Below are 72089 nucleotides of genomic sequence, written 5' to 3'. Positions count from 1 at the left end.
CACCCCACTTCACGGTGATGATGCGCATTTTCGAATTTCTGTGCAGTGAAAAACCATGCCATAAAAGGTCTTTGGACGTTTTATAGTTTGCTGCACTACTGCTAATCATTCACTAAACATTGGAACTGAACGGAGCAACATCTTGAACAAGTGTTCTCACGGGTATAAACTTGTGGGGAAGAAGTTTTTGGGGTCCTTTGGGATGAAAAAATTTCCCCCCAAAATCTCACCTCACTCTCACCAACACTTGTGAAGTTTTCTTTTTCCAGGATTCCAATACACAGGACTGCGTTTTTAACAAATGGTTCTCACACGAAGAACACAAACCTTCGACATCCGCCACGGTGAATGCGAATGGCTCAAAGTTTCCGAAAGTACACGACTTTTGAAGGATTTATTGATTTTGCACCTTGCCTTACGCGCGTAAGATGTTACAAATTTTCTTTTCCAACAGTGTTTCCAACCTCCAATTCGTGGAAAGTGTTCCATGCGAACATTGAGAAGAAAAAAACCTGCGTGGGTGTAAATGGGTGCCCGTTCGTTCCCTAGCGTACGGGGCAGCTGCACGGGCAAAGTGGCAGAAAAATTAAATCGAATTTCGAGCCAAGGTAACGATTTGATTTCCTAACGAACTTGTCTAACGCTTCACGGAAACTTATGATAGACTAACATGAAAGCGTTCCGGCGATCGAGTGCCGAACGCGTGTCGGGTGTGATTGGACGCACGGACGACGAAACGGAACGAAATGCACCGGAACGTATCGAACGTGGGAAAAACACACTCGGTTGCTAAGGTGCTAAACGAAGAAGCTGTGCTGACTTTTGCTCTAGGGAGGTGGGGTGGGAGAAAAAAAAACCCATAACGTACCGGGCGTCTCCATCTTCGAAGTTTACCACCTACCGGGCGCCTCCATCAGTTAAGCCAATTTGACAGCACACGCCCATAAATTGCAGTCGACGGCGCATGGGAGAAGAAAGTCAGCCCTCAAAAAAAAAAAACAACAACAAACAATAATGCAAACATCCATAGTGAGGGTGAAACAACCTTTCGGAGTTCTAGCTGCAGACATGGGCTTTCCCTGTGTATGTCTTGGGCTGTGGACCTTCGGTCGTGTGTGTATGTCTTGTGAAAGTGGAGTATTCATTTGCAGAAAATTGGCAAAGCACGTAAGACTTCGATCGACGGTTCCTCGCACGTGTTTGCATTGTATGTGTTTTCCCGTGTTTTTTTTTTTTTTTTTGAGACGGATAATTTAATTTGAATTTACCTGCTCATGTGCTACACGTCGAACAAGCAGCCTAAAGCTACCGAAAAAGCAAAAAAAAATGAGGTGCCATAAAAACTCCCATCACAGGGAAAAGCGGAATGGAACAACCATGATGTACGAAAGAATAAAACTTGCCGGGCAACATATCTCCCATCGCTACGGGTGATTTCGCCATATCATTTTCGTCATGCGCATACTATTACATCTGTTAGATCCTTAGATTTCGAAAGCACAGAAAGCGTTGATAATGATTGAGCGTAAAAAAAGGAAGCAAACTTGCTCACGCAATGCAACCCAAAACTAAAAGCTGCAAAGTGGCTCGGAAAACAGTTGCCCTCTTTAATAATGGTGATATACATTTATGGGGCCCCTTTTTTTTTTGCTTGGCCGTGGCAGCAAACTTGCCACTCGCAACGTGACTCGTAACCAACACCCGTCCGAAGGGGAAAAAAGTAACAACTTTCGAAAAGTATTACGATTTTCCGAATCCAAAAGGAAACTGGTAAAGTTTGACTTTTCCGTGTCAAGCGACAATTACCGTAATGGTTGAGGGAACGGGAACCTCCTCCCGTTTCGTAGAAGCCGTTCGGTTCCGTTCTTGCCATTCCCACACGGTCCCGGTGTATGTGTGTTTGCAGCGAGCGAACAGCAAAAACGTGATCCTAAGCTGTCCCGAAGTTCCCAAACATTTCGACCCTTATTATTGGAGACAGATATTTGTTGAGCTAAAAATTGAAAGATAAAACAGAAACGATGTCTGAATCCACCCGGAGGGGGGTGTTTTTTTCTTTTTTTTTTTGCTTGCCACTCCAACATTCTTCACCTTTTCACACATTCTTTTGACGTTTTTGCCGTGTGCAATGTTAACGCCGGAACAGCGAAACAACGCACCGCTACACTTACAAATCACATCTCCATTACATTGCGCTACAAGTTTGATACGGTTAGGGTGGAAAACTTTTCCATTAGTATTTGACGCGCGGGAAGAGCTTTCTAGTGACACTTCCCGTTTGCCCCACCCCCCCCCCCCCCCCCTGCCCGGCGAGAACCGAAACGCCAATCGAATTCCTTTCCTCGAAGTGGAAAACTTTGTCACGCACTTTGAATCGCTCTCGCTTTTCGCAATCTAATTAATGCAAGTATTTAACTCATTTATCCCGTCAAAGCGTTCGCTTAATGGGTCGCTGCAATGATTTGAACGCAACGGAAATGGTCCTTGGAGCCATATGAAATGATTTTTAGCACGAAGAATCCGGTGTTATTTCGTTGATAGTTATTACACATTCGACGGCAATTTTGTTAATATCTCTTTTAAATTTCATGCCAACAATTATTGAGTTAAGTATCAACATTTTTTATCTAATCTTGAAAAATGATAAATTTGTACCTCAAAGATTAATTAAAGTGTAAAAAAGAGGTAATGACTAGAATGCCTCTTCAACCGAAAACTACATTACCAGCACTAACAAAACCGATTGTTATGCATATCTACACGCAGCATAAATAAGTTAACCCCTGCTGTGCCCAAAAACCACCCGAGCATATCTTGGGCGTACGAAATTTTCGGTCAACACCGGAAGAAACACCGTAACTGGATAGGAAAAGTTTTCCACCTTTCTTTTTTTTTGCCATCCTAAAACCTTCACCCTTTTCCGTAAACGAGCAGTGTACTGGGCGTTTAGTGCTGTTCGTGTCTGTAGTGCCATCTTGGTACCGAAACGTCAATGGGTGGTGCCATGGATCAAGTGGACATTTGTGTTTCCATCGGTACCATCGGCCAGGGGTTTTTCGCATGGCAAAGCGAAAGGGCTGGAACAGGATGCCATACATACACAATGCATTGCTCCGCACAGCTTCAACTGCTGTTGAAATCCACTTGAAATTAATAAGGAAGGAACCCCGGGGTGGGTTTGCACATCGAATGGGGAAGTGTGTGCTTTAAAACTGCATGCAAATGAGACGGGATTGTGTACGGATCACAATGTCCTCAATTGGTTTTCCTTCCCCATTTTTTTCGCTTTTCGACTGTATGTGGTTGAATCAGTTATCGATTTCCTGGTACATTCTACGCCCACAGTATCAATGACCGTGTGTACGCAGGGGCGTTTTTGGATTGGTACATAATTTGAGCAAGAAATCACACATGTGAATTGAAAAGTTATTTTATGTTCAATTTTCTGTCTGTTCCAAATCTGTCAGTCTATCTATCGTATCTTAATCTAAACTACAATTCACATCCGTTTGGGGAATATTTCGTTCTGTGATCACCTTATCCTGGGTGTTCTCGGCCGAAGGTTTTTGTACTTAGGATGATTTAATCGAAAGCTTTGAAGACAAAATTTAAAAATATGTGATAAATATTATCAAAAAAATAAGTACATATATGGATAAACGATGGCAGACGGATGTAACGGATGTCATTGTTAAGGAGGCAGCAGAATGGATGGACAAACCTGCGCCAATGTGGGATTTGACAAATTCGTTGGAATTCATAGCGTCAAATTTGAACAATTTCTATGTCGACCCTTTATTGGAATCGATGTAAATCAGGGCATTGATCTTCGTATTGATCGTCAATGAACTCTTGATTGTATTGTTTGCTTAACATTGCCGTCGAATTTTACGTAAAGTATGAGCACTTGCTACTGGATACTATACTTCAATAATTTCTACCATTGGTGTAATTCCGATTACTTAAAACTGCTCATTCAAAAATGCCCCAAGTATTCCTATTCACTAAGGCTAGAAAACCCGTAAAATTAAGCTTCTGTATTGAAGGAATTGTTCGTCCTTGACTGGAATCTTGAAGCTAGCAATTGATCTGCAATCAACTAATTAGATATATACTACGCATATTCAACGACTTCAAATATTCTTTAAAAATTGTCTAAGTATAAAATCCAATGACTTTAAATAGATACCCTGAGCTGCGTGTAATTCAGTGTAGTCCACTCATTACTTCAATATGTATCTCTAGTCTGGCAGCTCTCTAGCCATTGTCTAGTAGATGTAACGTAGTCTGTTTGGCGAAGACACTTGGCAGTCAACGCCTTGCAATAGGCATCGGATTGCTCAGTAAATGTTAATGGACCTACTGAGCAAATGTTTGTGGGTTTTAATGTTAAATACCTATTCACTGGGAGTAATGAATGATCAATCTAAAAGGGCTCCCACAATTCCGTTAAAACTCCTACTCTCTACTAGGAATTTCGCTACGATCGTTCAATAGGTAGTTCTAGTGATTGTCTCATATATATATGTCAATAGCTTGCTCTATAGCCCTGCAGTCTGTTGTATTACGATGTTTATTTCATTTTAAAATATGTGCAATCTCAAGCTCTTCGTTTGTCAAATGTTATAAAAATTAAACAATAAATCAAAGAAGACCAATTGGCGAAACACTTGCCGTGCCTGAATAAAAACCACCACGCACTTCGTGCGGTAAATAGGAGAACCAACACGATAAAACGAATCGAAAGAAAGAGCAAAATCATTCCAACGTCAAGCACAGTCACAGAAGACTCTCCAGCAATCAATTTGCAGCCGGGTGCTATCAGAAGATGCGCCATATTTGTTTTTATCATCCTCTTCAATCTATCACCCACATTTCATGGCCAGCATAAAAGCGAACGCTCGTAATTCGCGGGGCTAGATGATGAGATGAAACGCAGCGCCAATGTGTGCAGCAAATGGCAAGGACGGTGCTAGCCAACCGTCAAGCAGCGAGCAAAATAAACAACAACAAAAAAGGTCAGCCCGTGCATCGAAATGGCAAAACTATATAGAATTATTTCGCCCGTACACACGGCACACGGCGCACTGGGCATGAACATTACAATACCAGCCATGGCGGGGCAGCAACTGCAGCAACAACAACAACAAAACCGCATCCCACAGCAAATGGCTGTGATTTGGCTTGCTTCATCTGCGGGAATGTTGACACTTGTAACGCACAAACTCGGAAAGCGTCGTGTGGGCAGGGTATGGCGTGCACGAGAGAAAATAAAACCTCCCCACACGCGGGATGCAAGCGCCATTTTACGATGGCATTGCTGTGCTGGGACTTAGGAAGGGAGGGGGAGCGGAGGGAGGGGCTTCGGATTCAAAGCCAAACAATAAGCATCCAAATGAGAAAGTCGATATGAAGACGAAAATAACCGAGGCAAGTCTTTCGCCGCAACGCAACCGCACCGATAAACACAGAACCGTTTGGCGGGGTCTCCGTTCTATGCTTGTGGGTTTTCCTTTACTTTGTGTGTGTGTGTGTGTGTGTGTGTGTGTGTGTCCAACCTGGTAGATCAACATGCCAGCTTGAGGGAAATGAAATAATTAATTGTTTTCCTGGTCATTCTTTCCTGTTACTGGGCCCAACGCAGGATACGCGTTTAAAGTCAAGTGCATTCGCTACATTTGCTTCTCCGGAGTTTGCACGCCCGCGGGAACGATTGGCACCCGACGAACGGGAGGGCGAAAAGGGCGCAAAATGGGACGGGTCGAAACAATTTTATATGATTTAGACATTTTTAAAAGCTATTACCTGCTGGTACCGCCACACTCAGCCACACCGCACCATTAGCAGCATCGTTTGTAAGAATAAACTTGGGAGCTCACCGACGATGCTCGTTGCCGGGAATGCATTAGTGAGGCTAAGGACAAGGACACGGTTCTAAGGGCACTAAGTTTCTTACTCGCCGTCCATTTCACTACAGCCGCTGCTTTCTTACCCTACTTACAGGAGCACTCAACCCGTGTCGGTGGGCGAAAATGAGCAGCATTAGGAGTAGTGCTTAATGAAGCATACATTAACAGCATCGACCACTTCGCGCCGGTGCCGGAAAAACGCCCACCCCCGTACCACTAGCAGCAGCAGCAGCAGCAGTGCTGCCCCAACCGTAGCAAGCAAAACCGGAAAGAAACTCAATTTCTGTGCCGCATCTCGTTTGTGATAGTGAGAATGGTTCTGGTAGTACCGTTTCAAGTAGTGTTGCAACCCGCTTACGATGCGCCGCGCTGCCATCCTACGTCCGAGCGGCAGTGAAACTGTGACCATGTGAACGGCAGCTGTGTGCGCGCACGGACCGGCAATGGTTTTCATCGGGGAAGGCGTTCGTGTACGGAAAAGGTATGTAATGCATTTGTGGGCTGGGGAGGAGAGGGAGGGGGGGGGGAGGGTTCTGGGGGAGCAGGAGAAGGACAAGGGACATCAACGCACACATCCATTTTGTTCTGTGCCGCAATAGGAATTGTATTCCGTTCGAGTGACTTGTACTTTCTTACTTGTTCCGTTGTGCAAATGCTTTTTTTCCGTTGCGGACGGTTGCATATTGTGAAAGAGTAGGTGCGCTGATGATTTCGTTTTGCAATCAGTGTACACATTTTTTGTTGCGCATTTTATACGTTTAAATATTTTTTTTCTGCAGCATACGTGTATGGTACAGGCAGTAACAAATTTGTATCGACACTAGTTGTTTTGAGTATAAAAATACAATATAGGTCATGATGACATTCTTTGAAGTCATGGAGATTTTGTTTGTGTTTATTATGTTCTTGTACATCGTGCGTACTACTAATGTTTATACCCATTTCGATATTTGTAAAACATACTGACAAAGTTTGGCATTGGTGCTCACTAAGAATTGAGGAATTGCCAAACTTAAGACAGCTTACAGGATTAATCAGTCCAGTTCAACCGTGTAAAACGATTCTCACGAATCGTATGAACAACTTGGACTCGTTAACCCCTTTTCAAGACTGGAACACTAGATTTCAACTCTGTAACATATCACCTCAACTATGGAAAATGTCATTTAGGTGCTGTTACTGACACACTGGAAGTTTATACTGCGTGTTTCGATACTTTTTAAGTTCGGATCATTGCGATTGATCTAATCAAATTTTTTTTCATACTTTAATATTTATTATAAATGTTTTTATCGTTGTAGTAAAATAAGTACAATCATTAAAATATGTACAAATATTACAAAGCTGATTATTGAGCTGGAATGTTCCTTAATAATCCTTTAATTCATTAGCAAGCTTGAAAGAATGTTAAGTTTAGAACAAAAATTAGGTTCTTTTTAGGTGGATTAAACCACTTTTCAATCGAAAATTTTGGTAATTGAGAGTAATATTTAATCGAAATATTTTGAAACCGGTCGAAGAAATGTGTCCATTTTGCACATTTAATTTTGCACTACATTAAAACAGCATTATTTCCTTGGTTACAATTTCGTGGAACGTCCCTTTCTATTACTGCCTGTATTTTTTTCATTTTTAAAAGAGTCGTTGCCGTATCGTATTGTTACGCACTGTATAAATGATGTCAAGCGTTGTTGTTGAAATTTTGCAAGCCTTTGACGGTAGGTGTTACACTTGAGTGTCTTTAATTTCCATTTTTCCCCATTTTTGCTCTCTAAAATTATCCCCATTCAATTTTATTACCAGCAATCAAAATTTAAACCAGAAAAAAAGAACATTATTTTTATCCTTCCAAGAAATTCATAGATTTATACATTTTTAGTATAAGCTTACATCTAGTAGGCTTAATAAAATACGCTAACTAAACACAAAGAAATGACATGACACTATTCAAATTAATGATCATGGTCAATGTTACTTTGTAGTTTTTAATAAACTCTTAATCATTAAATGTGTTTAACTCAACAACCACTTTTTTAACCGCTTTGTAAAAAACATCAAAATGTTTCAAAACTCAAACCCAACTGCAAGAATAAAACGTGAAGACGTACGGAATGGCTCGGAAACAGTTGGGAGAACAACTCGGCGATGGTTATGTTACCTTACCGTGCGACTTTAGAGTAGACAAGCAGAGGCAAACATAAGCTGAAGATTTATTTTTATATCCGTTTGTAAACAGTATCGGGGAAGCGAAAGGAGCACGATTTCCTGTGTGCTTTTTTATTACCGCCAACATTACGCCTGCGCCCACCTACACGCGGCGCAACTTTTTTTTTCATCGCCAACGCGGAAGACGAATCGTAAAGACATATCTAGGCTGTGATGGTTTATTCACAACAAATGTGTTAAGCACTTGCTCACGACTAGTGCGGGAGGTTGCGGATTGCATCAGTATTGCCCAACAGTGTGAACAAAAAAAAAAAAACAGGCGAAAAAATCAACAAAACCCACCCCAACCACAACACTATCGCTTGCCAGATGACAAAGTTCTACCGCACCAGGCTACGGGTGCGCTAGCAATTTCCCTGCGCCATTTGATGAGCCTGGTTTTCATTTACAGGAGTTGCACAAACTTAATTATGTCATCAGGAAGTTGTGATAAACATTCGTCCGAGTGGTTGCGAAAACCCCGTGTCGTTTTTCAAATTTGCTCTTCCCCACGGTCGGTCGTTGTATTGGGTGGTCGATTTTTTTTTCTCCAATGGCGGTTTTAACTTTTGCTGTTAAACCGGCAAAAACACAAATTATTTGCACAGGTTTTTTTGAAAGTTTTCCTTTGCCTGCTCCACTGCAGGGATTGCAAGTTTGTGTTTGAACTGCGTTTAAGGGGAAAACAGTTTAAGATTTAAGATGGTAAAGATTTTTACTAGCAAGTCACAGTTTGGGAGTTACAAACTTGCAAGTGCTTGCTAACCTTTCTAAATCTCCTGATTTAGATTGTAGAATAAGAAGATGGTACTGATTTAAAATTGATATAAGGATTTGATACCCATACAGACAAACAGAAAAAATACTCCTTATGGTATTTCCGTATCAATCCTCACAAAAATTCACATAGACGAGACACCCTCAAGGAAAATTGTCAAAGTCAAAAATGGACTTCATTTAACGTCTCTATCCCCCCGTTTTTATTTAACAGTAACACTTTTCCCATGAATAAATCTGCAGAATATTACCACATCTGCATCACTTTTCAAGCATTCCCAACATTCCAAACACATAGATTCTGCTGCCGAAACCTTTCCATGCAGACCAATTAGAATTTGAAACTATCATACCACATACCGACCGGGGGTTGAATAACACGATAAAGACATTCTGTTTAATATTAATGGCCAGTGAGGCGATTGAGATTGCTCCATCATTAAGCTGGTCCTGTTCACACAGCACGGGTCCATCGGGGATTTCCCTTGCAGGCTAGTTAGGAACGGCTGGGATATGCAGCACTAAAGGGGTGTCGCATGAAAATGGAGAATCAAAGTAGTCGTACCTTGCGTGATACAGCCTGACAATGCGTTTTATGAGACCTTTCGTTACGAGTCTTCAAATAACAGCTCGTGCGTCAGTACTGTGATGTGCTCCGCTAGTTTTGTGGAGGTTTAAATAAAATTCTTGACTGGTTTAATAAATCCCTCAGCCTGTTTTTGTGCAAGATTAAATACTTTTCTTTCTCTGGTTTATCTTTTTCCAAGATGCAAATAATACCAGTGTCTAGAGTTTGCCGGGCTTTAAGGTTACTGTTCAATTTGCTCGTTGCATTGAAGCAGCTTCCACTCATGTCACATACCGGTTTAATTATCTCACCCGTAAATGAATGCTGCCATGTGCCGAATGTAATAAAAAAATTGTGCTTGCAATCCTTTATCCCATCAAAGTTCTCTGCCCTTGGAGAACATCAATCGCCATCGGCCATCTGTCACTGGCAGATGTCACCGAACGTACCGGAATGAATGTTATTGACGGATCGTAAAGGATCTCGCACAAACAATACACTCGAGACTCGGGAAATGATATGCAGATGGGGTTTTGTCGAGTTATTTCTCATAACTTCCCCATGTCGTCGCCATCGCTACACCGTACCCAGCTCGCACCCTTGTGTGAGTGTATGGCACCAACCCATCCCAAAAGCCTCCCACAAGCAATGTCGTCTCCGTGTCCGTCCTTCTCGTCCCGCCCCCCAGTTGGCAGAATCCCAGTTTTTCCCTTCATTTCAAATTGGAACATACCCGGCACACGCAGTTTCGCTCAGAATTTCTTTCATCTTGAATTTATTTATTTTCCCAAACATATTTGTGTCGTTCGGGTCGTCCTTCAGCTTTCGTGTTTTTTTTTACCTTCCCTCGAAGCTCTTTCAATTCAATGCTCGAATTTCGGGATAGAAAGAAAGTCGTACTTTTGAATGATTGAAATCGCACGCACGGGCTTTCCAGTTGTGACGGGAAATTCCATGCGAACCGGCTTCACTTGTGCTTATCCTCTTCATTTAACTTCTTTGATACGTCGTGCGACGGTAGAAAATGAAAACTTCGATCATTCTCGAGTTCATTCGAGCGGGCGGCAAAAAAAAACTCTACTCGATTCATCCACCGAAACTGGGGTTTTTCCCCCGCCATTAGGCAAGGCACAATATTTGTATAACAAGCAAAAATGTTTCCACCTTTCCACTGCAAAACGGACCACAGCGTGATGTTTGCTGTCTAAAGAAACCACGGGTTGACGGTCAAAGGCTGCGCCACGGTACGCTGTGTCTCGGGGTTTTGCGTTCCGCCTTCAGCCATCATCCATCAGGCGTGCGAAACGCAAACATGAAAAAAAACAGTACTTGAGTACTTTCCAGCCAAGCATTCACCCCGCCGGATTCGGAGCCCCCAAAAGCAATGCCCAACAGAATGGCCGGGGGTTGCTGTTTCGTTCATTCTTTCACTCTCCACGTTAAACGCACGCATGACGGCAAAAAAGAAACGACCCCTCCCAACAGCCCCCCCATCATGAGACACGGGCAGCAGAAGCCCATTCGCTCCCTGCGCGTCCCATGCCAGAAGCAAAACTCACTCAGGTGTCATGGCAACTGTCACCATAAACATTTGCCCCACATTGGTGGGTCCCGCACGCGGCACCGGTTGGCCTCGTTTTTGGGGACCCGCTCGCGTAAGCATAAGGTTGCGTTTTGCTGCCTCATGGCGGTGAATCGACCGGTTTCGAAATATGCGAAGCACGCGAAACAGATATTCAGCACGCACACTTCGCATTACACAAGATTACCGGCGGGCAGGATTTTAAATGTATTTCCGCAATCCACTGTGGGGCATGGACTGGGCTTGGAGGGGGGGGGGGGGGGGACGGTTTTGCAACACGAGACACGATGGCAAAAATTTTCCGAACGTTAAACTGTGGCCTTTTCCTTTTTGGAACGTGATCGTTGCATAGTGAATTTGCATTCAATCACGGGTCTTGCGGTGCATCGAACGCAGACGCATATCTTGTTGCACATGGGTGCGTTTTTGTGCCATGTTTTGTGTGCTTTTCCATGCTCAATCCAAATGTTATGATATTTTTTAAATAATTGTTTGAAAAATATCGTACTTAAAGTACTAAAAATTATTTCACTCTCCCCACCATCTTGACGATCCAAGGCCATTTTCCTTTCCCGCGGTCAGTATTATTAACGGGCAAACATTAGCTTCATCTAATAGTAATCAATGAAAGCGAAAGTTTTGCTCCGCTGCAACTTTGATTGCGAAAGCAACCCTCGTGTTGCCGAAACTCGACCTGCGTTGGTTTTATTGCCACCCACCGAGGGGATTACGAAAGTTCTATAATGCTCGCAAAAGTATCATGCCGCATTAACAAACAGAACTTTTGCTCCGTGCATAAACTTCCAACTTATGATGAGATTAGTACGATTCGCCGACCGATCGCAAATACCCTAGCACCTAGTTCACGGGATTTGTGTCCTTTTGGTGGTAGTTCTGAAAGGATAAAAACGGATGAAGGACCTCGGGAGCAGAAAAATGCAATATTGAATAACAATGTTTCACTCAGGCTTTGGCGGCGCTGCATCGCCAGCAGCTTCTTGCGCTGGAAAAGCATAATCTCCGCCGGTCACGTGCACGATCGACTGTCGTTTCCCCGCCTGACCGTGCACGTTCATGGACGTATGCCATTTCTCAAGCCATGCACGCGCACTGCATGGCACAATCATAAATTAGCATTTTTGCACCGGGACCGGGTTGCGAGACGACGCGGAACGGAACCGTGTGCCAACGCTGTGCGTCCGTACACTTGCATGTTAATGGAAATATTATGTACCACCGTTGGAGATGGCGCTGGCGGGTGTTGGCTTACGCTCCGCCGGTCCGGTCGACGGAAATGCAAAATCAAGATAAATTCTCTGCCGCTGCTGTACCGGTGCTTGGCGTTTTGGCCTCCGTGATGCCCGCAAGGCATTTGTTTTATTGCGTTTTATTGCCTTTTATTCACCAAGTTGCGTTTATTCTGCGCTCGGTGCGTGTGTAATTCATCTTGCTTCTGGCAACCAATTAGAATTGTGTAAACAATTTTGAATAAAAAATTATGCATTTTTGTTGATGTTGTTGCTGCACAAGCAGAATGCTGTACCAAGCTGTTTCCATCGTACATCACATCATGTAAAGTATGTGACGGCAATAATTCATAAATATCGGTTGTTTTTTTTTTTTGTTTGAGAAAATAAAATATTAAAACAACTTTTTGTGTTGGAACTAACTGTTCAATTCTTTAAATTCTGATATTGGGCCAGATCATACTTTTGGTTAGAAAGCTAGAATCTTAAGACGGCTTTTGTCCAATAATTCAGGTGCCAGGTTGTATCATCCTGAAGAAATTCATGAAGGCCATAGCATTTTGACATATTGAATGACATTAGGAATTTTTTAATTTATGCGAGAGGAACGACCAGGCCGTATTGCTTTTAACTATTGACTTAATCTAATGTACAGTACACATTCGTGAACCGTTAAAGTCACAATAAATTTACAACAATAAAAAAACATAAATATTAAAATGTTCCTAATTTACAACTTTGTAAATAATGCCAACATGCCGAATAGTGCCTAAAAGAGTTTTCAAGATTTAGTGTTAAACAAGCTCACCCCACTTTTGTAATTAACATTTGTTAATGTTTAAAGGATGAAAAATAATCCTTAACAATCCAACTCGATGCTGAAAAATGACACATCAGATATAAAAACAAAACAAATCAAAACATTATTTTCTTTTTCGAGCAAAGTAAAAGGGAAATAAAGAACAATTCAGATATTTAAATAAAAATATTAATATTTTTCTTTTAAAGAACGAATGCCATTGCATGTAAAAGAAATATTATTCATGTTATTTGAAAGAGATTTCATACTGATAATGATTTGTTTTAACATTTGTCGATCAACTGAGCAAGTTTTGGGGTAAAGCTCTATGGAAATCGAGCCTTACACGTTTTTGGTACGGCAATTTGGAAAAAGTAAAGGAAAAAATTTAGGTCCTTATCTCTAGGATAATTTGGGTTGCCAACTTGCATGGGAAGCTGACAAGCGGATAAGCCTCCGAACGTCAAAACGCATATAGATAAAAAATAGTTGGGGTCAATCAAAGGGGAACAGTCGTTAAGTGTTGTGATCCGAGATCTTAGGATTTGGCAGAGAATTGACAAATAAGAGAATGAAAGCAAAAGCACTCAACAACTTATTATGTATTGATTGAATCTCATCTAGACCTTTTAATATGTGTGACTCCGTATGGGTATACATCTTTGACATCTTTGTTATCTGCTAATCTTTACTTCATGGTTCAATGGTTCATCTTCAATTTGCGAAAAGCACACAGCTCATAGATGATTAATCATTTGCATCTCAAATGAACGTTTAAATTAGGAACATGAGTTGCATCACTAACTTGTTATTTCTTGCTAAGCAGTATGGCTGTTTAGTTAAATATTATTTAATTTAGTAATTATTTTTATTTCCTCAATGAACTTGTCATCACCCATGCAAGATGTTCATTTATGGTCGCTGGAGTTATTTTTATACCTCGCAGCACGTTAGACAATCGTAAAGGAAAGAATTCTTCCACACAAAACGTACCGATACCGGCATTCAATTGGCCTTTTCCATTAACATTACTCGCACACACATTACGCGGACCCTGCCGCTCGACGGGCCACAAATCATCGGGGTATATTTAATGTATGTCTCTCGGGCGTACAATGCGCTCGATACGGCCGGTTTAATTGACTTTTGTACGATACACACAAATCAATTTTCTTTCCTTTCGCGTACACCCATGCTCATTTGTGCATAGTACCGATGGTTTCACGGCGCATCATATCGGTGATTGGGTGTGCATTATTAACGTTCCAACAGCAAACAGCACCGCGGAAGGAAAGGCTACCAGCAACAGCAAACCCCCGTGAGAAGTAAGAGCGATCCAGAAACAGGCATCGGAAACCGTTACACAATCACCAGAGATAAGAAATAGAGCCATAAACTCACCGATCATGTGATTAGGGTCAATATACATTCAATTGGAAGCGATCAAACCCCACCCCGGTTCGGTGGAGTGTGATGGTTCCCCAGTGTTCCAACGATGCCCCACAGTTGGCCGATGAATCGAGATTTGATTTGCGCGCCTAACATCCATCAGTGACCAGGAATTTCCAAAGCCCTCGGACAATAAAAAACCAAGATTGTATACCAAAAAAAAAAAAAAACCATCCAACAAACCATCCGCAAAAACCAAGTACGCCAGGGTCAGGTTGGTAATCGGTTTCATTAGCGGCCACCAATCGAATGATCGATGTACGTCATGAATAATTCAACAATCTGTGAAGCACTCGCCGTGGGTTGCTTTCTTCCATCGAGTGCTTTGAACTTCCAAAGGATATCCAGGGTGAAAAGAGGAAAAAAAAAACAGAGAACCGTCGAGGTCAGTCCCAACTCCGAGATGATGTACGGCGCGTGGGACTCGCCCGGTAAACGTTAATCAATTAAGCTGATGATTATCCTCTCGAAAACTGTCGTTTTTGGAGAGTTGGAAATGCTATATTTATCTGAAAAATAAGATTGTTGCTGGAAGGCGCCCGCATTCAATTGCGTTAATAGTGGAATAAATGAGCTCCGCTTTGAGTAAATGTAGCATTACCGCATGGGCTTGTGGAATTGGGTGTTACTAAACGTATCGCTTGTGTATTTTCTCCCATTCTAGACATCAACCATAATCAACATAATAGCACGAATGCCCGAGCAGCGAGCATTGAGCAGGTAAAGTGAAGCAAATAAGAGAGCCATAGCGCAGCAGAACAGAGAGAAGACCAAAAAAAAAACATTCACGCAACTCGGGCCGCACAGCGCGATAGTGTGGTGCCCGTAGAATTCTGCCGGCTATTGCAAGCGTAGGAACTGAGAAGTCTTCGGGCTGGTGTGATAGGATCGTGATTTAGATACCCCAAAAGAGAAGAAAAAAAACCCCACAAAAAATACAGTGCTCGTAACAAGTGTAAGCGTATGAACGGCTCTGAGTTGGATCACCGTTGGACATTGGAAGGCACCAGTCGGTACTGGAATCGTTCGCCATGCTCCGTCGGGGCCAGGAATGTACGTAATATTTCCGGCGGATGAACTCATATTGTTGACATACGGAATCGCCGTACCGAGAGTACCGCCCAGACCAACTCTGGACAACCTGCGGGAGCCTCTTGTTCCCACAGGCAGTAGGCCTACATCCACCACCACCACCACCACCACCACCACCACCTCCAAAACCACCGTCACCACCTCTTCCACATCCAACGCCCACTCATCCAAACACGCATCCACCAAATCGGCCAAAAGCACCGCCAGCAAAGCGACCGCCCCGACCAGCACGGTGAAAAAGGCGAACGAACCGACGAAAGCGCACGCCCCGACGACGTCCAGCCGGCGCCAGGAGTCGGGCGAGTCGTACGAATTGGACGACCCGAGCGGTACCGCCCTAGCAGACGCGAGCGAGCTGGCCACCTTCATCGACGATGTTAGCCCGCGTAACGGCATCCCTGCCACGGTGGCCGCGCGTGGTCCGGCCGGTACCGCGTCGCCGAAGGGTGGCCTGAAGGAGCCGGCGGCGGCGGCGGCGGCGACCACCAAGTCGAAGTCGAAGCTGCAGCTGAAGCTCGGCCGCCTGCGACCACATTCCTCGATCGAGCAGAACGAGACGGCCTCGCGCGTCCGCGAGGACCTGCACATCCATGTATCGAACCCGGTCTTTACGCGCGACAATCTGCGCCAGCGCAACTTCGACGCGTTCTTCGAGTCGGGCGAGCAGGTGTACTCGCTGGAGGTGCGCGAGAAACCATCCGCCCGGTCGCTCGATGCGCTCGGCACGAGCGGTTCCGATCCCGGGCTGGCGGACGCGGACACCGGGCTGCGGAGCGCCGGCCCCGGCTACGACCAGCGGCCCAGCTCGCTAGGGTTCTTCCGGAAGCCCAAGTCGCCGCTAAGCATACGTTCCAAGAGTGCCGAACACGAGTTCGCCGACGTCGAGACGTCCCAGAAAGGTGACGACAGGTGCCCCTGACCAACTAGTTGTGGTTGCTATTCTATTTTCTAATTTCTGAGTGAGTTCACAGACATTCGTGCCGCCCGCCCCGCTCCGCCCCCCCCCCCCCTTTTTCCCCCCACCCTCTTTTCATACGTCATCATACCCTCACCCGAAAAACCCTGCAAATTGCATCCGAAGGACGTGTTGCTCTTGCATATAATACGGGTAGTATCTGCGCCTGGCTGCTACTGCGGCTTCTGCCCGAGTGCCAGTTTGCATACCCCAAGAAGCTCTCCACTAATCTGGAATCACCGTCTTACAAAAAAAAAACACCCCTCGAAGAAGCATGTCGGATGTAAACCGCTCAGCACGTCATGCGTCATTCGCTCGCTTCGTGCCACGTACTTCCTGCATCACCACTACTGACCCATCGACTACTGATCAACCATGCATTCATCGTTTGTCTGTTTTAAGTGTGTGTGTGTGTTTGTGTTTGTGTGCGCCTGTGTTAACTATTCTAGTGCGACCTGATTCGATGGGAAGCGAGACGGATTATTCGGGTTGCCTCTCGGACAGTAGCGTGAAAACCTCCCCGAGAAAAAACCACATCAAGCGTCCAGTTCCATTTAATGCCCGTTTCCACAAATGCATTTTCACGAACCAAAACCATCAGCACACCCCCTGTTTCCCTTTTTTGTCACTTTAAAAACTCATTGTTCCCGCTGACCGACCGACAGGAAGCTTATGCATTTGGTCATGGCAAGTCGTGCACTGCAGCACGTTGTTCTCGCAACAGCCAGCTGTGGGACGGGAAAGCCCTTGGCGCAGTACCCTGGTGCTGGACTTTAATGACAAAACATAAACTCGCCCACCTAGCCAGCTGTAGCACTGAACCGGCACAAGCGTACGGTACCCGGTGCTGCCTCGTTCCCAAACATAAATAGCTCCCGATGTTTTGCGAGTGTTTGAGTGCTGTTTGTTAGTTTTTTTTTTCTTCTTGTGTTTTGTTGCCCCCAACCAGCCAAGTTTCGTGCTCGCCACCAACCCGGTGCTCACCCAGGACGCTTGGCTGGTCAGTCGTCCCCGGAGCGCGTTACCACTAATGCGACTTCCTTCCCCACGCGCATCGTGAGTGCCTGGCGACACCGCATACCATGGGGCGCGGCATTTGGGCAGAGGGAAGCTTTTATGCAAAAATATGCTGCTAAATGGGATTATAATAAATAGCTTAATCAACGCAGTGATTTCGGTGTTCGTTTCACGATTTTCCTGTGTTTTTTTCTCTCTCGATCGAGTTTGCTTTATTTTCGCTCGTTTACTTTACCGCGTGATGTTCTCTAACTTTAGCGCACCGTTTTTTTTTTTTTGGCTTTTTTGATTTCTTTTCTTTTCTTTGTTTTCTAGACAATCACTAGTCACCCAACCGCCGGGGACGGTTCCCCAGATCGGTACGATGTATTGATAAAACTGTGTCTATTTTCTCTTTCTTCCTCTTTCGTCCACATTCGCTACCGTGCCGTGACCCACCCATCCCGGGGCGCAGAATCATCAAAAAGCCATCGACATAACATATTTAGCAAGCGTGGAGTGACGCCGAGTGCGGGCCCCGCGTTCCAGGCACTCGGAGGCAGCATGTCCACCGCCGGTGGTGGAGGAGTGCTCAAGGATCTGGGCCACCCCGGCCTAAATGAAGCGCTCAAGTCCCACAACAGTGTAACGTTTAAGCTAGTGAAAACAGGTAAGTAAGGATTGGGGGGGGGGGGGGGGTCGGCCAGCACCATGCGGAAGCCTTGAAGGGGAAGCAGATCTTGCGGCCGTGGGAAGGTTTACTTGCCCGAGCCCGAGCTGCAATAGCTATTGCCTGTTTACTGGTTATTGCGGTATTTCATACAACACTCACACCAGGTACAGGCACACACAGACAAACACACATAGAAGAAGCTGCTCGGTGCGGAGGAGGACTTTCTGACTCCCTACCACCACCGTACCGGAAAGGAAATGAGAATTAAGAATTTATAAGCAGCAAATATCGATTGGTGGCGAGTTTTTGGTACAAAACTAACATTGTTCAGCTAGTGTTGGGGCGAGAGATGATAAGCGAAAGAGCAATTCGCAAGTAGGAAAAAGTAAACGTTCGTAATGTATGTTTGTTATTTTTTTTTGCTTCCGGACTGTATTTTTGAAAGTTGGGAAACACACATAACATTGATTATTTTGTCCATAATTAATGCTTTTATCATCCGTAAACGTAAGCGTGGCTTGGGCTGATAATGGGTTTGTTCCTTTACTCCCGGACTTTTGCAACTTAAATTTGATTGTTTTTCATTTAAATTTTTTCCCGATATTAGTTATTAATCAGTGTAATTTACATAATTGAGCAGCAAAGTTTGTTTACACGTTCCAAATCATGTTGGACTTAATAGGTTTTTACTCCGCGATAGTTTCAAGATGGCGTAGGAATGGCGTATTTTAAGAAGAACGACCCGTAGCCGTATTGCTTGTAACTAAAGGTAACTTATTCTAAGATACAGGTTACATTCGTTTGAAGACATTTCCTTTTACAAACAGTGACAGGTCACCTTATCCCGGGTGTACTCGGCGTAAGAGCTTCGTTTGTGAATAATTTCCGATTGTTAAAAGTCGAAGTTATCTAAAAACATGAGCAAATACATGTAAAGTTTCTTAATTTAAGAGTACACAGTGGTTTTCAAATCGATAACATCGCTCTAGTAATATTAGGTTTTCTAAAAATCTTAAAATTTTGCTATAAGTTTGTGATTTTGATAAGATTGTACCACTTGTTATAATATGTTTTCCCTTGTTTAAGAACAACAGGTTGAGTTCGAAGACGAGCGAATTCAAAATTTAACTCCATATACAAAATATAGGCACATAAATTATTATATATTATGTACTATATGTTTTTTTCCTAAAGGAAACATTCCACGATGCTTTATATAAATTTGGAACCAAAAGTAGGAAGTGAAAGAATAAAAAAAACGCAGAAATACACGAAAATTCAAGGAAATCAAGAAAATTTCTCAGGAAATGTTAATAATTTTTTAAATATATTATTTACAATCATTCATAACCTGTTAACATGTTTTTCTAGCCATAATAACAAGAAAAAGAATTAATATCAGAACGTTCCTATGTAATTTTCCCTATATCCTATAAAAAAAGGAACAAACTTTCTATAAAATCATCTTCAAAATAGCCAAAAATAGTTTGTTTCTTCATTCACAAAAAAATTCTAAATATCAAACTTATAATTGATTGACATAGTTAGTTAGTGATATAGATGTACACTCAGAGCCTGCTTATTAATAATTCCGGTTTCCGGCTAGATTAAAATGCTCCGGCACAATGTGTTGGGCGCCTAAATAAATAGCATTCGTTTTTTGACTTATTTCTATCGCCATTAACCGAACCGTGCAACAAACGGAATGAAGATTGATAGCTGCGTACTAATGCAGTCATTTCTCTTGATGAACATTTCCGAGAATCGGTCGTTCGATTCAGTGTGCGCGTGTTGTTGATATGATGAGTCTTTTTTTTTTTTTGTTGCCTGCTTGCCAGCCTCCCGGACTGTCTTTTTTGGTTGAGGCGGAACTCTTGAACCTGAGAGCACCTTCAAGCAACGTTTGCCAATTAGCAGAGATTGAAATTACAAAACCTGCAAAAGGCGGTCAAACCCGATGAAGGATGCTATTTTTGTCATGTTTTATCCATATCGCCCCGTACCGATTGGTGTCTATATTTTATTTCACCCAAACGTTCCAATACAAAACCACTCAGTTATCTAACCAAACGCAACGACTGTGGGTTAAAGGTCAACGGAGCAGATCTGCTTTGAATGAGGAGTATATACTACAAAAAAAAAAAGAAAAACCTAAGTCGATGTCTTCCACTTGGGCGGGTTTGAAGTAAAATTAATATGTTGTTGTTATGCTAATCCAGACTTCGGATAGTCCTACCATGGTCAATATTTTTAGAAACTAGATGCACGAGCGGTTTATTCTTAGACACCGCCAGGTTTTTGCCCCACCGGTGTCCGGATTTTTCAGGTTCCACCAGCAAAACCGGTACGATCGATGCGGGAATTGCTACCTATGCTGAGATATTTGCTGTTAGGTGATTTCATGTTTTATGGCCACTACCACATAATGGCCCAACCGAGCTGCGTTTTGCGAAAAACAAGCGGGTTCAATAGTTGGTTAGCATCTGCACCGAAATTGGAACGTTGTGCACAGGGAGTGAATATTTTATTCAACCATACAGACAACCTGTGCGGATCAGGTGTAAAAACAAAGTAGCATCGAATACTCCAACTCAAAGCTTCAAAATCCATGCCATGTAAGGTGTCATGCTGTTGGCAAGTTATCGGAAGTAAAGTCACTAGCGGGTAGCAACGTTGCCTCCACACGGAAAGTGAACGAATTCTGTTAAAACATATTGCTTATTGAGTCGTCTAAACAAAAAAAACAAGGAACGTTTTGTTGGAAAATATCTGATAAATAATTCATATGCCTCTATTATTGATATTGTGATATTAAACAAGAACAAACTCACACTAAGACTGAACGAGTACTGGAAATCAATCGGATGGAATCAATAAGCTCGCTGTTATAAAAAAATATACCTCATAAAACTCTCATCAGCAAAGCGCCGGACGGATGGAATTAGACGAAATCGATACCAGTTGTTGATGGCAGATATTGATAGTTATGAAAATTAATTATGCAAAAGCACTATTCCAGTGACGAGACTAGAGACCGCAGTTACTAGTAAAAAAGGTGAATGAAACGTGCACAAACGGTAACATGTAGCTTAATGCAGCCACCGAACTCAATTCCATTCCCCGGTTTTGTGCGGTTTCACCGTAATGTAAATGCCGCGAGCAGAAGCACAAACCACAACATGGCTTATTTATGCTTACGACCGGATAGTTAGAAGGTGAACAACTAAAACAAAACCGTTGAGCATCGTAACTTTGTAGTCTGGATAGTAGAATCAGGAGGAGTTTTTGATGACTTACCACAGTGCATGGTGAATCTGACACTGGTTCAAGCATCTGAATGAATGTACAAATGAATGACAGAGAGAAGATACAGGGATCATTGAAGATGTTTCAAGGATTCCCGGAAATAAGTGGTTTTTAACACTTTACAGCACTAAAGATTAATTAATTAAGAATTAATTAAGATTAAGAACAATTTATAAACTAGAACTGAGAGTAAAGAATTCTCAGAAGTAAACTAAATGGAATCATTCGTATTAATGAATCTGGATGAATCTTTGACCTGAACGATCTCTTTTTCAAAGATTCATGAATTTGCTACGATTTGCTTATCTCGTCATGTAAACCCCCTGCTCATCAGTTGCCAAACACGGATCCACACTGATCCGGAGATTCATGAAACTGTTGAGAGTCGAATCCTGATTTCAATGACTCCTCACTGAAGAGTCATATGAGTGACTTATCTCAAAAGATTCATTTGGCACAACACTCAGGAGAGAACTCAACTGGAGTTGAAATAGAAAAGAGAACTCAGTAGATTTGGTATACGCAATCGAAGACTAGCAGCAGTACAAACCAGATCTGGTCGCATTTTTTTATTACATGCAGACAGCATGATACTTCACATGGCACTAAGTGTATCTCATCCAATCCAAAAAGCTCATCAATAGGATCAACGCAAACCATTTCCCTCCGTTTGGATTGTAGTTTTTGTTTAAATATTCAATCATCCTTAAGGGTTGAGCAGGTGGAAAAAAAAGCAAAGTGAACACTGTGGGGTACTGAACCGCGTTGGGCAAAAGGTGCGGGGAAATATTTTCCTACCGCACGGTCTAAGTTTCTTCCCAGCTGGGTACCACTAATGCCGAGCGCCATGTGATTACCTCATTACTCGCTAATGGTTCGTAAACAAAAATATCGGCATGCTTTTTTGCCTTCCCCACGGAACCTCGTTTGTATCGATGTGGATGCCGCATCGAAAAGGGTTGTACGATAAGTTGTGCGAATTTAACGTTAAAGACTGAGCTACAAATCGAAGACGAGGATTCGTAGAGATGTGTTAGAGTAGCTCAATGTTCATGTGATTATTTTAAATTTCAAAAATATTGACAGTAACTTACCTACAAACCGCAACCATTATTGCTCAATCAGAACGAAATGCCGATATGCCCGGCTCGGATTGATTCGATGCACGAGGTAGAGCGATATTTTCATCATAACGCAGGCAGCAGGGCAGGCCATTAGCTAGATCGAAACCATAGCAAATATAGGTACGAATTTTAATTGAGCGTTCCTGCACAAAACCTTCTCGGCTACGGTGGGCACCGATCGCTGACACACCAAAGAGCACGCGCTCGGACGGTTGATTAACTTTCCAATCATTCGTATCTTCGTTCACATATTTCGGCAGTTTCGGATTTCAGCGAAACCTTGGCGCAGCTGTACGAGCAGCATGCCGAGGCACTGCAAGTGTTGGTTTCGAACTACCGCAAACGGAACAGCGAACTGCGAAAGGAACGGTACGTATCCATTTGAAATAAGGGGGGAGGAGGGGGTAGTGGGGGGAGGGGGGTTGCCACCATTCTAAATATAATACATACATGCATATACCAATCGTTGACTTTACTTCCGGCCACCACCCCGGGGTAGGCCCGCCTGTCAGTCGAACCTGTTCACCGCATGGGAAACGCTGCTGCAGGAAATCGAAGCGGACTCGCAGGCAACAATCGACGTGGCCAGCACGCTCTCCAGACAGGTGAGTACCGAGCACAGACGCGTGCCGTCCGTATGCTGCTGCCCTTTCGGTGGGCGTGCAATAAATCATACGTCATCGGCACCGAATGCGTACACTGCGCTCTGCGTGTTAGGCTATTGTTTTCTCCGCTACTGCTGGAGATTAGATGACTGGGAAGTTAATGAAAACGTCTTTCGGAGTAATCAATCACGCAGTATTTCTCTGCCGTTTTTTTTTTTTCGTGTTTTGTTTGTTTTCGGTAAGCATGTGCAGGAGATGGATTAATTTGCTGCCATTCGCACCGTAACTTTTCTGGACTGGTTGACCTTCGGGTGGATAAAAAAAGCACCCCCACCTGACAGGCCACCTGGCGTGACTTATCGTTTTTTTTTTTGGTGCGCACTGTTGGTGTTGGAATCGGTTACTTGGACCATTAACTTCACTTTCCCAATACTCTTTGCTATTTGTTTTTTTTTTTATCTCATTCAATCTCCTTCTCTACTCCTTCACACAGGTCGCACGTCCACTGCTGGAGCGGTCGTTCTATCGGAAGGTCCAAAGTAGGAAAGTATTTACACACCGGGAGTCGTTCGATACAATCATTACCAAGACTGAAGAGAAACTATCCAAGTGCCGAATCGAATACAAACAATGCTACATCGCTCACCGCCAGAGCCCGACCCAGCACACGCTGACGCAGTACATCGACTCGCACAATGCGTACGTGCAGCAGCTGCACGCGACCAACGCGATGCTCGAGGCGTACCATTGCGAAACGCTGCCCCAGCTGATGCAGGAGCTGGAGGAGATCTACAACGACCTGTGCAACATCGTGTCGGAAGCTGTGCTGCAGGGTGCCGAAGCCATCGCCGCCAAGGTAAGGGGTTGGACGCCCCCGGGGGCTGTTCCGCTTGTACATTAGATTGCATCCACGTCCCTCCCCCGAAGCACTCCGCTCCCTGGTTTCGGCTTCCTTTGATAGATGGAAATTTCCTTGAAGCATAACTACCGGTTGTGCTGGAGATCCGATAATAGCCGGGCCACCTGCGGGCCACGGACAAATTGCCACCGCTCGTTCCTACCGGTGCAAACGCTGGCATAATTTTAACAGGCAAACCTGCCTTCTGGAACTTCTTCAACACTGACAACGTCATTAGCCAGGCTGGGGATGGGGAGTCCGGGGGACAGGTGCACACTTTCCAAGCACACTCACCATTTGCTTTCCGCATCGCAAAAGAACGCATGAAACGAACGAAAAAGATGTCCTCTTGAGGGACACAATTGGGGACACACACACACACACACATACGGTGACAACAGAGAAACGTCACCGTCTTCCGGCATGCTCATCGTCAACGCCAGTCTTCATTGCCGGGGCTTGTTTTGTTGAGCCGCTGTTGACGACGAACGTGACGGTGGCAAAGAAATAATCATCCCGATTGGGACAGGTCCTAAGTAACGTGCCTGTCCGGAACCCGCCGGAACTCCTGCCGCATCCCACTTCCCGCTGTGTCTCTCGTGGTGAACAAGCTCTTGGCTCACAGACCCTTTACGAAGACATCGCTTGGTGGAGAGATTAGAATTTCCAAATTGGTGAATCCCCAAAGTACGGACGTTACGTCGGAAATGGTATGATTGTGGCACGCACCGCCACCGTCTCCTCCCTCCCACGGTGCTTCGCATCACCCCGGCAACATTCAACAATTAAGCGGTGGCCTCTTGTAACGAGTCGTCCCTTTTTAAATTGAATGATCCTCTGGATCTACCTAGGGCGGCACTGTCGAGACCGTAGGCTTACGAAAAGGTTCCACCGCTTCCGGTGGTATCAGAAATAGAATTGACATCACCGAATCTATATTGCCACTTCCTTCCTTCCGTTGACCGTTTTGCCTATGCTTTCCCGGCTTTGATAAGATGGTCGCCCAAGCGGAGACCCTTTAGAAGGGGGATCTTTTGGATGCGTGTGTCTGCCCTGGTTTGCATCGTTTCCCACCAGTTCCTAGCGTTCCTGATTGAAAATGTTCCTTTTTAAAACGAGCCATTGAGCGAAGCAACACGTGGCCGGAAGGAAGCTTAAGATATCCCAAAGCTAAGCAGACATGACATTGTCGTCAGCTGGCGCCCGACCGCCCTGAGTGTTGGATAAGCCGTGAAAATGCACGCACCTTCACCGCCCGAACCCATTCGTGTTACCTTCCTTCAGGCCCATTCAATCAAGATTTATTTTTGGTTCGCTCGTTAATCGATTGTCGTTGTCGGGTTGAAAAGAAAAAGAAAAACAGTGCGTACCAAAAAGTACCACCACCGCGGCACAAACACTTGTCAGGTAGGACAAAATTTATACCCACCCTTCCGATTGCCTTTCGCCGGTGGTTGCTTGGACGACTTAAATCGGGATGTGTGATTGTGAATATTTTATCACACCATTGTTGTGTGGGATTGGTGGTTGGTGTCAATAACTTAAGCGAAAGCAAAACATGTCGCTCCACACACACGCACACGCACGATTACGTGTTGATACGCGTGGTGACAAGCAACGAGGCAAGATAAGTTCATTAATAAAACATAAGGGAGTGACCCGGTGGAGGAGTTTACGGTTGGTTAATGGCGATACTGCACCGTGGCCTGGGGCTCTAGGATGGTACACTTCCGCGTGAACAGCGCCGACATTCGTTTACCGATGGTTTGTTTATCTTCGTCGTGTGATTACATTTATTTATAACGAGCGTGGAATTTAAAGTTCAATATTAACATTACTTTCAGTTGAAGCTAAGATGAGAGATTGTCTTTTAACCTCTGACTGACTATAAAACCTCGTTTAGTTTAAAGGATCATTCTCGACCTTTTTCATGTAACTTTACATGAGTTTCTTAACGTTGAGTGTACTTTAATTAAAAATCTATATCGTGTTCGTTAATTAACATTGATTAATTTGCACTTTTATCTTTTTTCAATTCAATTTTAGAAGTATTTTGCAATACTACAGTGCGTAACATAACTATAGCAACATTTGTGTATTGTAACTTTTTGTTGGGAATTAAGACGAATTAAATTTAAAATCAACTTAATTAGAGATAAAAATGTGTTTCAAGTAAGTTAAAACAAATATCTAAGTAGAAATCATTGAAGTTCGAAGAATTGAAGTTGGAGAGCGAAAATTGAAGCAGTTTGTTTAGGCGTGTCCTCAAAGTTCAAAAACATGGTAGAGTTATATAAGCAATTCAAATTTCCTTCATATTTTCTTGAAATGTGTGTAATTATAAGCTCTTTACGCATCAAAGGTCGATTTTTTTTGGTTTAGTATTACATAAATCACATAAAAATATATTAAAACGACAACATTGTGTTTGACTATTAAGGTTCAAGTGTTCATATAGCATTATTCCGCACTGTACTTCCATTTTTTGGGTATTAGTTGAAATCCCTGAGAGTAAAGCTTTTCCCTAGAAAGCATTATATTAAGTCTTCCATGTTTAATCTCTGAAAATTTCCGGATTGTAAAAGTGAGAATTTACTTTTGAAATGATTGATTAGTAAGCGTTAGATAGATAATGTTTTGTTTTGAACTGTCTTTTAGGCAATTTTGTGTGAAAATGTAGCTCGTAGTTAATAACTCCTAGTTGATTCACTCATGTTCCAGATGTTTGATCCGTAAATTTTGGCAAAATAATATAACTTCATTGTTACTGGTCAATATTTATGTTCAAGAATTATCACGTAATGGAAATTTTTTAATTACCTGAAACGTTTGCTATTTTCCACGTTGAAATCTCCTGCAAAATTACTCTCGGCTTGTATACCCTACTAATGTATGTTTCATTACTTCACGCGAAATGTTCGCGAAAGAATTCCGTTTTTTTTTTTGTAGCATAGCAATTATTAAGATAAACACTTCACCTGACCCAAAGTGTTCCGTGTTAAAGCGACGGGTCGTACTTCAAATGCCATTTGGATCCCATGTGGAGGATGTTTCATGATTATCAACCCACTAATTGTAGAGTTCTGAAACGTAGATTACTCTGCTCATTGGATTTCGAAAAGCGAGCGCCATGAGATCATAATTTGTTTACAGAAATCTTCACACCCACCTTCACTGGAGACGCCACCAACTTATCCTCCAGAATGAAATTCATTGTTTTTACGTGTGGAAAAGCTCGCGGTAAGCTTGTGTGCCCGCACACATTCCAGCGCAACCCTTACGGTATCACGCAACAACTTGAAGCCAATTAAAAGTTAATCCGTTCCGTGTATCAGGAGAGACTCTTACGACCCGCGTGCCGTAATTGAATTAAAACACTCCAAAACTCATTGTTCATTTACATCCCGAAGTCACCTCTTCAAAATCTCGAGCACGCAACCGGGGGGCTTTCGTACAGATCGTTATAAGCAGATTAACCGCTGCCAAGTCAGTTTAGGGGGCCAATTTTCTCAATGAAAACACATTAATAAAGCATAACGAATGCCAAACGATCAAAAAGGCTCGAGCAAAAACGGCTCGAAGCGTCCGCGCGCAGCACGGACGTCTGCAATTCATCTCGGCGTTTCGGCGTGCCTGTTTTGCATAGATATTGTAATGCCGAAACGTCGATCTTGTTACCTTCGCGTTCTTCATCGTTCTTTGATGTTCTCCGGTCCGGTGTTCCGGCGGCCAACGTGCACGATTAATCAAATATGCAAGAATCTGCTTTGGTTTATGATGGTTGCTTTCATTTTTCTTTGGGCGCAACTTCCACGTTGATTGATCCATCCATCCAGGCGGAGGACAGATGTAGTCGACGTGGGCAAATTCTGGTCCGTACCGGACCGCTGCCAATGTTGGCGTAAAGCAAGCGATATCCCAGCAGGAACGCTCCGGGATGCTAATAGGTCCATCATCCATTAGCCTCGATAATGCTGATGAATTGGATGAAGCAAAACGGGCCTCAACGGGCCAGTCCCGTGGGGGCCAGTAAACGAGACGGCAGTGAAAGTGACAACTATTTTTCCATAGTTTTGTTTTCCCCCTCCCCAGCAGCAAACCGATGTTCACCGGCGTTCCAATCGTGTTGTGCCATAAACAATGGTGACGTGAAAATAAAACTGTTCCACATAAACGCCATTCGCCTACGCGCCATTTGAAGCGTGTACCGCGATAATAAAATATTAATTTTCACCCCTTTCAACGTCATTTACGAATTCGCCGAAGTCTACCGGATGGGTTGGAAGGTAACAAAGGGCGTTCCAACCAGGAAACCCCCGGCTTCGGGAGTTGTAAAAGGATACTTTATAAATCTGCTGATTGTGTTTTTTTTTCCCCTTTTGGCCACAGTTCTCGGTTTTAATGGACTCCAACAGACCGATATGCAGCATTCATTCCAGAACGCTCCGAAACTCGCGGGTGGCAGTGTTGTACTGCCCTCCCCCACTGGAGATCGTTGGAACGATCGTTAAAAGCGCGCTGGGTAATTAATGAGCCAGCGGAACAAAAAAGAAAAACACATCGAATCACTAATGAGGATTCTATTTGTATTATTCACCTGCTTGAAAACCGTTGCCACAGTGCGCGGGTACCGACGTGCTGGGAAAGTTTAAATACAAAACCTCGCGACGTACCAAAAATCCGGGTGGGCAATTTCCGTCTTTAATGAACCTGCCAACCGTGCTCGTTCGAGTAGGGGGGAAACAAAAAAATAAATCACCAAAAAAAAGAGCCGTACACCCGCAGCAACAGCGGGAAAAGCGAAAAGCCACACCGAAATAACTCCATCAATTTCGTCGCTTCACTTATATTTGTTGCGGGTCGGGTCGTTGTGCACGCGGCGAAAGTGGATAGCGAAAGTGCAGTGAAAAATCCAATTAAATTTCAGTATCAATATTTGTCATCCGTGGCGAAAGTTTTGTGCCTGCCAAACAACGCCCCGGCGGCGAGATAGTTCCTGGCAGCGTCACGAAACCGTACCGTTGTTTCGATTGATGAGTGCGGATCGCCCGTGGCAAAGCATCTTTTGCACCACCCCCAACCGGACCCCGGACCACCGTAGCGATCTCGGGATGGATGGAGATATAGGGGCGAAATATCGTGTTCGCCTCGGAAATGTCGGCAGAAACTGACAGCAGGCAGCAACATTTGCCATTCCATTAACTTCACATAGTGTGAAAATCGTTTCGTCGATCGAACCGAACGATACAGCGCGCTCGGAAGTCGTTAAATTCCCTGATAAAATTCTCTGCCAATTACCTTCGGCCTCGGCGGTGGGAAGCACTCAAGATGCTGCCGTTACCGTCGTGTACAATGTCACGGCAGTGCATGGCGCGACAGGAGAAGTTGTGTAACACATAGAGCTTTTCTTTAAAAAAATGCTTTACTAAAAACACATCTCTCTTGAAGGTCCCCGACAGATGTCATTCTGAGGGGTTAACCGTAGGTGTAAGGGGCTTCTATAAAGAACGAAGTTTTGGCTTTAAAAGACAGCTTTATTACAACACCAAATCATATCTCAACGACGGTTCAACACCAGTCAGGAAAGCGAGTTCCTTCGTGCTTATTCAATAATGTTTTCCCACTACTTCGGAACTGGCGACACAGAAATACGCTCCAGCGTAGAACACCACCAGACACCACTTGAAGCTGCTCGAGTAATTCAACCTCCGGTCTGAAGTGTTGTTCGCTAGAATACGAAATGTGACTTGTTTAATGTTTAAACAAAACGTGAAGAATTTCGTTGTCATTGACACCTTCCGACACCCACCGACCAGCCCCAGGGGGGGTGGGGTGGCGCTTGACGTCTTACGGTGTCCGTTTGCTTATGGCTCCTGTTTTGCCACTCTTCCCTTTCTTTCTCTCTCTTTCTCTCTCTATTGAAACAAACTACTCACACACCTTTTCTTTCACCCTCCCCCGGTGCATTTTGCAACGGTTTTCAGGCAGCGGAACAGGCAAAGCGCTACGATGGGTTGGCCGTGCAGTGCAAGAACGTTTCGCCGGCGCACGATCTCGGGTACTTCGTCCGGACGCTTCCGGTGCCGCAAACGATGCAGCGGATTCCGCGCAAAGCATTCGCCCCACCGCAGTCGGCAAATGCAGCGAACGAGGCAGGTGCCGAGGATATGCCGGACTATGGCGGGGTAGGTACGGCGTAACCGAGATGCCACTAGCATGGCTCCTGCCGAGCGAGCAGCCATATTTAATTTGGAATCGGAAACCCACGAATTCCCACAATTATGTCTGACCGTGTTGTGACGATCTCACCATTGCCCCACAGGATCCCATGCTGCCGGTGTTCAAGGATGAGCTCGTCGTCGACAAGGGTGCATCCATCCAAGTGCGCCCCTCGCTGGAAGCGCTGCGCCGGGAGTCGCAGGAATTAGAAATTCAAATCAAACAACTACAGGTTGGTATTGCTTGCAACTGTCCAGCTTCCTGTCGCTTACTTGCATGACCGCTGCGTCACAGATGTGGTAAACGTTTGCTTTGTTTTTTGTTGTGAAAAATACTCCACCTAGCAGAGATAGCGTCTGATTGTATTTGCAACTTTGCCGGTGCTGGTAGCTGGAACGACGGAGAAGTCTTCCCGTGCACACGTGCGCCCATCTTGTATGTGTGTGTGTGCTTTTTTATTTGTTCTGTCTGTGAAGTGTTTTACTCGATTGTTATGGTTGTGTTGTGTTCTTTCGCCTAATTAATTCTAGCTCTTGCTGCCATCCAGTTTGTTATTTTGGTGTTCATGGTTCCGATCCGCTGGATATCACCCGTACATACTGTGTGTGTGTCTGTGTGCCGTTAAAAACTTTTCTCTCAGAATTGTTTGTTTCCTTTTTTTTTTGCTCATGATCGATTTTTCAATATACGCTCAATCGCTGTGATCCCGGTGTGTTGTTGTTTCCAATGGGGGTTTTAACGTAGCCGTAGGTGCGCGTCAATTAAATTTATGGTCGTTTCTTTTTTCTCCTCTGTTACCGTTTGTTTGCATCCGTTTCTGTAGGATTCTGTAGACGCTTTAGTTCGCACACAGATCAGAGGCATCGAGGGCCAGCTGTACAGTAAGGCGAACGAGATCCAGGAGGATATCTCGATGAAAAAGTTCGACGTACGGGCGAAACAGATCCATCTCGCGGCAGTCCGTGCCCAGGTGAGTGGGTTTTTCTCCCTTCCTTCCCATTTTTTTAGCTTTCATTGTTGTTGGCGTATAGGAATTTGTATAAAAAAACAGCTTAAAACTTTTATAGTATTTTGAAACAAATCTACCACTAGACTAATATTTTACTATTGTGAGTGTTAATTAGTTAGAGTAGGGCGTACGTCATGGTGATTGAGCTTTTAGAAAGATTAAAACATATTTTTTTAACAAATTACAAACACACACACATTTATTACACAACCACATATGCCTTAGCTGAAACATTGTACGATAATAAACTTGAAAAACACTCACTCACTCGGGCTAGAGCATTCGAATGGAAACTTTTCATGGTGAAATATTTCAGCGTTGGAAGCTTTCGAAATGGCGCTTGGTTTGGAACATGGATAAAAGCTCCATTTGCTAGCTGAACAGAATAGCTTGCACATACGTCTCGTCCCTTGCAAATAAATATTTGTAATAAAAATAAATAATTTAAAGCTTTCTCAAAAATGTTTAAAATTGTTAAGATTAGTTGGTACGTTTGTAATCCGGATGTTTGTGGCTCTATTATGTGACACCTTACAATAAATAGAACTAAATTACTTTCAAACTGATGATAACATTTTCTCTTTGAATAAAATTTTACATAACATTAGCAAAAGCACATACAGGATTTTTTTAAATGTATAAATCAGTGAATCATATTAAACACTTAATACATTTAATTTAAGATGTTTTTATCAAACAAAAATGCAGAACAACCTAACGTAATGCTAAAACCCCTTTTAATCTTAAGCTTTAGTGTAATTTACATTATTTTGAAGATAATTTCCTTAACCGAACAGTGAAAGGGCTTCTTATTCCGAGCGTACTCGGCCAACATCTTAACAACTTTGTTAAAAATTGTAGTTAAAAAACTCAAGAAACAAAGTTTAATCGTTTTTCTTTAATGTAACACTCAGTGCAATTATATTCTTGCTCTTGGTAACAGTGTTAGATAGTAAATTTCATTTCAAAATAAGATAATTTTCATACATTCTACACATTCTTATCATTCCCAACGGTAAGTGAAACACTAGGCGCCTCCATCGGACCAGGCGCCTCCATCGGACAACGGGGTTTAAAATATAATAACATTTTTTTATCACACTGTGGTTTCTTATTTCTTCGAAACCTTGTGTTACGTACAATCAGTGATAGTTTAAAATTACACACAAACCACTCAGATCAATACCATTCGTCTTTAGGGAAATTTTCAACCGTTTCCACTCAGCTGCCTTTTGCTGTCGTGGCACCGCAACTCACCCTTTCGCTTCCAAACCGCCTAAACCCGCTGTCACGGGGCGGTTAACATGCTTCGCAAGATGTAATGTGCCAAACGATTCTTCTTTTGCCATTAGTAAATTGCCCCCCAAAAATTGATCTCTTTGCGTTCGAATAGCCGACGCCGGTGGGGTGAGGACGGTTGAACTTTTCCGTAGCACCGTTTACCACCACAAAAAAAAAACCCCGCACAAAAGTCGGGAAACCCGCGGGTACCCATTGATGCTGGTTCTGCTGTTCCGGTAACCTACCGTTCCGTTGATTGGATCGGTGCAATCGTTTCGTGCCGTGTCGCCCCGTTGCTTACTTATCAATATTGCACAACCACCCTGGGAGGTCGAGGGGAATGTTTCATTCAGAAAACGTGTCCGCGGCCCACGAAACCCCGCAAACATAAACACACCCACACAGGCAAACTTGGGTGCACGGCGTGGCCACGGCACTGTGCTGGAATGCTGCTTGCAACACCAGCCCCAGTGTGCCGCTGGAAACAGCGCCGAAAATGGTGGAACGGTGCGCATGTGCGATCACCACCACCACCACCACCGCTCGAAAGCTGACACTACCACAGACACACGCAAAAAGTACAGGGAACCGACCGAACAGGGACGGGCACACAAGCGATTCTCCGATACCGTCGGTCAGTTACGAGCGACCAGCCGAGCGAAAGCTCTCTAGCGCTTCTACTGCTGCCTGCTAGTGCTGTTGCTGCCAGTGGGCACTGTCGGTGGTTGTCTGTCACCTGTTCCGAGTTGTTTGCTTCGGGCCTCCAGAGGCAGTGGCATTTGCAACCAGGTCGCGCACCAGACAGCAGCTCCTTCCCGGAATAAAACGCAGGCCTAGATCCACGGAAGCCTTCGCCCGGAGTGTCGCCCGGAGGTTGTGTTTTTCGCTTTCGTTCTTTATTTGGTGTGCGTGTGTGGACATTTTCCAACTCGGTGCCAAGTGCCTCGGAGTGCTGTGTTACAAAGAAAGCCCAAAACAAACGACAAAGACACATATCGCCATTCCGTGTCCGTGGACCGGACTTTTCGGAAGTTGGTTACATCGTTACACCTGTGCCCAAGCTGTCAGTTTTGCCCTGCGGGCACTCGCTGAGCTGTCAGCCAGCACTCGGCACTTGCATGAACCGCCCGTTGTGGGGGCCCAGTGTTTGGGGGTAATGTTGCGTCCCGAGCGGTGCATCCGGATGGTGTTGCTAGGTGCCCGCTACCAGCGCTCCCCGTGACAGCTCGCCGACAAGCAGTGCGAAGCACGCGCGTGGGAGAAGAGCTCGGTGTTTGGCCACCCAACAAAGACATCCCGTTTCGGGGGGTTTCGGGCTAAATGATTTTTCACGCCTGATAACAAAACAACACCGAACCGCGTGAGGCAGACAGAGAGGGAGAGAGAGAGAGAGAGACAGTGAGCCGAGGTTACGGACACGACACGGTACCGTTTCGGGTTTCTCCTTCGCACGGACCATCTCGACCGCGTATGTCAACGTTCGGGCGTCGTAAGTTGTCAGTTGATGTATGTTTGCCATTGGCTTTTTTTCACAACTGAAAGCTCGCTCGGGTCCGCCGGAAGGATCGGTTTCGGCGTATCAGCGCTTGATTGGCAGTGCACTCTGCCCGACAACGGTCGGCATCGACAACCATTTGCACAACGGCGAGCGATGGAATGGAAATGCACCTTAATAGCTGGGCCCCGCGTAACGTAACCGGGTGGGTGTGAGTGTGTGTTGCCAGTTTACATACAATTATTGTGATATTGTGCGCGTGTGATTCGGGCTCCTCGTTCGCGTACGGCAGTGAGCATCTTCCTCGACAGCCAGCTTGCGTGTGTGAGAAAGTGTCGTGCTTGTGTCTCGCCGTGTGTGTGTGTGTGTGTATTTATGAGCTAATCGGGCGGAAATAACCATTTTACTGCATTCGAAGACTATTCTTTGCTGCCCGCTGCCCGCTGCCGGAAAGCTGCTGACACAAACAAAACACACACAACTACGTACTGGGATTGTTGGAAAAGGACGTCGCGTTCGGTTCGCGCACTGTTTAGCCTGTTCGATTACGATTATTATACAACGTAAAGGCGGTCCCCCGCACCCCCACTCCCACTCCCAACCTTCCCCGCGTGGCCATAATACATCCAAACATCTGCGATTGAAACCAAACGGTTTTTTTTCCCGGGGCCCCCGCTGACGAAGACGCACAAAGAAATCGGCACTCGGAACCCTGCCGCAACAACCTTGTTACATATGTAGTTATGATAATACGGTTTGATAGGTATTTACTGCAGCAACAAAATATATTCTCGCCTCCCGTACTCGATTGTTACGCGATCTCGAAGTCGAACACGATAGTTAAGCGATAGTTTTAAAACAAACAAAACATTGTGATAACAAAACGTCAAACGTCGGCAACAGAAGCGACCCTTCCCTTCCCTTCCCGATTGCACTGTAACAGTGTCGTGTATGGGGAGCTAGGGAGAAGGTGCACCACGGCGAGTGGCCAAAAAGTTCGGCGAAGAACCAAACCAGCGAACGGGAACGGAACGTGTGATGTGTGGCGATGTTTGCGCTTTGTGTGCCGAACAGTGTATGGCTGTGTGAAAACAGCTCGGATAGCGCTTATCAGTGGTCCGCGATGGCGGTTCAGGCGTGATCGATTTGGGGCAAAATTCGATTGATTGAGTCCAGCGCTGCGCCGTCAGCCCGGCACACCACAACAGGACGTTCCGGTTCCGGCAGCCGGAGCGATCCCAGATTCGGCCCAGATAGGAGCGATCCATCACGAAAACAAAAACAAAAAACACAAAACCCCCCTCCCGGAAAACAAAGGTACCGAGCGATTTTGTGAAAAACCCGTGGCCGAAGAAGCGAACCAAAGAGAGAGAGAGAAAGATAGAGAGAGAATAAAAATAACCAAGTGCGTGAGTGTAATGAAATATCATCAATTATCCTTCCCACAGAGCGAGTCCATTTTGGAACTTTGTTCGTTGCATCGTCCCAAACCCAACTACACACAACCGTTTTTTTTTGTGTTTGTTTGCCTTTGCGAGGGAAGGACGGACTGGTTTTATTCCAATCCGATCTCGTCCAAACCGGTTCGCCCGCCCGTTACACTACAGGGTGGCAACATTGAGGTGGCCATAATAAGACACAATCACACACACACACACAAGGACACAACCTAAGCAATAGCGCCTGGCAGTGACAGAAGGGATACGGTGACAGTGTGTGGCAATGGTTGTGGCCGGTCCTTTCGATTTGTCCGATCGTCATTTGCGTGGGAAAAATGAGTTCCTGTCTTCCCGCCGTTAAAGAAGGTTTACTATTTTTGTTGTGCTTTTCACTCTACTGCACTAGTGTTGCTGTGGTAGTATCCGGTCACTAGGAAATAAATAAGCAAACGGACGGTGTGCAACATTCGTACATGGCACACACACACACTAAAACCCCCATAGTAACGGTGGTAAACTATACGCACACGCACATCGGCCAGGGTTTTTTTTATTTGTTCCTCTCTTTCACCCGAAATCCCAAATCAGAAAGTTAAACAAATCCAAACATCGAACCAGGGACGGCACGGGACTTTCGTCAATGCAAACAAATGGGCGCATGATGCCCGGGGAGCAGTTCATTCCGGGCCACTGTCAACCGGCACTAACGAAAGCGCACATATGAGCACACGCACAAACAGTCACACACGCATTGTACAGCAACAAATCAAACAAACGAAAAAAAAAAAAAACCCTCCCCCCCCCCCCCCCCGGATCGGTGGTTGCGCTTGCGGGTATCGGTTTGCGTTTAGCTCACTTGTCCAAATGGGCTTGATAGCGATCCGTTATCGTGTTGTAAGTTTCTTGTTTCTACCACCCCCCCCCCCCCTCCCCACCACCATTACGTTAACCGTGTGTGTGTGTGTGTTTTTTGTTGTATTTTCCCAAACCTCGATCGATCGATTCTTTCTATCGTCATGTGCCTTCTTGCCACTTGCACGCAACACCCATCTCCCGCCGTTGCTGTTTTTGGGCCGTGGGTTTCTCGCTCTATTGTTTCCGTGGCATGGCGCATCCATACCGAATGCTCGTTTCTGTTACACGGTTCGTCGCTGCTGACAGGGTTGGAAGTTGGGACCATTGCTGGACTTTCTTTTTCCTGCGCTGCATTGGAATATATGGCGATAGGTGGGTCTATCTCACCATCCTTTCTTGGGACTTTTGCAAGAAGCAATCCATTCTTTGCTGTGCTGTCTTTGTTCTTTAGTCTTTGTTAAGTTTATTTATGTATGGCTGATGGTCCAAATTGAACTCTTTACTTCGGATTATCAACAAGAACTAACCTCAGGCGTAATGAATTTTTAAGTCACCTTCAAAACGTTGCTTTGAATAGCTGAAGTTAAGGTGAATCGTTAAGACCTTTCTAGTCGCCTTCATAGTGAAGAGGCTAGAACCATCAATTGATTACAGGCGAACGCCAACCGAAAGGATCAAGAATCAAGGAGATAAAAGATGCTCCAACCCAAAGCCCACTGTGCCGCACAATCTAAATATAGTGTATAATGGACTACGTTTACATTACTCATGTAGATTTGTAGACTGAAATCAAAGAACATCTTTAAGATCGAACGGACTGGTTCAATATTCCAGCCTTGGACATACAAAGAGTTAGATAAAGGTTAAGATTAGTACGCAATTAAACGCTATTTTGAAGATTATTCGAGTTTAACTGGTAAAACCATATCTGAATTCTGCATAAGTTACATTAGAATAAGTTTACGTAGATTTGGAATCCTTTCCATTTCCTGGGATTTTGAGCAAAGGGAATTCAAGAGAGAGCTTCGAATTGAATTGTTTTCCAGCAAGTAAGATTCAGTTCAACTGGAGTTCTACTCGACTCGTAATTGATACACTTGAAAACCCTGCATCATCTAGGTAAATGATAGAGTTTCTATTCTGAATAACTTCAAGATCGAGGACCACAGTACAGTTTTTATAAGTAATCAGAATGTCCGATCAATGTCCCAACATATAGAATATTCAGTTTTATCTGGCAGAGTTGAAGCCATTGCTGGCTTGTGTTCAAACAAAACTAGGAAGGAAACTGATGCACACTGAAACCATTGTGAATATGTCAACAGCATCAGGCACCTCTTGGACACTGTTCAATAAGTGCGAAGAATACATACCAGAGGCATACAGATCAATTTGAAGAGAGTCCAGATATGACTCTGAGCTGTGCTTGTTGAACTTAAGTAACTATACCCAAGTAACTATTAACCCAATAGGGTGTGATCTTCATGTAGATGAAGGCAAATAAAGCTGATCTTTATAGACTTAACACACAGCAGTTGTCAATGGAGGAACGAAATTGTGAAAGCTTTCTACAGAATGCTCCTCTATCAGTCTAAAGGTCTACCTAAACCAGTTCCACATCAACTTGTAAAGAATCCAGCAAAGGTCCCAACTATCTCCCTTCAACTGGAGAACCCTGCAAGGCACTGATCTCGGCCATTCTTGGCCTCCCCACCTAGCCATTTTGCTGTCTTGTGTTGTATTTTCTGCCTGTTTGTTTGTTTCTTCTTCCTTCCTCTTCTTCACGCTATTACATGGCTCACCGTTACCACTCTTTTTCTCGCTGTCGCTGCCTTCCGTCTGCTCTGCTACGCTATTGTGTTTTGTTTTATCTACCCAGTAGTCTCGAACCATCCACCTATACCAGGTCGGTGCTGTTGCCCGCGTACATCTGCACTAAATCACACTTTATCTATTCTTTTCACCCATCGTCCCCGCTCCCCCCCACACCCTGCGCGTCTCGTGTGTTCGATGGCATCCGCCGCGTGGGTTGACTGTGGGGCGAAAATCGATGGCCAAACTTACATACACCTACTACCATGGTCCACGGTGCCACCTTTACACCGATCGGGTGTTCGGCCATAGGCAGGGGTTTGTGGTGTCGGCCACATTTCCCGGCCCGGCTTCAAAGCACCCTCCCCCCCTCCGGAAAGCTTAGTTTCGAACGGCTGCAAATGGACCCGGATGGCCCCTGGTGCCACTGTTGACGTCGGCCCAGCCTTCAGCAGCAGCAGCAGCAACAGCAGTGCGCCTTCGCCGTTTACGCTTGCCTGGGCCTAACACACAGACACGCGCGCGCGCGTTCCTCCCGCTGCGGGGTCCTTTGTCTTTCACAGCCGTCTCTCGCACACTATGCGATTGTTTCACGCTCCTAGCATCTTACGATTGCAGGATGCACTTCAGCACTTGCGGATTGGTAAATTAGTTTCCATTAGTTCTGTTCCCCGTTTTTCTGCTCTCGCTGCTCGCTCGTTTTCGCGTTCATTTTCTTGTTTGCTTTTGTGTTTTGCTCCCCCGTTTTATCCTTTATTTCCTTTCCATTCTGGTTATGAACGTCGTTCGCTCGTTTTCGAGGAAGCATTCTGTTCGGGGTGCCGATGTTGCACGGTTTCGGCCGCTCGAGGGTTTTTTTGTTTTTTTCGTACGCTTTGCGAAATTTGCTTGAAAAATCCGTTATTTACCTTTGCATTTTAAACCAATTTGACAACGTCTCAAATCAAAGTTCTGTTCATGCGGATGAGTTTGTTGATGCAACCATAGCCGTAGCCGTTTTTCGTTTGACTGCTCTCGTTATGCTTTGCTAACTGATTCACCGCTGTGTGTTAGTCTTGTACTAACCGTAAGCAAATGTTATAATGTTATTCAAAAATAACAAACATATTGCTTATCGACAGGGAGCAATAAGCGCGTAAGAATCCTAAACGCGTTAGCATCGAGTGCAAGCACGACATTTAGCAGAGTTTTCAGTAGTTTTTCTTCACAAAAATTGGATTTATGATACTAAATTGCTGCGTACTGCATCTTTTCTGTCTTTAAACAATTATTCGTATGAATTTGCATGTTCAAATTGGGAAATATATCATCAAAATCCACCTGCTGGGCACTGCAGTTGCCTAACCTTCGCTGTTTTATTAATTATTCGCTTTGCCCAAATTTTACTAAGCAGAAACACCTTCAACAACCAAACCAAAGGATGTAAATTTCTTACTTAATGCAACCCGAACCGATGAAGAAACTCGCTGTTACTATTACAGTTTCAATTAATGCATAAATCTAGCCATAAAGAAAACAAATCATAACTTTCCAAGGAGCGGCACAACAAAGCCTTCGACTCCATTTAATTATTTCCTCCTCGCGGGGAACACTGCCGGACAGCGCTTGCACTCGTCCAATTTGGGTCAATTTTCAGTGCTCGGTGCCGGTGTAAAATAAATTTCCCGCGCAACCGGACTTCGGGAACATAAATACAGTGTAATTGGGTTATATTCTGCGGGATCTGAAGCTACCGGCGTTGCACGAAAGGCTAATTATAATGGCAGATAGCTGGAAGAAACGGCAAACACGAAACAAACAAAACGAGAAGCTTTTAAACCCATCTTCGACGAAACCCGCTCGAGGGTGGAAAAAATTATAATTACGATGCTGCTGGGCACACAATCAAACCGTTCCGAAACCGTTCAGTTATTAATTGTGGGGTGTTTTCGACCCAAAACATAAATATTTGCTCGAGCCGAGAAATAAAGCAATCGATTGGAACAAATCGGATAACGTTTGCACAATACATCATTCAGTGAGCAACACCTAATGAAGCACATTACAGCATGAATGGGAGGCAATGGCGTACAGGGTTGGGAAGAACCCGAACCATACGTCAAAAGGGTTTCCACGTATGTGCGCTTGGAAGCCGATTGTATTCAGCTTCTCATTACGGCTTAGCTTTAAACGGTGTTGGTAAAAACCACCCTTTGCTTGCTTCACGTTCACGTGGTAAGAGTTCTCTTTATTTACTTTTCCTCATGGATTTTTGTGATTTTTTAGCTTTTTTTACAAAGAGACTTTTCGTACTGATCATTGATTCACTAAACTACGAGGCTTAATATTGGTTTAAAGACGTAATATACAGTGCCGTAAATGCACATCTGTACAACTACAGGATGCTCAATTTTGTGAGTGTCATTTGTGGTTTGGAAATGAATTTTAAAGACTTATTTACACAATTTATTATCTATAATTTTCCATATTAAGCCCTTTTGCTATGGGCAAAGAGGGAACGAAAGTTGTACACAGTTGTTGAAATTAATCATGACTCATTTAACAACAGCTATTGACACAATAGTTTTGGAAATTATTGTCGTCTCCTAGACGTGCAGTAAATAATCAAAATTTTAAAGCGTGTTTGTCAACTTTAGCGCATTATTCTTAAGCCGTTTCATATGAATTTTCCTGTTTAGTACAGGAAGTTAAATACTGCATTATGGTATTTTATCGATAAACATTATCAAGCAGGCTTAGATCGGATCATTCTAATCCAGGGTTGCAACGACACTCCCTAATATGTTATACCATCATAGAAGTATGGCATGTAATGATGAAAAGAAACTTTAAATTCCATTTTTCCATCTCTTGAAACGGTGTAGAAGAAAGCCATTCTTAACTGATTGCAATACTAAAGGGTTTCCCACATCAAATTGCATCACAGGTGAAACGTTTTAGAAAATTACCTGTTGGGTATATTTTCTTGAAATGTTGAGCAGAAATAGTTGTAAATGTGTTGATTTCAATGTATTTTTACCGATGCCAATCTTCTAAAATTGGATGAAAACAACGCCGCGAACAGATTGTGTGCAAACACGTGGAAAATCGTCTTAACTATAAATCCTCAGAGTGTCATAAAGGATCCGGGGTTACTGTTGTTAACAGCGAAGGACAAATTTGATACCCAAAGGAATGACCGTAACAGAATTGTACAAAGTTTGTCAAGAAATACATGATTTGGCAAGCGATCTGTTTATGTGCTCAAACAAAGTTGTGCGCGTTTGTTACTGTCGAGACTGTAAACGGGCAGATTTACCCGAGATAGTGTCTACAAATTCGTTTGTTTCCTCTCTCGAAGCAAAACGATGGCTCTACAATCTTCGATCTTCAAGTTTTTTTTCCTGGAGTTATTCTAAGTCTGGAAATTCTTGCTGTATGACATGAACCCCTCAAAAGCACCGGAGCTACGGCCCATCGAAATATACTTGGCTATTATGAAGCAGGCACTACGAAATTATCCCAAGGAGATCAAATTTTAAGCAGACATGCAGAAAAAGTGAGTTTAAGTACAGAAGAACCTGCAGGCAGATGTTGTACAGAACCTGATGAATGGTTTTAAACGCAAGGCGCGAGCGAACGGTTATGGTATAGAAGATAAATAGCTAAAACCTTACATAAAGGGTATATTTTATTGCCTGAAAATTTAAAAAGGATCGGTCAACTAGTTGATTTTCTACAACGCCTCAACCGTGATGCAATTCGATGAGAGACACTCTTGATTTGTAATCATTTCAAATTGAAATGAAGCAAATTAAGGTTCCCATACCTCAACCTTGTGCCTCGTTAGTTGTTGCTTGTCTCTTAGTATTCCACTTGTTTCCGACATCAACAGCTCCATTCAAGTGGATAGTGGATAGTGGACAACATTTGGCTATTTGACATCGTACCCCGCGTGGGCATTTGGTGACCAATGCCATGCGTGCTTATTTCAAGCATTTCAGTGGTCTTGACATTGGTTTTTGTTTGGTGAATGGAATAACTTTTTCCTTGCTAAACTGGGTCAGCGTTGAAATTGCTTCCAGAAGTCATATTTATCATCCCTTGCGAGGTGCAAATCATCACAACAAAGAGTCTCAGATCTTAATGGCATATAAGCGCCACAGCCCTTTGAGCAAACTGATACCACGAGCTGTGGAATAATATCACCGTGATGTCTAAATAGCTCGAAATTGATTATGTTTTTATACAAAATTTACAGACCGTTGAAACAGTAAGAATTTGCACTGCATCTCCGAGCGGACAAGTTTACTTATCCTGCTTCTCCCTTAACCTAATCGTCGGGAGTTATTATAAATAATCACACGAATAGAACAAGCTAGTTCTTTCTACTTCCATCAGTGTCTCTTTTCCCATTAGTGCTTGAAGTTACTCAACCCATCAACAAAAGGGACCACGTATAACACCCTTCTCATCATTTGTCCCCTGCATCCGAAGTTGATTATAAGCGTTAGCGAAAAAAAAACACGCTGTTACGCCAGTCAGTTACGCTTTCTACCCTATTTGTCATCCCACTGATCTCATTCTCAATAGTTTAATGATCTTTCAAACCCTCCACGTTGTACGGTTGCGTACCGAGCGAAGGCGACAAGCGACACGAGTGGTGTCTATCGCACGAACGTGGCATGGAGTAATCTTTCCCGCGTGACAAGAGGGATCAATATAATTAACAACGCTTCACGGGGAAAAACCCCCATCGAGCGCTGACAATGACTTTCGAGTTTCCGAGCACCACCGAGGGCGAGTGGGGGAAAAGCTGCCCTGCTTGAGCAGAAGTGTCATTTTCTTTAGCATACTATCCACCCACCGCCCGCAACCCCACCGTCAGCAACAGGCAGCTTCAATCAGCAAATGGTAGCCCGCCGGATGACGGAGCAGGCTTCCGATTTCGAGGGCTTTTGTGTGTTCTAACACCTGCCCAATGAAAACATTTTGAGCGCGCACACGTGTGTGTGTGTGTGCGTGGGAGGCATCCCATGCCTAACCAATTCAGTACCAGCTGGGAAGCATTAGGGACTCATAAGTAGTGTCGGGTTCGTTAGCGACACAAAGAACGTCACGGTAAAGTGTGGCCATGATGAGCACCCAGGAATTCTGGTTGGCGCGGATGCTTTCGGAGGACTGCGGCGGGAGACGACGAGCAAAAAAGGAGAAAATAAAACAGTTCGTTTGCGGTCAACCTCAGCAAGGTCGATCCAACGCATTCAAAGGGTCGTCCCCGTGTGTAGTGAATAGAATCGGGTAGCGGGCCAGTGGGTATATTACACCCAACTCCCCGCCATCATTTCACCGTCTCGCCCCCGGTACGGGTGGTTCCTCCACGGGTAATATCTTTCGGGCAGCTTCTCTTTTGATAACCGCCTGGGAACCAGTCGCAGGCGTCCCAGAGTCGATAAAAGTCGAGCACACATACACACGTACACGAGCACATGTCCTTGCATGTGGGATGGTAGCGAATGGTGAAAATTTGTTTGAGTTTCATATCCCACCTTTTTTTATTGCCGTTTATTCATGTGTTGGTGGGGGAGGGGGGGAAGCCCACCAAGTGCTTGTTTATAAATGTTGACCCCGGAGAAGATGGACCACCGGGAGGGGTGAAAAAAAAAAAAGCACTCGACATTGCACCCGTGTGTTTTCTGGCGACTGGTTGCGTCGTATGATTTATTAGAGCATTCATCGTTTGAAGAACATCACGCATGAAAGCCCGTCACAAACCATCCCCGTGGAGGCCGGTTGGGTTAAAGGGCAGCTCGTTGAAACAGACTGGGTGCTCATACTCATACGATCATCAGCACTGCGCCGACCAAACAGTCGTGTGATGGCAAGAACGGGAAGCACAAAAGCAACAGCAACAAAAAAAAAAACACCCCGGTGGAACAACCTGCACCAGCTGCTGCTGCAGATCGGACAGAGCTCTTGACCTGAATAAACTAGGAACCATAATAGTTTGCAGGGATTTTACCAAGCGGTCCCGGGTTTGCAAACTGCTCTCTCCAAATGAAAGCAAACGTCAGTCGGCGGCTGTGTATGTGTGTTTATATGCTCTGGTTGCCCACTTCAACACATGATTGGATGCAATCCATTTCTTAGCAATAACATTGCAACATCGCTTCTTCCTCTTCTACTACTACTGCTACTTCTTCCTCATCAAAACGCCACTCCACAAGTTGCCACGCCATCTAGGTGTAGATTTATGTACTATCTTTACACTAGTGAATCCGCCATTAGCTTAGCTGGAGGATTTTGGAAGTGTCTTGAAACGTGTTTTACTTACTGTTTTTGTTTCTGTTGCCCAACTTAGCCTTACTTCTTTCTACCATCTTTACATAACTACTACCTCTGGTTTTGTGCTCTACTACTGCTGCTGCTAAAATTGTTCATGGCATACTAGATTATTAGCGTTTTTTTTCCTTTCCTGTTAGCTAGTGGATACATATTTAATCACCATGAAACGAGTTTCCATAGAAGCATAGCCCGAATGTATGGATAGATAGTAAGAACACACATACACACCGCTCACACACACACACACCAAAACACCGATCACCGCAGCACGTCTGTTAGTGACGATCGGGATTTATTGGGATTGCTAGATAGTTTTGGAGTAATGAAAAACCAAAAAAAAACAGCACAAAAATTATACTAACAGCTAAAAAAAAACAAGAAACAAACACTTACCGATAAACACAACACCTAGCCACGACATTGGCATTAGCGGAGACCTGTCTGTATTTTACACTGTTTCTCTTTTTTATCTTCCCATTTTCTTTTTCTTCTTTTCCCTTCTTCTACCATTGCGTACTTCTCGTTACAGAAAGAGTTATTTTTGGGTAGAATAGAGCCTGGTTCACCTCGCGGTGAACGTAAAATGTCTTCTTCTAGCTCTTCCTCAATGAAGACTAAGTGGCTAAAAGCGTTCCGTAGCCTGAAACCGGCAGGTTCGGCGAACGATAGGTAAGTGGGAAACCTCGTTGTGCGCTGTAGCGTTTGCCGTAGGTAGCAACATTTTAATGTTTTCTCTCATTTTCCCCTTTGTTTACCGATAACCGACTCCACCTCGCCCCCTTTCGGTCTTGCTTAACACTCACCTCCCCCCCCCTCCCCGAAACAAAACTCCATTGTGCTCCCGGTATCCGCCCATAGTCCAACTGTGCAATATCTTAAGTTTCAAGTCTTTCTTCGCATTTATCGCTCGCTTTATGTTCGCTTAACGTTTTATTCCTCCTTCCCCTCTGTAACTCCATCCTGCTCCATCCCTTTCGCCTTACTTTCACCGATGACTTTTCCATTTTCTTCTGCGCGAATTACTCACGCCTTGTCCAAAAGCTCCGGGCCTCCATTTTTTTTCTCTTTTTGCAATCCTTTATAATGTCTGCCTTTTCTTAACGCCGCTCGCGCTTTTAAAAGTACACTTCATCCTCCCCCTCCACCCCCTCTCCACCCACTCTGTTCCCTTTCCCCCACCGTTCTTTCCATCAACCGGAACCCATCGCACAAAAACCATTCAATCTCCCATGGCAGCCTCTCGGGGTCCAGGTTCATTACCGGGAACCATCCATTAGGCAAAGAGTCCCTCCCTCCTACCACCCTCCTCCCCGCCCCTTTCACTCCTCCCCCATTGCAGGCGTGTGCGCAAATGGTTGTAGTTGGCACACGAACTCCTTTCACGAATGCGACTGTCTGCAGGGCACCATCATTCGCTTTCATTCGCTAGATGATAACGTGTTCGGGGATACAAGAAAGGCGTATAACCTTGCTTTTCTATTTTCCCGCGGCACCATTCACCATCGGGCGGGATGAGCAATGGAGGAAAGAAAGAAAAAAAAAAAGCCCCTCCGCTCACGGGCGGCCCAACATCATAATGGTTTGGCAAGGATCCTGAAGGATCCGTGTCAGCGCACGGGGCATCATTTTCATCTCGCTCGCTTTTGCTGCCGCTGCTGACTGCCGCGAATTAACTGTTTCTGTTTGCCGCTTTGATCACACACAGCACCCGGGTGTCTATTGGCATGTGATTTTGTTTTTGTCTTGCATTTGTCTCGTGATCACCGCCCCTGTCGCAACGCTGGCAGAAGGCGGCGGATGCATTTGGTTCAATGACTTACCGTTTCCATTGTTCCGTGCCATAAGGCAACCATTATTGGGCGAATTATTTGCAAACGTTGGCTAATGGTTGGCTGTTTAAGGGGGTAGTACACTCTGTGATTTGATATTTTTTTTTTGCTTAAATATTATTTTATCGTAAACTTTTCCAAAAGTTCATTAGACACGATCTGTTAAAAAGAGACAGACCAGACGCAATGTCGTAGCACTTCGTACGCGCTCATAAAACCTTCAAAGCGATTATCTCAAAACATTGTTTTTCAAATTGGAGATCGTATTAACTTCTAATTCCTTTGTTTAAATTGTTTTGCTGTCATCGTGTTTGACGTTTTTCTATTGATAAATGACACTTCAGTGCAAGCTTTCCACATTTCCACTCTGATATGTCACTTTCCTTATTTTGTTTTAATTGTTTAAACTTAACTTTATTTAACCGCAACAGTGTCATTTTAACAAATGTGTCCCATTTCAATGGAGTATTTATAGCCAGCTTGAAAAAAAATCCTAAAAAAATCAGCTTATTAGCTTAGTTTCAGAGTGTAATATCCCCTTACGGTCGAATCAATATGTAGATTAGCATTTTTGTCACCTCGAGGGGGCAAAAACAAAACCAAAATTCTAACAATTTATATTAAAAATGTCCTATAAAAAGCAAATTCACTATATAACTAAACCGAAACAACAAACGGTAAACGCAGTATATTAGCGAAAGATTAGCTCAAGTAATACGGTCGCATTCAATAAACCCGCTTCCTTTTCGTCTTCGTAGAACTTCTGCAACAACAACAAAAAACCCCTTTTCGAAACTATACAACAGCAGCAAAAAAAACAAACAAAACCCCCACTTCCCCCTTTCTCTTCCAGCATAGGCACTGTCCTGTCTGTCTAGAACACGCAAATTGTAACTGACACACCATATGTGTGTCAGTGTTTGAATGTGTGTGTGTGTATGTATATTACCGTGTAATATCAATCTGTTGTTAACGAAAACTTTCATTTGATTTCTTTATTGCCTTCCTATTACTTTTGCCAAATTCGGTAAACACAATTAGTACCAAATCCAATCAAATGTACCACGCAGTGTCAACGGTGTTGACTATGAGGTAACAACCATTATACGGAATATCAAGCAAATAATATCAAAGTATCGTGCTGTATAAACATATCTATATATCTATATATCTATATATTGCATTTGCTGTCGTAGTGTGTGATCCATATGTAAACCAAACAAAAAAAAAAGAAACGATATTTATATATATTTTAACCACACATATATAACCACCTATAAAAGTTGAATACGTTATAGTGTTCTGTTTGATGTAAACATCTTCATATTTGCCGTTTGCATAGTAGCAAACTTCTGTGCTACCCTTACATAACTGGAAGCGTTAATAGTAACGTGTTTCTAGCATTCCACAACTAGCGTACAGAACCAAACATAAAAAAAAGAAACCCCCCGCTCCCCAATATGCTAGCCATTTGCGGGCAAGTCGATTCTCCGTTTTCCGGTAGTGTCACGGAACGTAATCGTTTCGGACGAATTGGGTAAAACAGTTCCTAGCATCAGCCGTTCAGTTTCCGTTTTAGATGTGTCAAACCAGTACGGTCGAGAGCGATAGATTAGTTCGCAGTGTTTGCAGTTCGCTCGATACAAATTTGTTCTGTTTTTGGCTTCTGTTTAGTTCCGCTTATAGTTTGCATAGCAATGTAAGACAGCAACCGTTCGTGTGGCAACACCCTTTCCTTCCACGCTGGGAAACTCTTTGCTTCATTTCGCTGAACAAAACCGCTTCTTAACCAACTCTGTATCTATTACCACTGTCTAACGTTAATCTGCATCTGTTTGAGAGCGTTTTATCGCGGGTTTTAGACGATCAGTGCCGATCGGTTATTGCGACAAATAAAAGCACTGCCCTGTGCGGAATATTGTGCAAATGCTGGTTTTGCTTAGTGGAATCACTGTTCCACGGTTTGTAAAGAATTGCATTCCCCACCGGCGGAAGTGCATAATGCCGTAACCACGGAGTAGCAACATGCGAGAGCAACGTTGTAGTGAATGCCGATTGATTTAAAGTACGTCACCAAATCATTACCGTATGAACAGCCCCTTTTTCGGGCCGACATATGTTTGCGCAACACCCGCATATTCTATTCGTACCTAAGCCTGTTATTTGAACTGAGTGTCTACTTGCACGTACGCAGCGTATGGTTTTAGAGCGGAAATGGTCGTTCGTCTACTCGCAACAGCCCCCACTAATATCGATCTTTACTACCATCCTTACAGGAAGAGCGGTAATGGAGCACAAATCCGCTTCGATGGCACCGATAATCACAATCTGCAGGAGTACACCTACAAAAAGATCACACCGTGCGACGTATGCTCGCAGGTTCTACGAGGTACGTATCTTCCGTCACAGGCCTGCACAGGCAACGAAAAGGAAACGTTCGATCGATTCCGGACAGTCCATCCCCTGCACGGCCGAAAGGCAGCGTGTTCGTGCTGTTTGATTTGGTTTGGTGAAATTTTTTAGTCTCGCATCACCACCGAGAAATAAAACTTTATCGTCCATCCAGCCACAACCGTACCGGCCCGACCATGTTCACAGGCCCTTATTGGGCCGTGTTTCTTCATTGCTTTTATCGCGTTGTTGCCGTTTCGTTGCTCTATCGGCCCCCGAAAATAGAACACATAACTTTTGCGCCAACGAAACTACGACAATTTCGGTACCGCACCCCCCCCTGCGGCCGAACGTGTACGGACCCCGTGTGCCTCGAATGTTCGCTTTCCATGTGCAATGGAATGGCCTCTCTATCTTTCGCTTTGCATTATAAATGCGGAACTCAATCATCTTCCCGAATGCCCGTACACGGTCCCACGAAAACCACCCGGCACTGCGTTACCGGGGTCCGCCGGTGGTGACGGTGACCGGCATTACATTTATGAAGACTGGCAGCGTGCAAAAGATGCCCCGAAAGACATGTTTACCGTTTTAGCTTCATCATTAAATAATTCACTTTGGCCTCGTCCGATCCATCCAAGGACGGAAAGTTTTCAAATCCTGCAATCGTACCGCCGATAAAGCGGTGGCAGTGTTGCCGTTTTGCCCGAACCGTTTTGCTGGTACAGTTATGCTGCTTGGCAAATGTAACATTACCTGCTGCATAAATCAATAATGCTTAGAGCATTAGATGTAGGGAAGTAAAAAAGAAAACCCCCAATTACGCGCATCAATTCATGTTTTTACGTAATGGTTTTTGGTTCGAATATGTTATTTTGTGTGCCTTGGAATGTTAAACAACTTCAGGACACTGTAGCTTGGGGAGGTTTATTTGTTTGTTGAGATTAGAAAGATTTTGAGCAATTTAAGCTCTTTCATATCTTGCTTGAAAAGGTCTTTTACTGGCTATTCTAGGGGTTTTTTTTTTAATTTTTATATATTCAAAGCTGGATAATCAGTTTTCTCACAAGAGTAAAAAGAGCCGGAAAGGATTTGGAATCGCTCCTATCTAGTATTGTACTTAAACGATCTTTTGATGGTGATTCGCACGACTCTTTAGTGAAGACTATATTTCAATCATGAGTTGACTCTCAAAAGTTTCGTGAATAGCTAAAGATCATCAATGTCTTAAGATATTTCATGAACCTATATTTAATTAACCGTTGTAGATTCCAAAATTACGGAAGATCTTAATCTTAACGTTAGAATCTTCCTAGAAATTCAAAAAATCACGTAGAAATTCAAAAGAGATCTTCGTAGTTTAGCGATTGCGATCACAGCGTGCAGTTAACTTTGGAGTTTAGCAGTAGCACCCTACAACAGTCCTGCCGATGTAGGGTTTTGAAATGTAGGATTATGGTAGGACAGTTCCCACCTTCATTATAGAAGCTGTTGCAATGGTGGCAACCGATTCGCAAGGATAAAGGTTAAAGGTCGCAAGGTTAAATTCAATGACCGCAAAACATAAAAAAGCCTCAAATTGCATTTGCAAAGGAATTCTGGAGTACAATCGTAAATCGTTCGCCATTAAATCTTTTACGCATCATGATCGCTTCAGAGATTCATAAATCTTTTTGTTTTGTTTATGAATAATGCGCATGCCGTATTGCCACTAACCGTACCTTACTCTAGAATACAATAATTCACAATAATCGGGAGAAAATTTACTTCCGAGATTCATAAATCTTCAAAGTAATATTTCGAAGCCATTCGTGCGTACTTAATCGCTGAAAAGCGTTCCCGCATTTGGGAACAAGTTTATATTTGACATAAATATCATCTTTAAAGAACGGCTTCTGGGTGAACAAAAAAAGCTTTCCAATGGCCCACACTATCTCCCTTAAAAATCCCGATTGCACTCATGTATCTTGTCCGTGTCCGTACCACGTGTACGTGTAGCTTCACACGCTCGTGCAGCCAAAAGTGCCGTGCCCAAAGGTTCCATATACTCACGCTACCCGGGCACATTATAATTTAATTTCCAAATTATGGACACCACTGTTGAATTGATCCGTCATGGACGAGTGCATTGAAGATGGTACGGACGCCCCCTCCCTACCTCCACTCACCCCTCTTTCCCGGTAGCGAATAAATTATGAACGATCATGGAATGCTCGAGGTCAGCACCAGCCCGGTTTTGGGGACACATTTCAAAACCATCGACAACAGGCACTGATGACTCGGCCGCCCATAAATACACAAAAACACGGTGCAGTGCAGTGGGCTGGATGGCTGGTTTGTGCTGTGCTTGGCATTATGTCAAAATTTTCCCATGAGTGGTTAGACATGAAACACACACACTCCATTCTCGGCTCCAGTCCCAGTGGCAAGATGAACTCTCCTGTTCTATTATGCTGTGTCACATTTATTTTTTGTGGTGGTCGTTGCCATTTCTCTGTTGGCAAGTGTCACTATATATACATATCTACGGTGCACCTGATGCACGGAACGAGGTCCCCATTCCATGGCGAACACGAATAAAAGCCCATACAATACGCCGATTGTCGTGCAGCTCGTGTCTACAGGTGTCATTTTAACGTAATTATTCAGCTAACGAAAGCATTTTTAATTGATTCCACATTTCCCACCGGTGGGAAATGGCCGGGCCGTACGCCACACCTGAACCGCCGGGGATGCGATTAATGGAATTATCCATTTCCCTTTTTTTTCCTCCTTCTGCTTTATTCTCTTCGGCACACAGGACACACCCGACAGGGGCTACGCTGCCGCATCTGCAAGGTGAACGTGCACGCCGACTGTGCATCGCAGCTGCCAAAGTGTCAGGTGAAGCAGAAGCTGCTACGCCGCCAGAAGAGCACCTCCGAAATCGAAAACCGTGCCACCGAGGTTGAGGAAGAAAGTGAGTAGCGAAAAAAAGGAACACCCCCCCCATTTTTCCTGTACATGGCATGGCCGCATACCATATTTAGCCATTCCATCGTTCGGCTTATTGTTTTTCGGATCGCGAGCCCAGGCAGTTTCGGGACGGGAACGCGGCTCATCTTATGTATGGGCCCGCAAAACGGTACCGACCGATCATCATCATCATCAGCATCATCATAATCATCATCATCATCACTATCGTAATTGTTTCATTGTTCACCGCTACCCGCTAACAAACAGTCGAGGCAATGGCAAGCGCAAGAAAAAGAAAGGAATTGAGAGCAAAACCAAAAACACCCCACTAACACCTACGTACTAATCGATTACTTAGCCCTGCCTGCTTAAGCGATATGCCATGCTCTCCATCCAACTGGCACCGGTTTGCTCGACAACACCTCAGAAAACTGATTGCGACATTTGTAGGGTTCTCTGTGTGGCCAAAACAGTTGTATGTGGCTTGCGCCTTGCGGTAGTGTATTCATCGTGTGAATGATGTGTATTTGCCCAAATGTCAGTTTACTACTCAGTGTTGTACTCGTTTTGTTTTGTCCACCAATTGAGCAGCTTACGCCCAGCCCTGCATCGAACAATGTTAAAATTCGGCAAAAAAAACGAATGTGAGCCGACGACGATCGGAGCGTGCTCAAAAAACAAACACTACTAAACACAGACACATCCAAACATTCTAAAGCTACGACTGCGTAATAATTATTATGTTTTTACAGTGCTGTGTAAATATATTTATATCTTTGATCCCTTGTTTTCCCGTCCAACAAGTCCGACCAATGTATTTTTTCCAGATCGTCTCTCTCTCTCTCTCTTCTTGGCTACTCCCGTAAACGCTGTCTTCCCCTACTGTCTTTCCTCCTGTCTGTCGTCCTATCTCTATCGTGCTCGTCCGAAGTTTTTCAACCCCAGAGGGTGCCTTGTTTAACTCTTGCCGCCAAACAAACAAACAAACAAACAACCAAACACCCCTTTCCAACATGCAGCTAACTAACACAACGATCCCTCAATGATCCCTCCTCAACAGAACCAACCGATGTCGATCAGATATATCAGGTCCTTAAGCAGGCGGGCGAAATTTCCAGCGGCAAAATTGTTGTCGATCCGTCAAAGGGCCCAGGAGCGACCGGGACGGGGGCGTCGGCTGCCGGACACAACCAACCCGTCTCGAACCCTCCGCTAGACATTCCCGTAGTGAAAGTGCCTGAATATCCGGACCGTGCGCCATGGCGGGGACCAGTCAAATCTCAGGGGCCAAATTATCCACACCAGAAACAGGGACTGACCGCGCCCGTTGCAACGGACATGTCATGCTCAGGTCCGCGGTTGCTTCCGTTTCGCTTTTGCGGAATGAGTTTTCTACTCTTTCTCTCTCTTTCTCTCTATCTTTATTTCATTGCTAGTTTTACTCTTTCTGTTTTGTTTTATATTTTGTTTCGTTAACTGTTACTTTAGTACATGTTCCGTTGTACTTTTTTATATTTTATTTTGCCATTTCGGTTTTACGTTTCACTGTATCACAGCACCCAGTTGTCCCGTTCGGTTTGTTTTAATGCTACAGTTTTTTTTCTCCCTTTAATCTTCTACTATGCGCGCTGTGACAATCGCTCTATTTTTCTCTCTCTCTCTCTCTCTCCTCTTTCGCCTTCACATATTTTCTTCTTCGCTCTCTATCTTCCCCACCCTGTATTATTGCTTGCGTAGTACGAGTAGTACGTTTGTTTTTACTTCCATTTGACGCGCTATTCGGTCGGATGGACCCTACCAGTCTGTAGATACTGTACCATTACTGCTTCACTGCTGTTATACTCCTTATATTCGCCTTGTACTAGCCGCGAGTTGCACGCGAACTGTACTTTCGCTTTACTGTACATAGATCTACAGCCGTATTGTTACTATTCTAGTGCGTTTGCAATGAAATTTCGTAGATCCATACTCTTGTCTGTTCGTTCTATTCTTGTTTTCACTAGCGCTCGGCAGTACTAGCATTATGGTAGCGCATTGTTAGTGTTGTTTTAACTTTCATGTTACATTCTGCAATGCGAACAAATTTGAATCACACTTTAGTTTAGTGTTCTAGAGGAATCCTTTTCAACATCAGATACACATTTGAGTTCAACAACAGACAATTAATCCTAAATATGACGAAATTGTGATGTACTTTAAGTCACTCTTGCTCTACTCCAACACCGAACTGTATGCCTTTCTACCTTCGCATCGCGCAAAATATCTCTTCATAGTGTTTTTTTTTTCGGTTTTACAATTTATCTACGAACTCCATGTTCGAACTCCCATTCGATCATTTGCATTCAGCGTACGATCGTGTGCGGATAAAAAGAACTTCTCCATCACAAGTGCACAATCGAGACGCTAATCAAATAATTGATCTTTCCAACATCCGATACCGGGAACTGCAAACAACACAAACACGGCAAAAAGGTTCAGACCACCACATAATTACTTTTTGCGAAACCATTCACCAAACTCACTCTCATACACAGCGAAGCTTACTCTTTTGGGAGAGTTGAGGGAGGAGGGGGTCGAGAGGGGGGGAGGAAAACATGGGGGATACTATAAATCGTTCCATCCTCGTGTTCCATCATCATCATCGCTTCACGCTCACTACACCAGCCTCAGCCCCAACATACATGTGTGTGTGTGTGGCAACCCCATCGGTTTCCCCATATATTAAAACCGTCACTTGTTTGTCGTCCCTTTCCCTTCATATTGGCCAACCAGATATACGCGTACCCACAAACCCAAACACGCACCACCAGGCGGCGGTGGCACCGGCGTCAGCCATCGATTCCGGTGCGAGGCGTCGACTGTTCGCGGGCTTCCGACCCATGTCCGGCTTCGGCATATTACGGCTACGATCGGCACAGCATCGATCGATCTCGCTACCTGAAAGTAATTAATTGCAGTTGCCCCCGTGCATTTACCCACGTTTTACTTTACCACTCTCGCCCGTGTCGTGTGCTGTACTTCTTTCTTTTTGTTTTTTTCTCGACTCAATTGCATATGTTTACATTAAACTTTTGGATGTTTGTGTTGCCTTCTAATGCATTCGATGCGTTGCAAGTGATTGCCGTTTTGCTGTACGTCTGCGTGTGCCCAATAATCGAGTTTTGAATGTCTTACTCCTTAGTGTCCTTAAGCTGTTTGGTGTTTTGCCTTATGCGTGTTGTTTTGCATAGTTTTTTTTTTTGCCATTTTTTGTGGTCTGTTTTGTGTTTTGTTTTTTTTTTCTTTTGGTTTTCAACCCCCAATCAGCCTAAAACATGTGCAACACTGATTTGTGTGTGTGTGTTTTTAAATAGATTTCCCTCATTTTTGGACTTGTTTTTCGCCTTGTTCTACTGACAGATTATGCGATTTACGCTTAAACTCACTTCATCACCAAACAAACCTCCAAAAAACCGCTACACCTTCGTCGAATGTGTCCCATACCGTGATGTTATTGTTGTCGCACCGACCTAAGCCATGTTATATTTGACCCTGGAACTGGTTCCGGTGGTGCAACCGGCTGCATCATTGCTTGCGAGAGGCGAATTACGTGTCCATGCTGCGCTCGCCCTGCCTCCATCTAATGTCGTGTGCTGTGTGAGTGTGTTGTGATTTTATGTGCCACCGACAGAGTCTCTGTGCCAAGCAAACACCACAACGAATCCTTCCCACGTACACGAGCACAAACACTAACGACCACGGTGCTATTACCACATAAATGCACACATCCGACATCGATTGATCGATCGCGTTTCGCCCTGTTGGCATGATACATACATGTATGATGGAGCGGTGAAGAGACGGCACGACCAGCTCCTAGAGATGATGGAAAACCAATTAGACGCCCTACAGATGATTTCCCGTTCCTGCTTTATTATTTCTTCCATTTGCGGACTCTTTGTCTACTTTTACTACGCCTCTTTTGCTACCAAGACCCACATTCGGCTGCCTTAACGCTGCTGCATCGGTTTAAAAATAAAACCGAAAGGAAGTGAACGAAAAAAAAAAACGGCCTCCACATACACTTTAGCGATGGCCATTGTTCGCCTTTGGGGAAATCGCCTGTTTTTTTCTTTTGCGCTGCGGGATCACTCCATTGTGCAACCTTCATCAATAACAAACTTCCAAGGATTTGTTGTTGGAAGCCCACACGGTCGGTTTTCTGCGCAAATATGCGATCCAATAAGGGGGGTTTTTTGCCGTTAAAATGTTCGATAACAATCAACAAACTCTCTCCAAACAAAATGTGTGAATAAACGAGTGTGTGTGTGTGTGTGATTTTTTGTTTTTTTTCCTTTCTTTGTGCTTGTTTGATAACCTTAACTAACACACACTGCTTGCCCTATTAATCTGATGATGCTTTAAAAATGACTTTTACCACTAACGAAGGATCGTTTGTCGATCACTAACCACTAAACGAATTAATTGTTTGGTGTGCTCTGGCTTCTGCAAATCGATAACAGTGTGATTTGCCCCGTGATGAATATTGTTTGCCGTAAACCAAGAACAAAAACAAGCGTCACGCTTATTATTTTTGTTTCTACCTTTTGTTTTTCTAGCGGAAGAAGATGACATTATGATTTCGACTCGCCCATTCGGTCAACCACTTTGCTTCGTGGTGGAAGAACCGCCCCCGGAGGAGATGCAGGCGGGCAAGAAAGATGGCAAACGAAAGAAGTGAAGCGTCAATCGGTATGCCCTGCCACGGGCAGAACGTGCCAGGAAGACGGTCGCCCGTTGCGATTGCGTTACTGGCGCGAAAGCGTTTAATCTTAAGCAAGCAGACAAAGGACAGTTTTACCGCCGGTTTAACATTAGCCATTAGTTTGCCGTCCTGATGGGCCACACTCACACACAGCCTCTCCCTTCACTCACTCTCACTCGAATCATCGAATATAGCGAAAGGCATTAATGGAGGTTTTTTTTTTTTTATTTCCCGTCCCCTCGGTTTAACAACGACGTTTTAAACTGCATCTCGAGTGTGTGTTGTGAAGCGCTTTGCCGCTTCGTGCGAGTGTATTTTGCTTCCACCGCACATACCTAGCTGTACGAATTTCACGCCCGTTTAATGTAAAGATTTAAAGACATTCTGCTCGTTGCAAGCCGACGATCCCATCGACGATCGAGTTGTAATAACTAACGCTAGTCAGATGTTTGTGGTTCACCAAAGCAATATGCTCGAGGTCGGTCAACTGTGACAGGTTAGGTGTAAAATAAGCTTAGAATTTGTTGTACTCAACTACTGAGGACGAACACAAAAAAAAACAAAAAGTCGCACAGGGCAAAGAAGTATGTGCAAGGGCAACCGGTGGGGTATATTTTTAAGTGAATAATCCTTGTTTGTTTGTATGTTTCTCGAAGTAATACAATAAGAACCAGGAGCATAAATAAGTTCGTGTGTGTGTCATAGAGGGCATAAATATGTCTTCTATATCTCCATATGAGGAGTAGTTTTTCGCGCAATTTCCCAACTTTAAGGTCAACTGCTGATCTTTCCCTTTTTTGGTTTGAGCAGCTCGCAATATTATTCCCCTAACTGGTCCCATCCAAAAACACATTACTTTCTTTTCTTCTTGATGTAAATTTCCCATTTCATGTTGTCTTTGGGACAGTAAATCACTCATGAACAAATCAAATCATCTTTTGCAGCCTAACGATGTTTTCAAAAAAAGAATCCAAGATGCCTGATCTGCTGGTTTAATATTTTGTTATGTCCCCGATTTTGAGGTAAAGTTAGATAGATGCAGCGGTTCTAATCGATAACTATATGCTTGAAATGTGGTTGAGACTTTTAATTTGTGCAGCAGCTGAAAGTATTTAGCTGTATACTTGCTGTCAACTAATTTTCTAACGCCCTCTAGTGGCTGGCTATGACCTCTTTGGTATACAGAGTTATAGCGCGATCACCATAAACTTCTACAATGCGATGTCTTCTGGTAATTAGTAATCACTATTTGAACAAATAAACTGCCAAACAAAAACACATGTTTAGGTAGAGACATGCAAAACAGAATGCTTGAATGGTGATCTATAGAAGATTTGTCACTCTTTGTTGCCATAAAATCACACAAGCACTAAGCTAGTGGCGACATCTGGTATCAAAATGGTAACGAACTTATTTATGCTCCTAGTGGCAGGACGCGAATACCAAACGAGCCTAAATAAAGCATCTCCCCCCCCAACGAATTTACCGTGATCCAACCAACTTTTGCCACTTTGTACAAGCAATTTACATACTCACACACCTTTAACACCTTTACGCTACAATGTCCATTGCTATGGGACGCATTTTTCTTCGGTTTCGAAACGCACGAAATACGCGCCACTACTCGGGACGCAAAACTTCGCACGGCCAAAAAAACAGTAAAACAGATTAGCGCAAAACGGTTATCGAACGGACTGTGATAAATACGAACTAGCGAAGTCTTGCTACCGATGCTACCACACGAAACACGAAACAAAATCCACTCCCACCATACACCGCACCCTACACCCCTCCCCTTTCGCCCCGTCCGATGCTGCCAGATGGAGAGCACTTTATCTTGCATTGATTGCGAATACAATCACACGCACACTCACGCGCTACAGATGCGCGTCCAGATGCAACAATATTGGTGCCAGGCACGCGATTCAAACTGCACCACGAACAGGGAACCCGAACAAACACAATAAATATCGCGCAATCCTCGATCCTCGGTGGTATGAGGGGGTTTTTTTTGCTGCTCGGGTGGAAATATCGTTTGTTTGACATCCGAAAAAAAAAATGGCGCCTACATTCAGCAGACCACGATCGCTCGGAAAGCGATCATTTGCTCATCGAATATCCTTGTTTCGGAAACGATTCGTTGCTGTAAGATGGTTGCGACGTATCTCGCCATTGCACTGTGCCTCTTTATATCTTTGCCGTTACCACGTTGTTTGTCGTTCGCTTTAAGACAATGTTATGCTTGCTCTTCTCGCTTGTTCTTCCGTTAATGTGTGTTCCTACAATGCCAGCTTAATGTTTCAATTGCCGGCCATCATTTTTCTGCGCCGGTGCGCGGGCGGGTCCTGGTTGGTGGGATAAGCTTTTCCCTTACCCTGCCCCGTCACATTCGTAAGCAAATGAGGGAAGGCCGCCTTCGTCGTGCCGCACGGAAGATACAAGAAAACACATTAAGGTTGAATATGAAAATTTGATCTCGGGAGTATTTGCACAAATTATGCGAGCCTTTGCTCGTGTATCCAACCCAAACCACCGCTCTCTTCCTCCTCCCCCACCCTCCCTTCCCCCACGTTTTACACACGACGTACCCCGAATACGAATGGTTCGATGGATCGGGATCCGGATCATTAAAATACGTATTATACAAAAGAAACAAACATACTGCCCATTACGCTCCGCACAGGGCTGGTTTGTTTCATCTTGTACCGCACCACCATTGTGTCGCTAGCACCGAACATCGGTCGATGATGGAGCGGTAGCACCGGTAGATTCGGATACTGCAACATCAGGCTCCATTTGTTTTTGCTCAAAACATACCAAAACCAAAACGCGGCAGGGGCGAAAAAAAAGGCAAACAAACCAGAACCCACCGAGCGCCGAGTCGGCATGGAACGGTTTCGAATAATGAAAGAAAACGAGGATTAAATATGGCAAGAAAGGTCCACCGGTACGAGCCGGGTGGAGCCCGCCAACTGTCAAGATGCAAATAAACCGTGTACAGTGTGGCGCAGAGCAAATGGTACGATTATTTTGGGCATCGTTTGGTTTTACGATTATTCTATGCGATGCTGCTAGGGGATGGCGCTTCGATGGATGCATGTACACGTTGCTACAATTGGTCACATGATACACGTTACACGTGGATCGCAATGTAAACGGAATGTAACTCAATGTGTGCCTAAAGGCAGCTTTCGCAAATCCTGTGCAGATATTCAAATTTATAGCATCAAATGAAATAAGGTTATGCGAAGCGGATCTTTACGGAGACATGTACGACCGGTATGGAAATTTTCCAAATAGCATTTGAAGTATTAGGGAAAGGACCATTTTTTGACACAATAAAAATAAATTTCGATTGAATTGATGATACGATCATGACACAGAATTTATAACTTGGATTCTTATCCTTCGTCACGTAATACCGCTATGTACTATGCTTTTGTTTCTTTCGATGTATTGTGCGTAGTGTAGTACAGTGCACTTTATAGCATCGTTTAAGAAGTGAGATATACAGGTTGTCTCCGAAATGTATTCATACAAAAACTCACCTGAAATGCTGAAAAAGTAAAGGAAAGGGAGAAGAAAATCAACTCTGTAATATTGAAATATAAACGATATTGTATCCAGATTTGAAATACGCATAATTTCGAGGTTCGCAGATTATAGCGGTCCGCCATAATTGTGTCTCTCGAGGACTGCCTGTACTTTTGATTCTTTCGATGCATTGTGCGTAATGTAGAAGAGTTTTTTTGGGTAGTACAGTTCCTCCCAAGTGTACTTTATAGCATCGTTTAAGAAGAGAGATATACAGTATACTTATTAAAATAATGTTTTATATAAATGTTCTCAAAACTAACAAGTCTCACAAATACCTTGCTAGGCACTCAAAGCCATAAACTGTCACATAGCCAACTATATTTAGGGAGTTCCCAAGATACATTTCTATAGCAGAGCTTGGTAATTGGCATATCCCAAAGTTCCGCTTCAATTTTATGCTATAAATAAAACTTAGCTCCTAAAGGACTATATTCGCTTACTGCCACAATCTACTACTTAAGCCAACATGTGTATCAAGGCTGATCTGTAACGACAAACGTTTTCCATACCACTACCCAGAATGTCTGAAAATCCTGTGAACCGATCAGTTGTAATAGTTTATTTTTCAGGTTTTTTTTTCTACGCCTGTTTATTAGTTCTTATTTATGGGTTCAATGAGGATTTTTTTTAAATTGTCCACCGATTTTAATTAACATTTAATTTTGCTATAAATTTGGCTTATCATGTACCGGGTAGTGCATATTACATCCCGAGTATAACTCCATAAAAGGACGATAGCTATCTTTCAATTAAAATTTCCCCAATTCTTCCACATACTCTTGAATGTGTATACTAACTCAATAATACATTTCAAACTATCCATAAAAAAAATTGCTGTACAGTCTACTCCAAAACGTTAATCTCATTAACTTATTTATGTAAAACATTGTAACATTTAAGTCCTTCTCCATGTAGCACGTTTTGTAGTATTCCTTTCGATGTATTGTGATGGTAGTGTGTAAACTTAGTTTTATGGTGGTAAGTGTACTTTTAAGCCCTTTCCTTCCTGCATGACCCGTATCGTTGTAGCCCGGTACCATTCTTATCAATCACTTGCTTTGACTTCGTCATCACATGCTCGACTGCAAAATGCTTTTAACAAACCGTAGAAACAACAAAAACAAAAACGATCACCCTCTCACCCATGACCCAAAATGTCTTCGTCATTCGCGACCCGCACGGGTGCACACACTGAATGTCCCAATAATTCTATTCGTCCCATACGCAAAAAAAAAAAACCAAACCCCGATTCATCCAGTCAAGCAAAAGGGGTAACATGACCAAAGCGAGAGGGGCATAAATCATATCGTGATTTTAACGCAAACACCCTCTGAGCGGGGGTGAGAGGGGTGGAAGGGGGTGGTTATAATCAGCGTTGAATAATGCAAATATATCATCGCTTCAAATAATCAACCTCATTTCATCACACATGTACACAAACACACACCCACATGTGATCGATCCGTGTGATGTACGCGGGAGCACTTGCCGGTGAAAAGTGGCGATTCATTTCGTGACGTAGCGATCGCTTTGCTATTGATTACACGTACACGCGATGGTTTATGCATTTATGCGCCGCCCGTTCACACATGTGCTGTGAAACGTAACGTGGATTGCGGTGTGAAATCAAATGTAGTAACATCAGATGGCATTTTCCAGCGGCGTTCTTCTCCCATTCGCATGCAACAACCGTACCGGGGCGTGATTGATGCATTTAGAATGCAGTCTGGAATGAGCCTCCCTCCCCTGTCCTTGTCAAAAATGTTTAAATACTGTACAATTTTGCACCGCTTTAAGGCACTCGGCTTTAATTAAGCTCCAGTCGTCCAATCACTACAACAGCACCAAGTAGCGCTGTATCACACTGTATCGATTTACTCAGCGCTCGATCGCTGCTGCTTGGCACCAGCATCAGGCAATGGGTGCCAAAAATTCGTTACCAAACATGCCGACCATGTTGTGCCACCAGTCGCAGTTGGTCTGCCCCCGTACACACCCACACGATGCTACTGCATGTTTCACGCTTATCTTAAAACACCACCACCACCACCAACCCCGAACACCGTGTTAGACATTTTGGTTCGATCGCTTTTCCGTTTGATTGCTTTGTTTTGCTGTTACGAAACGCTGCTCCGTTATCCAGCAGCCAACCACCGTTTGGCGCTGGGCCGCTGCAGTACGAACGCGTAAAATAATGTATTCCGTATTACCGTTGTGTACCGTATTACCGAACATTGTAGCACCGCATTCACCACGACGCCAAAAGCTGAACCTTAGAATGAAATCACTCAGCTTGGACTCACCAGAATCGTCCGAATTGCATGGGCAAATACGGCGGCGACTCCCGGGACCGACCGGTCACGGTGGCCACGGAGGTTCTGGTGGTCACTTAGAACACAGCACGCCGCCATCTAACAATAGTAGGTTACACTGTAAGTATTTAGCAGTGGGTGCCGTGGGGTGGGGAAGGGATATAAGATAAAAACGCGGCAAACATCATCCATTCTTAGTGAATTGCCGAAATTGCACCCCTTCGCGTATTGTTTCCGAGCTGTGGATTGTGTCCTAACCTGTCCGGTTCTCCCCCGTTTCATGTGTTCTGTTCGCTTCTATTTTTCCGTGGCTGTATAGTTTTCTTTAAATTATTTCCCATTTCCCAATTCCTTTCCCTCGTTATGCTGCTGCTCGCCTTGGGGCAGCAGTCAAACAGTTCTTATCTTTTCTGCACCCAAGTTCCCACTGCCGACAAATGCGTGTGTGCGCGGTACAGGATCAAGAACGGATTGAACGAATTTCGAATTTATCGACGCCGTGGCTTGTACCGCATACATACCGCGCGAAGCGTTCTTGAGCCCGATGTCTAAATAACGAAACCTATCCTATCGTGTGTATCTCGATGTGCTTATCCCGCACAACACAGCACCATCCAGCCCGTCCGGTACGCAGAGAAAATTCCTGTACGCTACGCGCGGCATGAAGACCGGTTCCGTCGATCTGCCGGATGAAATCGAAAAAAGCCTCTCGTCGGCCAGCACCTCACCCTGCCCATCACCGGTACGTCAAAATCAGGTAAATGAACGGTGCGGGAGGGGTGTGTGTTTCAGGAGCAAGGAGCAGCAATTCACCCTTTGTTGGGGGAAACATTTTGGGCCGACAAATTGGAACCAGAAGCATCTTATTCTCTTGCTGTTAAAGTGGATCCATTTTTTCTCTTGGTCTACAAAATTCAATTTTCTGGTTGTTTCTTTGCGTGTTGACAGGGTGTGGAAAAGAATTTTGGGTGCAATAAAACACTGCAATGCATCTTATTGTCCTATACCATTTCCATTTTTTTCTTCATGTGATAAAAATGGTCTATGCTAGAAGTGATAAAAACAATTTATTAAGCAGTTTTTAAAGAGGAGACAGTTTGAACTATCAGAATATTCGGTTCGGAAATCAAGTTTTAAAAATAAATAAATCAGAATAACTTAAATTGGCAATGAACTCAAGATGAACTATTTAGAACAACATGAATTTTTACAAAATTTTAACTGAGGGTTAAATTAGATTAAAAAATTGGACCTTTTGTTGAAATAGTTTATTGAAGAGAAAAGTATGGTAACCATGTGCTACAAATTGCAATTTAAAACTACTTTAGACGATAAACGGAGTACAAACAGGAATTAGACTGTATTACAGGGTTACCCGAGGTATTTAGCCATTTAAGAATATTTTCCCGCGACAGTCAGTCAAGTCTCTCTAAGGTAGTACCGCGGTCTACAGTCATTGAACATAGAGAGTAAGATCTGTCAAATAGTATGGGAAAAATGTTCGATGAACAAATATTCTGCATACAATTTGCCGGCTTTTGCTCAATGTTTAATGACTGTAGACCGACGAATAAGATGAAGATTTTTGATAGTCCCTTCATTTTCAATACATTTTATGTCTCTCAAGGTCTGCAAAGTCTCCTTAACATCACTTTCTTTAGGCTGCACATGGTGTTTATACACCAATGTCTCTCTAAGGTAACCGTGTTTGGTGCTTGTCAATGACATCGCGTGATAGCTGCGTTTACAGAATATTGAAGGCTCTTGCCATACTTAAATATTATACCACCCCAGTGTATTTCTTTCCCAAAGCTGTAAGTCTCTCTATGATAGCGTTCCCTACAGCTAGCAAGTTAGAGAGACTTGACTGTACATCTATAATCTTAGAGAAAGGTGTCCACTAATCGTCTACTACTAATCGTAATTTACACATGTTTCCACCTACGTTCGAATCTCGTGAAATATAGTTTAGTAAGCGAGTTCTGGTAGGCATGAGGTAGTAAGGCGTAACACCAAGAAGACGTGAAATAAGAAGTAATAAGTGTCTTAGTCTTAGGACACCCCTGGTGAAGATATCGTTTGCGAGGCAGGGATGTAGTACTAACTTTAAAATTAACAAATTAGGAGATACTAAAGCCCATCCGTCTAACCGAGTGGCTAATAATGTCTTCAAACATTTCAGAAATCCCATCGTCTTCTACCAACAAACCTATACGTGGTGCTGTACAACTTCAAGTCCCGTCATCAGGACGAACTGGATCTAAAAGCCGGTTACAAGGTACGAATGGTTTTGGCGCCGAACAGCAGAACAACCGATCTAATCACGGCATGCCAAACATTTGCAGGTCACTGTGATCGACACGTCCGATCCGGACTGGTGGAAGGGAAAGTGTCTCGGGAAGGTCGGTTACTTCCCATCGAAATACTGTGCTAAGCTTGCGGCATCGGAAAAACCACTGCAGGTCACACACAACCTGCAGGTGACGGACAATGAGCGTGGCGACGGCACGTTAACGCTACTTCGCGATCAGATCGTTATACAGGTAAGCTGGTACGGTTGGCACCGTGGAGATCTAGAGAGATTTTACGTTTGATCTGTCTGTATCTCTCACCCGCATCTTCAGGTGGGCGAAGAGGTAAATGGCATGGTGATGGTGCGTTCGGCCGATAACCGACAGGGCGTGTGTCCGGTCAAGTACTTGCAGGAGGTCTGACAACCGGAAGAGGAAAAACTCGACCGGGATCGTGATAAAGACCACAGACAGCATGCGGGTACCACCGGCAAGGGTGCGGGATCAAGCGTATCCACGAAGGCAAGCAGAAAGGAGACGTCGGCGGGCGGGCAACGGCACGAGGGCCGCCCGGACCAGAAAGACCAATGCCATGCGGGCGGACATCATTACCACCGGGAGAGCCGCAACAACTTCCACAAGTCGTACGATCGCAGCTGGGAAAAGTGGGAGAAGTTCCGCGAGAAGAAGATGGAGATGATGAAGGCCCACAAGTACAACGTGGAGCACCGGCTGAAGTACGACAACCAGGAGCGCATCCTCTACCGGCACCATTTCAACTACTACCCGGTGAAGCGGCCCCGACCGCGAAAAACCTCCCTCGAGCCCAACTGGTACACGGAGAACATCTACTCGAACCAATCCATCGACAACTCGGACGGCGAGCTGGGCGTGGGCTTCCAGCGCCCGATGCCGCATCTGGCGGCCGGTGCATCGGGCGGGCGGGATATCAACGGTAACATGAGCATGGCCGGGCTGGAGGACGACGGCATCTTCACCATCGATGGCCATTTCGAGCGGCGGCACAACTATCCCAAATCGAACAGCTGCTGCTTCGGCGTTAACCGCATGCGGGACATCGACGAGCTCGGCGATGGGTTGGAGCGCGACGGTTGGACTGAGCGTTACCCGAAGATACCGAAGTCGTACTCGTTCAGCACGTCGCGCAGCATGGGCGTCGGGTTCAACATGGCGAAGCTGTACAACCGCAACAGCTTCGAGATGCCGGAATTCCCCGGTCATCGGCGCCGCCACCCGGAAGGTGGCCGCACGGTCGTGCGGCTGTGCGACCGCGAGGGTTGCTTCAACGAGACGTGCTTCAGCAAGGACGAGAAGAACTTTTACAACCACAATAATCTACACAACAATAACGTAAATAATAACAATAACAATGTGCACAGCACCACCACCAACAACAACAACAACGCGTATCGGCATAACAATAGCAACATCATTAGCGAATGGAATCTGCGGAATCGGAATAATCTGCGGATCGGTGCTGGCGGTGTGGGTGATGCTATTGCACCACGGCCACAGTACGTCATGGAGGAGGACTTCGATCTGTTCGACGAGGACGAAGATGATGGGGAGGACGAGGAGGCCACCGATCGGGATGATCAGGAGGAAATGGAGAGTGATCTGAACACGCTTTACGCCGAGGATCGGCATTCGATCGCCTGCGGTGACTATGGTGGAGTGGCCCGCGAACTGTACGGCCATCCATCACGGGCCGGTACGGGCCCTGGGACCGATTTGTATCGGGGGCAACGGTCGAAACAGTTGCACCGTGGGCGGCTCGATCGCGCTGCGAAGTACGCGGACGCGGAGTACACGGACAACTACAGACGATCGTTTGAGGATTTCTTCAACCAGAACTGCTGCATCGAGCGGAACCATCGGCAGCTGCGCGACGCTGGACGCTTACTGCTGAAAGCCCCCGGTACGCCACCGAAGAACAAGAGCATGCTGGAGGTAAAGCCCCCGAATCGCTTCGATGACACCTCCTCCGACTCAACCGATCTGGAGCTGGATGATTTTAACTTCGACTTTGAGAAGTATTGGGAGGAGCTGGAGAAGCCGTCGCCAACGTCACCGAGCGAGCTGGAGGAGCGCAAGAATGCGGGCCGGAGTGCGATGTCCGGTGGGACGGCGGCCCCCACCAAGAAGGTGAAGAACGTCAATCTCAGCCGGTGCTACAACAACGGGACGGTCATCGACATCTACCACGATGATGATCCGTACCATCGGGACCACTACCACTACCGGGAGGGTGGCATCGGCAAGGCGAACAACCACAGCCACCGGCATCGCGCCAACACGGCGGCGAGGAGTAAAGGAGCACGGCACAAGGTGTACCCGGCGGAACGGGACAAGCGGCTGGCAGAGGACTCCGGCCATCTTTCCGACAAGGGACCGGCCACGCATGAGCCGAACAGTGCCAAGACGCTGGACGCGTCCGGTAACACGCTAGGCGGCAACAGCAATGCGATCAGCTTCCTCAACAACATCTTCTCGATCTACAAGCCGAACAAGTACTCGCCGCTAAACTGTCACGTCGAGCAGAACTACCTGAAGAACATCCCGGCGAAAAAGATGAACATTGTGGCAAGTTCGGCCAGCCGACCGCTGGGGACGGGCAGCGACCAGACCCGGCGCACCACCGGCGGCGATCCATCCTCCACCAAGCGCCCGCTGACGGTACACCCGAGCAAGCTGTCCGTTGCATCGGTGGCAACGGCGGCGAGACGTAACGCGGCCCGCCAACCGCAGCCCACCAAGGACCCGCAGGCACGGTTCCAGATCATACCGGAGAAGACGGGCGTGAAGATCTCGCCCCTGTACCGGCTGGATGCGCAGGACTACAGGCGGGCGCGCTATAAACTGAAGAGCACCTCCCGGCCCCTGTCATTCTGGTGAAAATTGCTCGACTGTTCGTACTATTCGGATGGCCGGCTGGACGGATTGCCGGTGGTGAAGAAGACGCGCCGACACACCAAGTATCTCAAGTACTGAAACGAAAAGACAAACCGCGCACACACCTCACACGAGGTCTTTCTGTCACATCACCGTACATTAAAAAAACAGGAAACATCTGCTGTTGCTCAGACGTTGCTCCATCTCTCCAAGCAAGCACCCAAACAGCCACCCTTCCCCAGACCATCGAAGACCGCAACATATACCATTCGCTACAACACCCGATAACCACCCTGCATTAATCGGGAAGCATAGCCGAAAGCGATTGCCATTTTACCACACAAAAAAACCGTACCGAACCCTACACGAACCACCACCAACACCCTCCTTAAGCACGCAAGCATCACTACCATCACACCATATTGTTGTACATCAGATCGGTGTCTTTCGATGTTCTTTGTATCAGTGTGTGTGTGTGTATATCATTGTCATTGTCCTTTTAGCGCAGAATGGGCGGAGAAAACAAAAAAACCCCCCACAAAACAAAGAAGAACGATCGAAACCCAAACCAAACGTACCGTTGGCCACTCATCCGTTCTCATCCCGTTGTACACTCTGCCACACACACAAAAACTCGCATAAGAAAAGGAAGGATAAAAAGCAAAAAAAAAACATATAAAACAGACGATTTTGATACATTTTTCCTCCCGGTTGGTTGGGAGCGAGTTTTTTATAGCAAAACCAAACAAACGAGCAAAAAAAAACACACACACCCACACACGAGGACACACGGGCCCACAAACAGCAAAAAGACCAAAAACAACAACAACAACAACGCGAATTCGTTACCGGGGGGGCGGCAAGAGGATGAGGATGGGTGGCGCATGATCCTTTCGCGAACCCTGCGTGAACGGACTGCATGCATGGCGAACCCTTTGATAGCGGACCCGATTTTGCGCCACAAGTTACGCCTAGATAACGCATTCTTTGGAGGAACTTTACACGCAATGTAACATCCCACAAGACCCCCTGAAGGGGTGGAGGGTCAAAAGGCCTTTTAGAAGGTGTGCTGATATCAACGTATCTTTTACAACAGCACTTAACTCCAATAACGTGCACACACTGGCAGTAGCTCACCATTTCGCCGTTGGTACCCGTTGGAAGGCTCCCGCTGGTTTGTTTAAACAGGATACCGAAGGCCGAAGGGTCTCCGAAGCAGCACAGTGATGTAATGTTGTGTTCGTACGCTTTCCTCCCTCCCTCGCTTAAATTACGGTATTATGTGGTGGGCATGCGTGATCCAGATCGATTTTAAACATTTGTCACCCATCAAAGCCCGTTTCAGCATGGAACGGCACAGAGCTGGTGTTAGAAAGCGGCAGGAGAGTAGTATCTATCATCGTTACCTGTACATACCCACGGCGCCTCTGTTTTGTTGACTCATTAGAAAATTTTAATACGAAGAAGTGAAGGAAAGCAGCAACAAAAAGGAATGGTTGAGCTTTTTTTCCATATCTGTAGGACCTTGCAACACGGAGTACGAATCAACTTCCATTCCACACCCGCTAGCTACAGTGCCGGAAAACGGACTTCCATATATTCGTATACAGCCCCTGTCCTGTACATTAAGTCATCTAAAAAAAAAAACATGCGATCAAAGGAAGCAGAGGGAAACACACTCAATACCACAATAACGCAAAAAATACATACAAAACTATACATTCATACCAATTTTTTGCGCACATTTCGACCATTCCTCTACTGTAGAAACGTTACTTCCATAGGCATAGCTCTTCAAGTTTCTAGACTTGCGGCCCCTGTTTCCAGCACTTGTTTGCAACGGCTAGAATTTAGACACAACCGGAACAACCAGTTCTAGTGATCCTCTCCTTCCTTTCGACAGTGATTGTGAGCATAGGCCGAGTTGCAGTAGTTTTGAACGCTCGATTCTAACGTTTTTATTAGCAAAGCTCCTTAGCGAAAGCTCCTTCCCTGTAAAGCCACGTTCTCTGTCTCTCTCTCTCACACGCACACACATACACAATAGACGGAAATTGTGAAATGGCTTTCGAGTGTTGGAATGCTACACCCAAGAGTATCTTCGAAACCTCCCCTCCTCGCCTCAATACACAAAGTGTCCAGAGATCCATACGTACCCAGTACGTGTATACCGATGGAACGGTAGCTTCTGACCTTGTTGTTACCTTGGTAGGGTTACTATTTCAGGCCCAGGTAGAAGGTCGGATAACAACGAAGATAGTGTACCCCGTGACTCAACCACAAAAGACAGCCGCCTCCACCGAAGCCCTTGCATAGTGCTCTCTCTAGCTATCTCTCTATCTCTCTCTCTTCCCTTTTCTGCCAAACAAGCGACAACTTCCACCTAGACTGGAATGATAGACAGGCATACAAACCAGCGGCCAGTGCATGATTGCCCGAATACTACGAACGCGGTATAGACATCTTGACGCAACTTTACCAATTTACAGACCATCTCTCCGTTCTGCGCACGTCCAAACCCGGGCCGGTGGTACAACAGTGGCCGGGCAATGTTGGGCACGAAGATCGCAATCCTCCGGGGAGGATGGTTTGTAATTTTTGGGCGAAAGTTCTCAGATACAATAGTGCAGTTAACATATTAGTTCAGCAACATTGCAGACCCGGAAACGTTTAACTCCGAAACGGCACCAGCTGCCTGTGGGAAGGACCGTTGGACTGTGTTTCTAGCGAATTTCTTTTGCGTGTGTGCCGATCGAAGGCAGTGGACACTGCTAATGCATTGATAGGGTGGGGTTTTTTTTTTTGTTGTACCACAAACTCCACCGGAGCACATCACTGTAAGCTTGATTTGCTCAATAGCTCAATGAAAAGTAGCAGGGTGATGGGAGTTCTTTAGCATTCTCTCCGTTTCTTGGACACGTTCTGTCACACGCCACAAACACTCAGTGAAGCTTGGTTTTGTGGCAGTTTACTAACAGAAGGAGCACACTTATTACGATGGATTTATAGGCATTGCGGATAGAATAGCAGCTACAGTACATAACTACAGCATTTCGAAAGGAGCTTTCGAGGCGTTTCTTACAGAACTCTAGTTAGATCTAATACGTAAACAAACTAATAGCCAACTGAAAACTACACGGAATACATAGAATGCATTACTAACTAGGCACAACTAAAGTGGTCGTTAGGAAATGAGTAGTGAGCAAAGCAACAACTCCCTCTCCTTACTTGTGGAAGATACACCATCAGCCAATAGCTTCTTGTCGCGCTGTTTCCCAAACCATCCACTAGAGGGCCTCCAGCTTTACTAGGACACCTTCGTTCTACCCAACCGCGCAACTAGCACGCGTTTACGGTGGAAGCTAGGAGGCTCGAGCAGGAATGTATGTAGTGATTATCGCACCATTTCCTCCCTTGCTGTAGGTTAAAAGCTGTTTTTCCACATAGATGTAACAAGCAACGGATGTGTTTTCCTGGGGAGCGTCCGCTATCAAACGAATGCAGATCGCCGCCATAGAGCGAACGAAGAAAACACAAACAAACACCTTTGATTTGTTATCTAGCGAATGAACGTTATGCCGCATTTCTTTCTTATGGTGCATCGTGTCAAGCGTGACCGAATCGTGTGCCCGTGTAGTGCACGTGTGCGCATCTCGGTACGCTTGCACCGATCGATCGATGTAGCGAATGAATGGATACCTGACCATCCGTGAAGCGATATTTTTTGTTTTTTGCAACATTAGGTATGCGTGGAGTGGAGTAGTAGATTTCCTTCGCCGGTTTTCCCACAACACTTTGCCCAACAGCTTCTCTACCCTTGCGAAGGGGCGAAGGTCGGATTACTCCCGGGGAAGGATGAGGAACATTCCTTGCCAGACGCATATTACCACGGAGCTTACGGCGTACTGTGTTTTACCGCACGTCAGCATGGTACGCTCAATTTTTAAAACGAAGTACCCGGCAAACTCTTCACCTATCTATACGAACGAGTGGCTACGGGCTATTTTTACGTAGTGGAAGGGCACCAACCCAACCTAGCTGATCAGCAACACGGCATCACCTACATCACATACAAAACACTCACTATATGAACGAATGGAAGCTAGTAGTAGTATACATGCATTACAGGAACGCATCACTTGTCACCTGCACACTATACGAGAGATGTCACTAGTAGCACACGCAAAGCAAACAACAACAAAAAAAAAAACGCTTCATCTGTCATCGTTGTCTAGAGCCACATGTGTCATGTCCATTAGTCGAGTCGAGTCGGCCCAACAAATGGGCAATGTGTTAGCGTGTTTGAAGAAGTTGGGTGGGGAGGGCATCGGGCCACTTCTTATACACGACAGCAACGCAGCTATACCAAATAAATGTGATGTAAACTAAGCGCCAGCTAAACCCTCACTCATTGCGATACTATTTTACACATGCGCTA

General features: G+C 44.7%; 2 protein-coding genes across 2 annotated transcripts; both read left to right on the top strand.

The window, feature by feature from the left end:
• The first annotated feature begins 15587 nt into the window (after positions 1-15587).
• On the top strand, positions 15588-65161 carry LOC128713101 (uncharacterized). Its single transcript, XM_053807964.1, has 19 exons — positions 15588-16527; positions 18055-18249; positions 22943-23051; positions 23182-23287; positions 23781-24143; positions 30170-30343; positions 30508-30636; positions 31228-31374; positions 45149-45288; positions 48658-48686; positions 48742-48837; positions 51640-51798; positions 52855-53145; positions 62376-62567; positions 62614-62633; positions 63049-63189; positions 64630-64725; positions 64793-64990; positions 65072-65161. Exons 1-19 carry the CDS (start codon positions 15588-15590, stop codon positions 65159-65161), a joined length of 3615 nt encoding a protein of 1204 aa, XP_053663939.1.
• Positions 65162-65213: 52 nt separating this feature from the next.
• Positions 65214-67742, top strand: LOC128713100 (uncharacterized). Its single transcript, XM_053807963.1, has 3 exons — positions 65214-65219; positions 65261-66083; positions 66174-67742. The coding sequence occupies exons 1-3, from the start codon at positions 65214-65216 to the stop codon at positions 67652-67654; spliced, it is 2310 nt and encodes a 769-aa protein (XP_053663938.1). The 3' UTR covers positions 67655-67742.
• The last annotated feature ends 4347 nt before the right edge of the window (positions 67743-72089 follow it).

The sequence above is a fragment of the Anopheles marshallii genome, chromosome 3, assembly GCF_943734725.1.
Source record: "Anopheles marshallii chromosome 3, idAnoMarsDA_429_01, whole genome shotgun sequence".
NCBI classification, from domain to species: Eukaryota; Metazoa; Arthropoda; class Insecta; order Diptera; family Culicidae; genus Anopheles; species Anopheles marshallii.
Note: the sequence above shows the minus strand (reverse complement) of the source record. Positions and strands in the feature narration are given on the sequence as shown.

Coding starts and splice junctions, on each gene's coding strand:
- LOC128713101 (XM_053807964.1), top strand. CDS start 15,588: ATGTACGTAATATTTCCGGCGGATGAACTCATATTGTTGACATACGGA. Junction 31,375..45,148: donor TCGCGGCAGTCCGTGCCCAG/GTGAGTGGGTTT, acceptor TTCTCGTTACAG/AAAGAGTTATTTTTGGGTAG. Junction 64,991..65,071: donor GCGATCAGATCGTTATACAG/GTAAGCTGGTAC, acceptor CCGCATCTTCAG/GTGGGCGAAGAGGTAAATGG.
- LOC128713100 (XM_053807963.1), top strand. Junction 66,084..66,173: donor GGACGAGAAGAACTTTTACA/ACCACAATAATC, acceptor ACGCGTATCGGC/ATAACAATAGCAACATCATT.